This window comes from Cannabis sativa, chromosome 6, assembly GCF_029168945.1.
Source record: "Cannabis sativa cultivar Pink pepper isolate KNU-18-1 chromosome 6, ASM2916894v1, whole genome shotgun sequence".
In the NCBI taxonomy this organism is placed as follows: Eukaryota; Viridiplantae; Streptophyta; class Magnoliopsida; order Rosales; family Cannabaceae; genus Cannabis; species Cannabis sativa.
This window is the reverse complement of record NC_083606.1, coordinates 75,450,927-75,522,448: the sequence shown is the minus strand read 5'-3', so window position 1 is coordinate 75,522,448 and position 71,522 is coordinate 75,450,927. Positions and strand designations below refer to the sequence as shown.

General features: G+C 32.8%; 7 protein-coding genes across 11 annotated transcripts; 2 read left to right on the top strand and 5 right to left on the bottom strand.

Annotated features, from left to right (window-relative positions):
* Positions 1-12,758: 12,758 nt before the first annotated feature.
* On the bottom strand, positions 12,759-26,584 carry LOC115696531 (TATA-binding protein-associated factor BTAF1). 2 transcript variants are annotated; one of them, XM_061117680.1, is made up of 29 exons: positions 26,319-26,584; positions 25,960-26,102; positions 25,761-25,855; positions 25,458-25,672; positions 25,313-25,367; positions 24,794-24,875; positions 24,311-24,633; positions 22,846-22,954; positions 21,795-22,476; positions 21,507-21,650; positions 21,333-21,396; positions 20,162-20,373; positions 19,637-19,868; positions 19,275-19,448; positions 18,752-19,177; positions 18,224-18,661; positions 18,006-18,125; positions 17,431-17,913; positions 16,185-16,723; positions 15,419-15,911; positions 15,266-15,334; positions 15,070-15,174; positions 14,721-14,951; positions 14,354-14,614; positions 14,203-14,252; positions 13,969-14,078; positions 13,797-13,879; positions 13,477-13,689; positions 12,759-13,398 (listed from the first exon to the last, which is right to left on the bottom strand). In XM_061117680.1, the coding sequence occupies exons 2-29, from the start codon at positions 26,009-26,011 to the stop codon at positions 13,228-13,230; spliced, it is 6,231 nt and encodes a 2,076-aa protein (XP_060973663.1). In that variant the 5' UTR covers positions 26,012-26,102; positions 26,319-26,584; the 3' UTR covers positions 12,759-13,227. The 2 variants fall into 2 exon arrangements, with proteins under 2 accessions (XP_060973663.1, XP_060973664.1); XM_061117681.1 differs by having other exon boundaries at positions 21,333-21,401; positions 21,518-21,650; positions 26,319-26,583.
* A 914-nt stretch (positions 26,585-27,498) lies between these two features.
* Positions 27,499-30,480, bottom strand: LOC115698282 (alkylated DNA repair protein ALKBH6 homolog). Of its 3 annotated transcripts, none has more exons than XM_030625496.2 (8): positions 30,353-30,480; positions 30,018-30,172; positions 29,862-29,922; positions 29,745-29,783; positions 28,651-28,763; positions 27,989-28,187; positions 27,847-27,893; positions 27,499-27,748 (listed from the first exon to the last, which is right to left on the bottom strand). In XM_030625496.2, exons 2-8 carry the CDS (start codon positions 30,153-30,155, stop codon positions 27,611-27,613), a joined length of 735 nt encoding a protein of 244 aa, XP_030481356.1. In that variant the 5' UTR covers positions 30,156-30,172; positions 30,353-30,480; the 3' UTR covers positions 27,499-27,610. The 3 variants fall into 3 exon arrangements, with proteins under 3 accessions (XP_030481356.1, XP_030481355.1, XP_030481354.1); XM_030625495.2 differs by having other exon boundaries at positions 30,341-30,458; XM_030625494.2 differs by having other exon boundaries at positions 30,018-30,364.
* A 4,134-nt stretch (positions 30,481-34,614) lies between these two features.
* LOC115697018 (L-ascorbate oxidase homolog) lies at positions 34,615-37,162 on the bottom strand. The gene is made up of 4 exons (XM_030623916.2): positions 36,713-37,162; positions 35,907-36,541; positions 35,327-35,810; positions 34,615-35,225 (listed from the first exon to the last, which is right to left on the bottom strand). Exons 1-4 carry the CDS (start codon positions 36,955-36,957, stop codon positions 34,916-34,918), a joined length of 1,674 nt encoding a protein of 557 aa, XP_030479776.2. The 5' UTR covers positions 36,958-37,162; the 3' UTR covers positions 34,615-34,915.
* An 8,724-nt stretch (positions 37,163-45,886) lies between these two features.
* On the top strand, positions 45,887-48,583 carry LOC115697816 (L-ascorbate oxidase homolog). The gene is made up of 3 exons (XM_030624950.2): positions 45,887-46,304; positions 46,858-47,976; positions 48,067-48,583. Exons 1-3 carry the CDS (start codon positions 46,039-46,041, stop codon positions 48,365-48,367), a joined length of 1,686 nt encoding a protein of 561 aa, XP_030480810.1. The 5' UTR covers positions 45,887-46,038; the 3' UTR covers positions 48,368-48,583.
* A 219-nt stretch (positions 48,584-48,802) lies between these two features.
* LOC115697817 (transcription factor Pur-alpha 1) lies at positions 48,803-55,038 on the bottom strand. 2 transcript variants are annotated; one of them, XM_030624951.2, is made up of 6 exons: positions 54,778-55,038; positions 51,131-51,494; positions 50,995-51,042; positions 49,777-49,917; positions 49,414-49,656; positions 48,803-49,309 (listed from the first exon to the last, which is right to left on the bottom strand). In XM_030624951.2, the coding sequence occupies exons 1-6, from the start codon at positions 54,987-54,989 to the stop codon at positions 49,157-49,159; spliced, it is 1,161 nt and encodes a 386-aa protein (XP_030480811.1). In that variant the 5' UTR covers positions 54,990-55,038; the 3' UTR covers positions 48,803-49,156. The 2 variants fall into 2 exon arrangements, with proteins under 2 accessions (XP_030480811.1, XP_060973662.1); XM_061117679.1 differs by lacking the exon at positions 54,778-55,038 and adding an exon at positions 51,653-51,666.
* A 3,287-nt stretch (positions 55,039-58,325) lies between these two features.
* On the bottom strand, positions 58,326-62,496 carry LOC115697818 (uncharacterized). The gene is made up of 8 exons (XM_030624952.2): positions 62,196-62,496; positions 62,003-62,120; positions 61,846-61,905; positions 60,236-60,298; positions 59,928-60,125; positions 59,716-59,827; positions 59,377-59,576; positions 58,326-58,774 (listed from the first exon to the last, which is right to left on the bottom strand). Exons 1-8 carry the CDS (start codon positions 62,426-62,428, stop codon positions 58,682-58,684), a joined length of 1,077 nt encoding a protein of 358 aa, XP_030480812.2. The 5' UTR covers positions 62,429-62,496; the 3' UTR covers positions 58,326-58,681.
* Positions 62,497-67,600: 5,104 nt separating this feature from the next.
* On the top strand, positions 67,601-69,126 carry LOC115724740 (uncharacterized). The gene has a single exon (XM_030654074.2). It carries the CDS (start codon positions 67,923-67,925, stop codon positions 68,859-68,861), a length of 939 nt encoding a protein of 312 aa, XP_030509934.2. The 5' UTR covers positions 67,601-67,922; the 3' UTR covers positions 68,862-69,126.
* The last annotated feature ends 2,396 nt before the right edge of the window (positions 69,127-71,522 follow it).

Here is a 71,522-nt window from a genome sequence, read left to right as displayed (position 1 = left end):
ACTTGTTAAAATTTCCCCTCAAAAGAAGAATATTTTCAATTAGGGGGCCATTTCAACAAATTTTAACCCAAAACCATTCTTCATATTCATTTTTTAGTAGTACAAATTCATTGTGACTAGTGGCAAAAAATATTCTGGGATTGGTCCGGGCCACATTTCACAAAGGGGTACCACTATCAGAAATGTGAGATTTTCACTATTTCGATTAAAACGATCGTTAGTGCAAGAAAACTAATTTTTCTCTCAACGTGTCCATGAGAAAAGTGATGCACAATGGTCTTGGCTAGGCCCCCGTGAAATTTCATGATCTTTGGAGATGTGTAGGTCGAGATTTTAAGAGATAACTAACGAGTGTAAGAGTAAGGAAAAAACTTGTTAAAATTTCCCCTGAAAAGAAGAATATTTTCAATTAGGGGGCCATTTCAACAAATTTTAACCCAAAACCATTCTTCATATTCATTTCTTAGTAGTACAAATTGATTGTGACTAGTGGCAAAAATTATTCCGAGATTGGTCCGGGCCACATTTCACAAAGGGGTACCACTATCAGAAATGTGAGATTTTCACTATTTCGATTAAAACGATCGTTAGTTCAAGAAAACTAATTTTTCTCTCAACGTGTCCAAGAGAAAAGTGATGCACAACGGTCTTGGCTAGGCCCCCGTGAAATTTCATGATCTTTGGAGATGTGTAGGTTGAGATTTTAACAGATAACTAACGAGTGTAAGAGTAAGGAAAAAACTTGTTAAAATTTCCCCTGAAAAGAAGAATATTTTCAATTAGGGGGCCATTTCAACAAATTTTAACCCAAAACAATTCTTCATATTCATTTCTTAGTAGTACAAATTGATTGTGACTAGTGGCAAAAAATATTCCGAGATTGGTCCGGGCCACATTTCACAAAGTGGTACCACTATCAGAAATGTGAGATTTTCACTATTTCGATTAAAACGATCGTTAGTGCAAGAAAACTAATTTTTCTCTCAACGTGTCCAAGAGAAACGTGATGCACAACGGTCTTGGCTAGGCCCCCGTGAAATTTCATGATCTTTGGAGATGTGTAGGTTGAGAAATAAACATATAACTAACGAGTGTAAGAGTAAGGAAAAAACTTGTTAAAATTTCCCCTGAAAAGAAGAATATTTTCAATTAGGGGGCCATTTCAACAAATGTTAACCCAAAACCATTCTTCATATTCATTTCTTAGTAGTACAAATTCATTGTGACTAGTGGCAAAAAATATTCTGAGATTGGTCCGGGCCACATTTCACAAAGGGGTACCACTATCAGAAATGTGAGATTTTCACTATTTCGATTAAAACGATTCTTAGTGCAAGAAAACTAATTTTTCTCTCAACGTGTCCATGAGAAAAGTGATGCACAACGGTCTTGGCTAGGCCTCCATCAAATTTCATGATCTTTGGAGATGTGTAGGTTGAGATTTTAACATATAACTAACGAGTGTAAGAGTAAGGAAAAAACTTGTTAAAATTTCCCCTGAAAAGAAGAATATTTTCAATTAGGGGGCCATTTCAACAAATTTTAACCCAAAACCATTCTTCATATTCATTTCTTAGTAGTACAAATTCATTGTGACTAGTGGCAAAAAATATTCGGAGATTGGTCCGGGCCACATTTCACAAAGGGGTACCACTATCAGAAATGTGAGATTTTCACTATTTCGATTAAAATGATTGTTAGTGCAAGAAAACTAATTTTTCTCTCAACGTGTCCATGAGAAAAGTGATGCACAATGGTCTTGGCTAGGCCCCCGTGAAATTTCATGATCTTTGGAGATGTGTAGGTTGAGATTTTAACAGATAACTAACGAGTGAAAGAGTAACGAAAAAACTTGTTAAAATTTCCCCTCAAAAGAAGAATATTTTCAATTAGGGGGCCATTTCAACAAATTTTAACACAAAACCATTCTTCATATTCATTTCTTAGTAGTACAAATTGATTGTGACTAGTGGCAAAAATTATTCCGAGATTGGTCCGGGCCACATTTCACAAAGGGGTACCACTATCAGAAATGTGAGATTTTAACTATTTCGATTAAAACGATCGTTAGTGCAAGAAAACTAATTTTTCTCTCAACGTGTCCAAGAGAAAAGTGATGCACAACGGTCTTGGCTAGGCCCCCGTGAAATTTCCTGATCTTTGGAGATGTGTAGGTTGAGATTTTAACAGATAACTAACGAGTGTAAGAGTAACGAAAAAACTTGTTAAAATTTCCCCTGAAAAGAAGAATATTTTCAATTAGGGGGCCATTTCAACAAATTTTAACCCAAAACCATTCTTCATATTCATTTCTTAGTAGTACAAATTGATTGTGACTAGTGGCAAAAATTATTCCGAGATTGGTCTGGGCCACATTTCACAAAGTGGTACCACTATCAGAAATGTGAGATTTTCACTATTTCGATTAAAACGATCGTTAGTGCAAGAAAACTAATTTTTCTCTCAACGTGTCCAAGAGAAAAGTGATGCACAACGGTCTTGGCTAGGCCCCCGTGAAATTTTATGATCTTTGGAGATGTGTAGGTTGAGATATAAACATATAACTAACGAGTGTAAGAGTAAGGAAAAAACTTGTTAAAATTTCCCCTGAAAAGAAGAATATTTTCAATTAGGGGGCCATTTCAACAAATGTTAACCCAAAACCATTCTTCATAATCATTTCTTAGTAGTACAAATTCATTGTGACTAGTGGCAAAAAATATTCTGAGATTGCTCCGGGCCACATTTCACAAATGGGTACCACTATCAGAAATATAAGATTTTCACTATTTCGATTAAAACGATCGTTAGTGCAAGAAAACTAATTTTTCTCTCAACGTGTCCATGAGAAAAGTGATGCACAACGGTCTTGGCTAGGCCCCCGTGAAATTTCATGATCTTTGGAGATGTGTAGGTTGAGATTTTAACAGATAACTAACGAGTGAAAGAGTAAGGAAAAAACTTGTTAAAATTTCCCCTGAAAAGAAGAATATTTTCAATTAGGGGGCCATTTCAACAAATTTTAACCCAAAACAATTCTTCATATTCATTTCTTAGTAGTACAAATTGATTGTGACTAGTGGCAAAAATTATTCCGAGATTGGTCTGGGCCACATTTCACAAAGTGGTACCACTATCAGAAATGTGAGATTTTCACTATTTCGATTAAAACGATCGTTAGTGCAAGAAAACTAATTTTTCTCTCAACGTGTCCAAGAGAAAAGTGATGCACAACGGTCTTGGCTAGGCCCCCGTGAAATTTCATGATCTTTGGAGATGTGTAGGTTGAGATATAAACATATAACTAACGAGTGTAAGAGTAAGGAAAAAACTTGTTAAAATTTCCCCTGAAAAGAAGAATATTTTCAATTAGGGGGCCATTTCAACAAATGTTAACCCAAAACCATTCTTCATATTCATTTCTTAGTAGTACAAATTCATTGTGACTAGTGGCAAAAAATATTCTGAGATTGGTCCGGGCCACATTTCACAAATGGGTACCACTATCAGAAATATAAGATTTTCACTATTTCGATTAAAATGATCGTTAGTGCAAGAAAACTAATTTTTCTCTCAACGTGTCCATGAGAAAAGTGATGCACAACGGTCTTGGCTAGGCCCCCGTGAAATTTCATGATCTTTGGAGATGTGTAGGTCGAGATTTTAAGAGATAACTAACGAGTGTAAGAGTAACGAAAAAACTTGTTAAAATTTCCCCTCAAAAGAAGAATATTTTCAATTAGGGGGCCATTTCAACAAATTTTAACCCAAAACCATTCTTCATAATCATTTCTTAGTAGTACAAATTCATTGTGACTAGTGGCAAAAAATATTCTGGGATTGGTCCGGGCCACATTTCACAAAGGGGTACCACTATCAGAAATGTAAGATTTTCACTATTTCGATTAAAACGATCGTTAGTGCAAGAAAACTAATTTTTCTCTCAACGTGTCCATGAGAAAAGTGATGCACAATGGTCTTGGCTAGGCCCCCGTGAAATTTCATGATCTTTGGAGATGTGTAGGTCGAGATTTTAACAGATAACTAACGAGTGAAAGAGTAACGAAAAAACTTGTTAAAATTTCCCCTCAAAAGAAGAATATTTTCAATTAGGGGGCCATTTCAACAAATTTTAACCCAAAACCATTCTTCATATTCATTTCTTAGTAGTACAAATTGATTGTGACTAGTGGCAAAAATTATTCCGAGATTGGTCCGGGCCACATTTCACAAAGGGGTACCACTATCAGAAATGTGAGATTTTAACTATTTCGATTAAAACGATCGTTAGTTCAAGAAAACTAATTTTTCTCTCAACGTGTCCAAGAGAAAAGTGATGCACAACGGTCTTGGCTAGGCCCCCGTGAAATTTCATGATCTTTGGAGATGTGTAGGTTGAGATTTTAACAGATAACTAACGAGTGTAAGAGTAACGAAAAAACTTGTTAAAATTTCCCCTGAAAAGAAGAATATTTTCAATTAGGGGGCCATTTCAACAAATTTTAACCCAAAACAATTCTTCATATTCATTTCTTAGTAGTACAAATTGATTGTGACTAGTGGCAAAAATTATTCCGAGATTGGTCCGGGCCACATTTCACAAAGTGGTACCACTATCAGAAATGTGAGATTTTCACTATTTCGATTAAAACGATCGTTAGTGCAAGAAAATTAATTTTTCTCTCAACGTGTCCAAGAGAAAAGTGATGCACAACGGTCTTGGCTAGGCCCCCGTGAAATTTCATGATCATTGGAGATGTGTAGGTTGAGATTTTAACATATAACTAACGAGTGTAAGAGTAAGGAAAAAACTTGTTAAAATTTCCCCTGAAAAGAAGAATATTTTCAATTAGGGGGCCATTTCAACAAATTTTAACCCAAAACCATTCTTCATATTCATTTCTTAGTAGTACAAATTCATTGTGACTAGTGGCAAAAAATATTCTGAGATTGGTCCGGGCCACATTTCACAAATGGGTACCACTATCAGAAATATAAGATTTTCACTATTTCGATTAAAATGATTGTTAGTGCAAGAAAACTAATTTTTCTCTCAACGTGTCCATGAGAAAAGTGATGCACAACGGTCTTGGCTAGGCCCCCGTGAAATTTCATGATCTTTGGAGATGTGTAGGTTGAGATTTTAACAGATAACTAACGAGTGAAAGAGTAACGAAAAAACTTGTTAAAATTTCCCCTCAAAAGAAGAATATTTTCAATTAGGGGGCCATTTCAACAAATTTTAACCCAAAATAATTCTTCATATTCATTTCTTAGTAGTACAAATTGATTGTGACTAGTGGCAAAAATTATTCCGAGATTGGTCCGGGCCACATTTCACAAAGTGGTACCACTATCAGAAATGTGAGATTTTCACTATTTCGATTAAAACGATCGTTAGTGCAAGAAAATTAATTTTTCTCTCAACGTGTCCAAGAGAAAAGTGATGCACAACGGTCTTGGCTAGGCCCCCGTGAAATTTTATGATCTTTGGAGATGTGTAGGTTGAGATATAAACATATAACTAACGAGTGTAAGAGTAAGGAAAAAACTTGTTAAAATTTCCCCTGAAAAGAAGAATATTTTCAATTAGGGGGCCATTTCAACAAATGTTAACCCAAAACAATTCTTCATAATCATTTCTTAGTAGTACAAATTCATTGTGACTAGTGGCAAAAAATATTCTGAGATTGGTCCGGGCCACATTTCACAAATGGGTACCACTATCAGAAATATAAGATTTTCACTATTTCGATTAAAATGATTGTTAGTGCAAGAAAACTAATTTTTCTCTCAACGTGTCCATGAGAAAAGTGATGCACAACGGTCTTGGCTAGGCCCCCGTGAAATTTCATGATCTTTGGAGATGTGTAGGTCGAGATTTTAACAGATAACTAACGAGTGTAAGAGTAACGAAAAAACTTGTTAAAATTTCCCCTGAAAAGAAGAATATTTTCAATTAGGGGGCCATTTCAACAAATTTTAACCCAAAACCATTCTTCATAATAATTTCTTAGTAGTACAAATTCATTTTGACTAGTGGCAAAAAATATTCTGGGATTGGTCCGGGCCACATTTCACAAAGGGGTACCACTATCAGAAATGTAAGATTTTCACTATTTCGATTAAAATGATTGTTAGTGCAAGAAAACTAATTTTTCTCTCAACGTGTCCATGAGAAAAGTGATGCACAATGGTCTTGGCTAGGCCCCCGTGAAATTTCATGATCTTTGGAGATGTGTAGGTCGAGATTTTAACAGATAACTAACGAGTGAAAGAGTAACGAAAAAACTTGTTAAAATTTCCCCTCAAAAGAAGAATATTTTCAATTAGGGGGCCATTTCAACAAATTTTAACACAAAACCATTCTTCATATTCATTTCTTAGTAGTACAAATTGATTGTGACTAGTGGCAAAAACTATTCCGAGATTGGTCCGGGCCACATTTCACAAAGGGGTACCACTATCAGAAATGTGTGATTTTAACTATTTCGATTAAAACGATCGTTAGTTCAAGAAAACTAATTTTTCTCTCAACGTGTCCAAGAGAAAAGTGATGCACAACGGTCTTGGCTAGGCCCCCGTGAAATTTCATGATCTTTGGAGATGTGTAGGTTGAGATTTTAACAGATAACTAACGAGTGTAAGAGTAACGAAAAAACTTGTTAAAATTTCCCCTGAAAAGAAGAATATTTTCAATTAGGGGGCCATTTCAACAAATTTTAACCCAAAACAATTCTTCATATTCATTTCTTAGTAGTACAAATTGATTGTGACTAGTGGCAAAAATTATTCCGAGATTGGTCTGGGCCACATTTCACAAAGTGGTACCACTATCAGAAATGTGAGATTTTCACTATTTCGATTAAAACGATCGTTAGTGCAAGAAAATTAATTTTTCTCTCAACGTGTCCAAGAGAAAAGTGATGCACAACTGTCTTGGCTAGGCCCCCGTGAAATTTTATGATCATTGGAGATGTGTAGGTTGAGATATAAACATATAACTAACGAGTGTAAGAGTAAGGAAAAAACTTGTTAAAATTTCCCCTGAAAAGAAGAATATTTTCAATTAGGGGGCCATTTCAACAAATGTTAACCCAAAACCATTCTTCATAATCATTTCTTAGTAGTATAAATTCATTGTGACTAGTGGCAAAAAATATTCTGAGATTGGTCCGGGCCACATTTCACAAATGGGTACCACTATCAGAAATATAAGATTTTCACTATTTCGATTAAAATGATTGTTAGTGCAAGAAAACTAATTTTTCTCTCAACGTGTCCATGAGAAAAGTGATGCACAACGGTCTTGGCTAGGCCCCCGTCAAATTTCATGATCTTTGGAGATGTGTAGGTCGAGATTTTAACAGATAACTAACGAGTGTAAGAGTAACGAAAAAACTTGTTAAAATTTCCCCTGAAAAGAAGAATATTTTCAATTAGGGGGCCATTTCAACAAATTTTAACCCAAAACCATTCTTCATATTCATTTCTTAATAGTACAAATTCATTGTGACTAGTGGCAAAAAATATTCCGAGATTGGTCCGGGCCACATTTCACAAAGGGGTACCATTATCAGAAATGTGAGATTTTCACTATTTCGATTAAAATGATTGTTAGTGCAAGAAAACTAATTTTTCTCTCAACGTGTCCATGAGAAAAGTGATGCACAACGGTCTTGGCTAGGCCCCCGTGAAATTTCATGATCTTTGGAGATGTGTAGGTCGAGATTTTAACAGATAACTAACGAGTATAAGAGTAACGAAAAAACTTGTTAAAATTTCCCCTCAAAATAAGAATATTTTCAATTAGGGGGCCATTTCAACAAATTTTAACACAAAACCATTCTTCATAATAATTTCTTAGTAGTACAAATTCATTGTAACTAGTGGCAAAAAATATTTTGGGATTGGTCCGGGCCACATTTCACAAAGGGGTACCACTATCAGAAATGTAAGATTTTCACTATTTCGATTAAAATGATTGTTAGTGCAAGAAAACTAATTTTTCTCTCAACGTGTCCATGAGAAAAGTGATGCACAACGGTCTTGGCTAGGCCCCCGTGAAATTTCATGATCTTTGGAGATGTGTAGGTCGAGATTTTAACAGATAACTATCGAGTGTAAGAGTAACGATAAAACTTGTTAAAATTTCCCCTCAAAAGAAGAATATTTTCAATTAGGGGGCCATTTCAACAAATTTTAACCCAAAACCATTCTTCATATTCATTTCTTAATAGTACAAATTCACTGTGACTAGTGGCAAAAAATATTCCGAGATTGGTCCGGGCCACATTTCACAAAGGGGTACCACTATCAAAAATGTGAGATTTTCACTATTTCGAATAAAATGATTGTTAGTGCAAGAAAACTAATTTTTCTCTCAACGTGTCCATGAGAAAAGTGATGCACAACAGTCTTGGCTAGGCCCCCGTCAAATTTCATGATCTTTGGAGATGTGTAGGTCGAGATTTTAACAGATAACTAACGAGTGTAAGAGTAACGAAAAAACTTGTTAAAATTTCCCCTCAAAAGAAGAATATTTTCAATTAGGGGGCCATTTCAACAAATTTTAACCCAAAACAATTCTTCATATTCATTTCTTAGTAGTACAAATTGATTGTGACTAGTGGCAAAAATTATTCCGAGATTGGTCTGGGCCACATTTCACAAAGGGGTACCACTATCAGAAATGTGAGATTTTCACTATTTCGATTAAAACGATCGTTAGTGCAAGAAAACTAATTTTTCTCTCAACATGTCCAAGAGAAAAGTGATGCACAACGGTCTTGGCTAGGCCCCCGTGAAATTTCATGATCTTTGGAGATGTGTAGATTGAGATTTTAACATATAACTTACGAGTGTATGTGTAAGGAAAAAACTTGTTAAAATTTCCCCTGAAAAGAAGAATATATTCAATTAGGGGGCCATTTCAACAAATTTTAACCCAAAACCATTCTTCATATTCATTTCTTAGTAGTACAAATTGATTGTGATTAGTGTCAAAAAATATTCCGAGATTGGTAAGGGCCACATTTCACAAAGGGGTACCACTATCAGAAATGCGAGATTTTCACTATTTCGATTAAAATGATCGTTAGAGAAAGAAAATTTAATTTTTCTCTCAACATGTCCAAGAGAAAAGTGATGCTCAACGGTCTTGGCTAGGCCCCCGTGAAATTTCATGATCTTTGGAGATGTGTAGATCGAGATTTTAACATATAACTAACGAGTGTAAGAGTAATTAAAAAACTTGTTAAAATTTCCCCTGAAAAGAAGAATATTTTCAATTAGGGGGCCATTTCAACAAATTTTAACCTAAAACCAATCTTCATATTCATTTCTTAGTAGTATAAATTCATTGTGACTAGTGGCTAAAAATATTCCGAGATTTGTCCAGGCCACATTTCACAAAGGGGTACCACTATCAGAAATGTGAGATTTTCACTATTTCGATTAAAATGATTGTTAGTGCAAGAAAACTAATTTTTCTCTCAACGTGTCCAAGAGAAAAGTGATGCACAACGGTCTTGGCTAGGCCCCCGTTAAATTTCATGATCTTTGGAGATGTGTTGGTTGAGATTTTAACAGATAACTAACGAGTGTAAGAGTAAGGAAAAAACTTGTTAAAATTTCCCCTGAAAAGAAGAATATTTTCAATTAGGGGGCCATTTCAACAAATTTTAACCCAAAACCAATCTTCATATTCATGTCTTTGTAGTACGAATTCATTGTGACTAGTGGCGAAAAAAATTCTGAGATTGGTCAGGGCCACATTTCAAAAAGGGGTACCACTATTAGAAATGTGAGATTTTCACTATTTCGATTAAAATGATCGTCAGTGCAAGAAAACTAATTTTTCTATTAACGTGTCCAAGAGAAAAGTGATGCACAACGAAATTGGCTTTGCCCCCGTGAAATTTCATGATTTTTGGATATGTGTAGGTTGAGATTTTAACAGATAACTAACGAGTGTAAGAGTAAGGAAAAAACTTGTTAAAATTTCCCTTGAAAAGAAGAATATTTTCAATTAGGCGGCCATTTCAACAAATTTTAACCCAAAAACAATCTTCATATTCATGTATTAGTAGTACAAATTCATTGTGACTAGTGGCGAAAAAAATTCCGAGATCGGTCCGGGCCACATTTCACAAAGGGGTACCACTATTAGAAATGTGAGATTTTCACTATTTCGATTAAAATGATCGTTAGTGCAAGAAAACTAATTTTTCTCTCAATGTGTCTAAGACAGAATTGATGCACAACGGTCTTGGCTTGGCCCCTGTGAAATTTCATGATTTTTGAAGATGTGTAGGTTGAGATTTTAACAGATAACTAACAACTGTAAGAGTAAGGAAAAAACTTGTTAAAATTTCCCCTGAAAAGGAGAATATTTTAAATTAGGGGGCCTTTTCAACAAATTTTTACCCAAAACCAATCTTCATATTCATGTCTTAGTAGTAAAAATTCGTTGTGACTAGTCGCGAAAAAAATTTCGAGATTGGTCCGGGCCACATTTCACAAAAGGGGTACCACTATCAGAAATGTGAGATTTTCACTATTTCGATGAAAATGATCGTTAGTGCAAGAAAACTAGTTTTTCTCTCAACGTGTCCATGAGAAAAGTGATGCACAACGGTCTTGGCTAGGCCCCCGTGAAATTTCATGATCTTTGGAGATGTGTAGGTTGAGATTTTAACAGATAACTAACGAGTGTAAGAGTAAGGAAAAAACTTGTTAAAATTTCCCCTGAAAAGAAGAATATTTTCAATTAGGGGGCCATTTCAACAAATTTTAACCCAAAACCATTCTTCATATTCATTTCTTAGTAGTACAAATTGATTGTGACTAGTTGCAAAAAATATTCCGAGATTGGTCCGGCCCACATTTCACAAAGGGGTACCACTATCAGAAATGTGAGATTTTCACTATTTCGATTAAAACGATCGTTAGTGGAAGAAAACTAATTTTTCTCGCAACGTGTCCAAGAGAAAAGTGATGCACAACGGTCTTGGCTAGGCCCCCGTGAAAGTTCACGATCTTTGGAGATGTGTAGGTTGAGATTTTAACAGATAACTAACGAGTGTAAGAGTAAGGAAAAAACTTATAAAAATTTCCCCTGAAAAGAAGAATATTTTAAATTAGGGGGCAAATTCAACAAATTTTAACCCAAAACCATTCTTCATATTCATTTCTTAGTAGTACAAATTGATTGAGACTAGTGGCAAAAAAAATTCCGAGATTGGTCCGGGCCACATTTCATGAAGGGGTACCACTATCAGAAATGTGAGATTTTCACTATTTCGATTAAAATGATCGTTAGTGCAAGAAAACTAATTTTTCTCTCAATGTGTCCAAGAAAAAATTGATGCACAACGGTCTCAAACAATCTCATCCTACACATCTCAAACAATCGTAAAATTTCACAGGGAGGAAGCCCAGACCGTTTTCCATCACTTTTCTATTGGATACGTTGAGAGGAAAGTTAGTTTTCAAGCACTAATAATTATTTTTATCGAAATAGTAAAAATGTCATATTTTCTGATAGTGGTACCCATTTGTGAAATGTGGTCAGGACCCATCTCGGAATATTTTTCCCCACTAGTTAAAATAAATTTGTACTACTAAGACGTGAATATGAAGATTGTTTCCGCATTAAATTTGGTGAAAATGGCATCTTAAATTAAAAATTTAAAATGTTATTCTTTTCAAGATAATTTTAACATGTTTTTCTTTACTCTTACACTCGTTAGTGTTCTCTTAAAATCTCACACTACACATATCAAAAAATTGTGAAATTTCTCAGGGTGGAAGCCTAGACCGTTGTCCATCACTTTTCTATTAGACACGTTGAGAGAAAACCTAGTTTTCAAGTACTAACAATTATTTTTTATCGAAATAGTGAAAATCTATCATTTCTTATAGTGGTACCCCTTTGTGAAATGTGGCCCGGACCCATCTCAAAATATTTTTTCCCACTAATTACAATGAATTTGTACTACTAACTACTAAGACTTGAATATTAATAATGGTTTTAAGTTAAATTAAGTTAAAATAGCCCCCTAATTCAAAAACTAAAAATATTCTTCTTTTTAGAGTAAATTTTAACAAGTTTTTTCTTACTCTACTGAAACATGTCTTTAAAAGGGCCCACAGTAGACTTACCCAATAATATTTCAAAAAGTAATGGTAACTATGGTTAATACAATTTTTTTATTGGTATAATTACTTTATAACAATTATTAAAATATATGTAAAAAGAGAAGAAAATAAAAGTGAAATTAGAAGTAAACTTAACTTTTGTGACCAAAAATATATACTAATATATTTTTTTAAAAAAAAAAAAGAATTATAGATTATACTCACAATACTATCATTGTAAATTTTTAAAAAATTTCGAATAGTTTACAATGTTAAAAATAGGTATGAAGTTTTTTGAACACACGTGATAAATTAGAGTATCAAGAATTTTATTTCCGATATAGTAAACTATTAAAAAAATTTCAAAAATTTACAGAAATAATATTATAATTATAACAAATACTGCTATAAAACAAAATTTAAAAAAAAAATATTCCCGTATATAATTTCAAACTTAGAAATTGTAATTAGCACTCTTCTTTTTATTTTTCTCCTAAATATTCCAAAATGTCAATTAAAAATTTTCAAGTAGTTGATTGAAAAGTGGTTAGTTTCCAAATGTTAAATGCAAATATAGTTGATTGTCTACATTACATTACATATCGTTGGACAAATCATTTTATGTTGTGTTGTGTCATCATATGGATGTAAAAAAAACCTGTTTGTTACGTTGTTCATAGCTAGATAGAGATTAATACTATTTTAGGGAAAAAAGAAAAAAAAAATTAAAAAAAAAAAAAGAAATAGAAAGTGATTGTATTTACAATATCCGAAATTTACAATATTCTCTTTTCCCTTCCCTAAACCCTTTCTTCTTCTAAGATTAAAAAACAAAGGAAAAACCATTCTTCTTCCCCAACTACATTCATTCCCCCTCCATTCCATTCCATTCCTGCTTTCATAATATAACAGCCATGTAGACGACGAGGACGAGAACGACCAAAGAATATTAAATTGGACGAAATAAATACGGGAAGAGATGGGGGCGGCTGCTGATGATGACTGATAATGATTCCACGCTGTCAAAATTTCCTCGCTCTGGGAAAAATACAATACTATACACAAAGTGGAAAAACGCCAATTTTTTTAGCCACTAAGCTTTGACAAGAATTGATTTAGATTGTATTCTTCGGTGTACTGTGAGTGATCCCATAGCTCTTCTAGCCCACCAAGAATGGCTTTTAAACCCTTCTTGCTTCCCGGTAACTTCGCATCTCCATCGAAATTATTATCCGTTTGCTTCAATACAGAAGTTCCCTGATACAAAAAAGTTTAAAAAAATGTTACAACTTGTTTTCATTTATTTTTGGATGTCAAGAAAAATGTAACAAATACCTTCTTAGAAGTCTCTGCTGATGCAAAGAGATCGAGTAACTGATCGGTGTTCATTGTTTTCATGCTGGCGTTTTCTGAATTAATCACTGCATTAGCAACCGAAACTTTGAACTTTTGCAAGCTCATGACTTTCTCTTCCAAGGTTCCGCGCATTATCAGACGATGAACGTTCACTACTTTTTTCTGACCTAATCTGTGTGCTCTATCCATTGCCTGGACATTTTAATAAACATTTTGGAAAACAATTAAGTACCTCCTCTATGTTAGTTACCGAGCAAATTAAATTATTACGAAAAAGGTACAAGCCACAACAGAATTACCTGAAGATCTCGCATTGGATTCCAGTCGTGCTCCATGAAAACAAGTGTGTCCGCCGATGTCAGGTTCAGCCCGAGGCCACCGACTACAAACAGAATATAAGTTACTTCCTAAGTGGGCCTTTTATACGACGCAAGCCTATATATAAAAAAATGTATATCTAAATGTAAATACCGTGTGTAGTCAATAGCAAGACATCAATAGTAGGGTCTGAATTGAAAGCTTTAACAATGTCGAAACGTTTTTCTGGTTCAACCGATCCATCCAACCTCAAGTAAGTTACACTGCTTCAAAAAAAAATACGTAAAAACTATAGTCTGTAAAAAGGAAATAAAAGCTACCATAATATTGATTCACCAAGAAAACTATTACGGAAAAAAAAAACATACTATGTCCAGAAAGGCCTACCTTTTCATGTAGGTCTGAAACAAGTCTCTTTCTATAATGTCCAGAAAGGCCTAGAAGAGATGACATAGTTGGATAAGAGAGGTACACGTACAACTAAGAATAACAAGCAAAAACAAATCAAGAAATAAATGGTGCAAAGAGTGAGCCACACCTTATGCTGAGCAAATATTAAGACTCTATGCTGACCGACACCCACTGAAGCATCAGAATTAGATGCATCAACGCCTATCCCACACTCTTCCAGTATCTCCTGAAGTGCAACGAGTTTGGGAGAGTGGCAAGGTCTATGCAATTCCGAAATTGTGTCGGAACTAGCATGTTGCTCAGAAAAAAGGCATTCAATCGAATCGGGGATCTTATCTCCAAGAACAAGCAATGGATGACTACAAAGTTTTAACAAATATTGAAGTGCCTGCGAGATTAGCATGCAAGAGTGAGTATGAGACATTACAACAGAGGAACTTGTCTAAAATTTAGACATGCAACCAAAATACACGATATAAACAGCCGTCTTTTACCTGGAAAACATGTGAAGATGCTTTGGTTGATACACTGCTTCCTTCTCCTGTATCTCCTGACTCATTCGATTTCACAATACTTGAGATTTCGTGTTTTACATGTGAGCCGGAAAATTGCTCGTAAAGTTTTAATTGTACAGGGCTCAGGTCGCAGTATCTGTCTTGAATAATTTTCTCTGGAAGATCAGACAAAACTTCATCCTTTGTTCGTCGAAGGAGGAAAGGCATGACCTATTATTAGATTGGAAATTCTTCAGTAAAAGTCTTCTACTTTCTCAACTATTACAAACCAACAACATAGATGCATAATTTTTCTTGAAAATATGTTTTCGTCAAAAAGAATGTTTACCTGTTTGTGCAATGCTTCCATAGCTAGTGCCCCCGCTTCAGCATCCTTGGCAGAACATTTAGGATCTCTGGCTGCTACTAATGGTTTCCCGTAAGTGGCTTGGAACTGTCCAGTGACATGGTAGTACCATAAAATAAAATCAAATATCAACCGAAAATAGGTTTGTCAAAAAAAATAATGTTTTGTCAAAGCACACCTGTCTCTCAGTTCCAAGGAAGCCCGGCATTAAAAAATCAAAAAGGGACCACAAGTCCATGACGTTATTCTGCAACAAAAGGTAAAAATCAAAACTTCAGAAACCTTTTGTTTTCAAATTTCGACAAAATATACACACAAACCGGTAACCAACCTGAATTGGTGTTCCACTCAAAATCAATCGGTGCTGAGCTTTTAACTGTTTCACTGCATTTGTAATTTTAGACTTCGCATTCTTTATGATATGTCCTTCATCTAAGATACAATAATTCCATAGAAGCTTCCCAAGATGATCAATGTCTTTACGAATCACATCATATGATGTTATTATTACATTATGCTTATCAAAATGATCTCTAAGAGAAACGCGGTCTTGAGCAGAACCAACATACTGAAGAGTAGATATGACCGAAACATCTATATACTTCTCTATCTCAAAGGCCCAGTGTCCGACCAGGGTTGACGGGCAAATAATCAGAGATGGTGAACAGCTCTCATTGTTATTTGAAGCACGGCACTCAACTATGTCAGAAGCCACAATAGCTGATGCTTGAAGTGTTTTGCCAAGCCCCATATCATCACATAAAATTCCATGAAGCTTGAAACGTTTTAAGAAAGCCAGCCAATTTATACCTTCTTGTTGATACCTAAATAGAGAGAGTTAGAAACTTAAATATCAGAGAAAATCTACACATACTTACATGTCCCACGGGCTCACCAAGAAATAATAATAAGAAAAAAAAACAATGATGATATGCAATTCTATGTTTATTTTATTTTAAAAAAGAGCATGAAGACATGCTAAATGTCACTCAAATCAGTAACTGCATGAAATTTGTAATAATGAATATGCATTTAACTTGTCAAACAATTGCTCAAAACACTTTGCATCTATCACTCCATTTGATAATGATACCGACCTCCTTAGTGTTACTTTCAAATCAGTAGAGAGTTTGTAATCATCGATATTGGAGTTGTCAAGTAGTTGCTCCAGAAACTGTGCATCTTCGGAACTCCTAGAGAAACTATCGCTTAGTCCAACAGGTGGGGGAAGGCCTCTTGCCAATGGAAGAAGAGGTACAAGGGCGGCAAAACTATGTGTCACACTTTGTCTCACAGACTGATCACAATCACTCATGCACCTTAAAAGTGGAACAACTAACAATGGAGAATAGGAAACAAGCTCCTGACCCAATCCCTGAACGAGCAAACTGATCAGCATGCCTGCACCTTGTCTTGCACTAACAGAAGAATTATCTCCTAACATCTGAATAGCATTTTCAACTATAGCTCCCATTGCATGTACTGTCATTGACTTGGCCATTGAAGTAATGCACCGAGAAGAAGCTAATCTAACAGCTATGTGGGGATGACGAATGCAATAGAAAAGGCATGGAAGAAGGGTGAGAAGTTTCGGTTTAAGTGCCTCGTTTAACAAAGGAACAATAGAACGCACAACCTGCACATGAGAAACAAAAGAGAAAATGAGGCAACAAGATAAATAGCTATTCTACCACCACAGCAGAACAGGTTAGAACCAACCACTATACAGCAAAATGCTAATTGTGACCGCAGTCCACAACAAAAGGAATGCATTTAAATGAACACGTAAGCAGCACACAACAAGATATTGAAACAAATGAGTGATAATGAAACATATGTTCAAATGCCAATTGAGGATCAGCAGCAACAAACGCGTACACTTGGGCGATTGTCGGTACCAAAAGAAAATGTAAAAACCAGAAACACAACACTTAGGTGGCAGCATTTGGTTGGAGGTAATGAAATGAATTGGAAAGGAAACAATTTTTACTCTATTCCTTTACTTGGTTGCATAATAAAGTATTCTGTGATTCTAATAGAATGATTTTTCCGTCATTTTGGTGGAATGACTATTCTGTTTTGAAATGGAATGAATGACCGTTCCAATGCAAGATAAAAAAAAATTATTAAACTTTTTATCAATTATTTTTATGAATTTTAAATTTGATTCCATTCCATTCTTATTCCTAATCTTATTCTCATTCCTCCCAACCATACGCCACCTTAGTACAAACATTTAGTTAAACAAAATGTAAGCGGTCCTAATGTTATGTAGCGTCACATCTTCAGGGTCACAATGAAATTAAAGAACACGATGCAACTAAAAAGAAAGACTGAATTAACCTGGATGTTGTTTATCAAAATTTGAGGATCCTGAACAGAGTCAATAATTTGTGTAACTTGATTCTCATTTGGAGTTAAAGAGGAGTCGTTAGTGGTAGGGTTAAGAACTTCTGCCAGGCAATCCCACAATTTAGGAAGCTTATCAAATAAAGAAGCACCAAACTTCTCACAGAGATGCTTCAATGCAAGTTCAGACCCTCGTCTGCTAATGAAGCCCTCAACCTTTGACCGGTCTTCACCACCAGCAATCATCTGACCCTTCGTTTTCTGCTTATTAGTCACGGTCCCAAATGAAAGAAGATCTTGATCGTCAATAATTCCCTTGGAGCCAATAACTGCAGCTTGAGGTGTCTCGCAAGGATCCAAGCATGTTAGAGTACATACATTCTTAATTAATTTATCATTTGGGCTAGGCTTACGCGAAACACAATAATAAATAAGTTCTGCAAGCGCTTCAGCAGCCTTCTCTTGCAGTTTCTCCTCCTTCAAAAAAAATAAATAAAATAAGTTAAAATATGGGAAATATTATGATCATTCTTAACAAATTCTACTTAACTTGTATCCAAAGTAACTACCTGTTCTCTTCTGATTGAAGCCATTAGAGGCAAGATAATTGGATTAAGCCGCGCGGGAAGCTCTGACATCCAAACAACTGCCGCAGCAACGAGGGCAGAGACTGAAACATGGAGATTACTCTGCATACCCATTCCAGAAAGCAAAAACAAGAATATTGAATAAGAGAGAACATTTTCAAAATAGATTAACTTTAATAACAATCAATTCTTGAAAGTACCTGAACACATTTCAAATATCCTGAAGTTGTAAGAAGTCGTTGCTTTGCTGACTCCATATCCTCAAGATGTGGAACAGATTTACTCCCGATATTATCATTACACAAGGCTGGAACATTGGATGCAAAACTTATGGCATCATCCGCACTCAAAGTTTCACAATCAGGCTTTGTAATTGCTGACAGGTTATCGAAGATACCCGATGATTCCATAGTACGTAATAACTGACTAGCCTCACCACGCATCTTAGAATAGGTTCTTGAAAGCTCTAAATAAGGTAGAAGTGATTCTTTAGTAGGGAATGTAGGATCGGAGCATGCCAACAAGTCCAACAGCCAATTTCTAAGATGACTGGGAAATCGAGACATAGTTCCTTGATTTTCATTTGAACCCCTGACTTTTATCTCTTTGAACCAAGAAATTAGAATCATAGATGCCACCTGCAGTGAATGAAGTTGTGAATTATTAAAGGAAACGTGAGGAGAGAGAAAGTGAGGACATAACTGTCCGATCCAATGACGCATTATTACCTGCCGCTGGACACCAGAAAGAGAGGCCAGTGCATTCGATAGTGGATCAACAACATGTTGTGTAGACCCTTCTTCCAACATAGACGCAAAAATGCCCAATGCTGTTGCTGTGACCACTCGGGTATGAGTCACTGACATTTCCACATCAGTACCAACAACAATCTTAACAGGATTAATGGAAGCCTCTCCCATTCTCTCATGTGGAATAGCTCCATTTGTAGATTCTAAGGAGATATTTCTATAAAACTCATTTTCAAGATTCACAGCTCTCATTTTAGCTGCTGCTCTAAAATGACTTTTCCGTGGAAGAGCAACCGGCCAAAACATTTTTGTAGCATCTAATACCGAACCATATGGAGTACTTGCAAGCTCAATCCAAGAAGACATGTACGACCTTGCAGCAATTTCCAGGTCCTCCTTCGGAGACTAGAGTCAAACAATATAAAGTAAATTGAATGAGTCCAGTTAGTTAAAGTAAGCAATATATAAACCTTGAAAATAATGTTAAGACAATTCTAAATACCTGAACAAGGAGCCTCCAAACTCTCTCAGAACATTGCAAAATTTCATCATTTGAATCCAACAGCAAATTCTGGAAGACAATTCGAAGGGTATCACCGAGTATAAATGAAGGCCAAAATGAAGAGCTACCAGAGTCAGAAATGTTCCTTTTATATCCAGCTTCAAGCAATCGCTCCTACACAAATGAAATAAAAAAGCAGAAAATTATTAGAGAACATAAAAAATGTAGGTTCCTGACACAACTTTAAAATGGAGAAACACACAAAAGAATGTCAAAAAATTCTAGGCAAAACTACCCTTGTTTATGTTTCTCAAAAAACAAAATCCAAGCATCAATAATAAATAGAGGATAGAAAAATTTACCAAAGTGCGAATAGCTGAATAACGGACCGATGTGATACTATGTCTCATAAATGGCCATAAACGTGGAGCCAATGTTGCTAACATAAAAGGATTCTCCTGCAAATTCACTCCTCCAGTATCATCAATGCAGCCTACCTCATTTAGATCAAATCCTTGGCTATCTTTCGACCTTCCCAACATTTTAGGAAATATTTCATCCTGGGAATAAATTTCTGCTAACAAATTCATCACACTGCAAGTGGATAGCAAGTTCTTCAAAAATCTTAAAAATTACGAACTATTAAAAGTATTGAAGCGTTAGAAAAGAAAAATAATATCACAGCCAAGCATGAGTATTACTTAACCAGTCATTCAAGCAAAAGGAAGAAAAAAAGAGAGTATTCACAAGAGGAACTCAGGGATTTGAAGAATTTCTATTCTGTCTTAATTTTTTAGTAAGCTAGGTACATAACATACATACAATAATACAGCAGAAATCAAAAGCAAAAGAGAAAAGAATAATGAAATTAAATTGATGAAAGTTACCTGCTCGTAGATGGACTCAAATCATCCAAATCAAGTAATATATCCCATAGCAACATCACTATGGAATTCAATGTCTGACCCTGTAAGCTAACAATTGCAGCGGCTGTTGGAATCAAAGCATCAGCTGCCACAGCTCGAACATCATCATCAGGGTCCTCCAGCCCAGCTTTACATGCGGGGAGAACACGTCCAAGCAATTCATGAAGCATCTCCTAATAGAGATGTCAGAGAAATTCATTAACAAAAAAAAAATAAAACAGGAAATTACACACAAAACTCGATTACACATTGACATCATTCTTGTAAGCATCCCTTATTCCTTATACCTGAATGCTAAATTATTAAACTGTAAACCACTCAATAGAATTTCAGTAATTCAAGATTTTATCAATTAAATATGAAAAAAGATAGCACGGGGGTAGCTCTACGGAGATCTATACCTTGCTAGGCTGCTAATTTGCTCTCCCTAACGTATCAGCAGAATTTTCTTTTTTCCTTTTAAAGAAAGAAACAACTTTGGATGTATAACAAAAATATACAAAGCAATAGAGATCAGAAATGACCTCGTAACAACCAAAAACAAAACAAGATCTTAGCACAAACCTAACCCATTTAATACAAAATACAAATCCCATTCCCCACTAAGATCTGGAAAGATATCCCCTTGAAGTCAATGGGTTTCTAAACCGAAGTTGCAACCCAAAATTTAATCTTCTCCCATAGCCTTTCGGCTGATTCTTCCCTCCCTTCATATTTTTCTGCAGTTCCTTTCAAGCCATACAGCCCAAAAAATAGTAAGAATGGCCGTTGTACACAGCTTTGATATCCTCCTGCCTCCAGTTTAGTATAAATCTATGGATAGTCATTAGCATCTAATTCCCTCTACTGATAGAACCATTATCCAAATTTTCTACCCAGAACTCAGATGAATAATTAAAGTTGGCATCTGTCATCAAGATGCATGCTTCAGGTTACTTTATTATTTTCAATTACTAATGTTTATACTTAATGCAAATTTACAGGCAACAAAAGATTCAACGGAACCTTACTCAAAAATTCCTTTTTTAATAGTGACTTCATTTCATGATGTCTCATATCAACCAATGTTTGAAGTAACTTTAAATCTAGCATATCCACATTATCACTAACTTCTGGAGACACAAATATTTACCTTCCTTACAGCTACCAAATACTTGATACCCAACAGACTTCCATGGCGAATCTCCCATTCTGGTCTAAACTGAACATAAATAAATATCAGAAGCATAATAATTATTCTCAATGGAACATCAAACAACACAGAAGCCTGCACTTAAGAGTTAAGAACAAAAACGCATGAGCTTACATGAAATTTACCTGCATCTCCAGCAAGATAGTCAATGTTTCATGGAGTAGAGTGGGATGCATGTACTTGAAAACAACACCTAATGCCTGAGCACAGGTTTCCCGTACTGGTGCAACAACCTGATCAGATACATAATCTCCAAAACTGCAATTGATCAACACAAAAGTAAAATGTATTATTACAGAAGGCATGGAAGAGTCAGATCAGAAAGCATGATAAGGGGAAAACAGCTATAATAACTATAATACATTTAAAACAATGAGCTAAAGTTTTAAACAAAGAGCATACCGGTCTAGTGATAAAACACAAAGGAAACGGATTGCACATTCTTGAAGAAATTGGCAGTTCTTAAGCCATGAATGCCTAGCCAATTTAATCCAGTTCATCAGCTCAGAATTTTCAGATATGTTTCTCATCACATCTGTTTCCTTAATGCTGGAGGAGTCCTCGAACAAGGCCGTTTCAGTTACTTCTTTATTTGAATACAGTGTAGTCTCTTCTTTATTCGAATACTGTGCAGTATCTTCTTTATTTGAATACAATGTAATATCTTCTTCCTTCGAATGCAATGTAATATCAAGGTGAGAATCTGATTCCACCTTAACAGTGCTAACATTAGAGAACTCAGTAACGGGCTCAGCGGGCAGATCACAGATACTATCATCTTCAACCTTTATATTGATGTCAGTGTTACAATCTATGTTGGCAACAGACATTGTATCCACCCATGGAGACGACACATCAGTAAACTTTGGCATTTTCATGTTCGGTTCAAACTCATCAGTTGGACCTTGTATATTCAAATCAATCGCTCTTTCTCTCTTCATTCTATGTGATACAAATTCATCTTCTAGTTGAAAAAACTGTGCACCATCCAAGCTCAAGTCAGGCATAAATACTCCAGCAGAAGCTCCTTGGTGAGTTAAAATTTCCCTTAGAGCCATCACACTTCCATGCCGAACTTCCCATACTGGAATTAAAGGTCAAACAATATCATTTTAGAAGATAAACAAATAATGACATGATATTGAGCCAAAATAAGAAATCAATAGCAGCAGCAACTGCAAAAGTCTCAAAAGAAATAATTATAATGATAACTATAGTGGATATTGATAATAACAGCCATAGTAACGATTGGCAATAATTAAAGTTGATGTCAGCTATAATAAACGGTAATACTCCCAACAAACACAATGTAATATCAGGACCAACAACAACCCATACAATTATAATCATTTTAACTGCAATAGAGTATGCAGGTGAAACCATTCCCATCAAAAAATTACATGTGCAGGCATACTCTTAATAATCAACAATGAGAGACAAATAAGAGGCATACCAGGATCAAACATATCAAGTAGAAGTTGCTCGACAAAACTATGGAAAGGCCACAATCCATCTTTGTCATGGTCCGAGCCGTCTTCATCATCATTAACATCCATAGAGGCCTGCATACAAATAATTTAAAAAGGCCACATGAAAATGAAAATTTTAATACTCTTACATGGCTAGAAAGTGAAAAGTCAAGTTAATTTTCCAACCTAAGAAAGATAACCTAAAAAGTAAAATATGACTAAACCTACTAAAAGCTCCAACCATCAATAATGGGTTCATTGAGCCTGATTAAGTTGACCAAGCCACAATGGCACTACATTTAAGAGTTCAACTATTTATTTAAAATCAGCATACTCAATCACAATAGTATTATTAGAGAAATGTGCTTAATGACTGTTGATGCTTCGTTATAAGAAGTGAGACAAACGTATTATAGTAAATTAAGATTAAGATCACAACCAAGCTTTATCTATTGACCACCATTACCACCCCCAATTCTTGGCGACTTCTGTTCGATCAACATTTTTCTCCACATTGTTTCTAGAAAATGAATTGATAGCGTGAACACCCTTTTCTTTTCAAAGACCACCTCTTTAAATGTTGTCTTTTTGGTGACCATCTGTCTGTATGTCATCTTATTATATCCCAAAAGTTCCCTGCTCACAACAGTTGGTAACTTCTTCTATCCCTCACCCTCAACCTTCTAGCACCAACATTTTTCATAATACCATAGTATAATGAAAATCCTTTTACCTCAAAAAGAACATTTCTATATGATTGACTTTATTCTTTGCCAACAACATCTACGAACCTCCTCAAAACATTTTGAAGAAAGCTTACTCACCCCCACTTCTCACATCTTCCAATGCCACTCCACCCACATCAAACTCCATTGACAAATTAACAATTCAATTTCACTCCCCCCACCTTTATTTGTTTGGCCCTCATTGAGCACACTTAACAAAACACCTTGTATTCACTCCACAACTCTCTGCTACTGAGCTGTTTAAAACTAACCAACTCACAGTAATCTAATAAGGAAAGATCTCATAGAAATCTATCTAGAGGTAGATAATGCCACGGACTACTATATCCACATATTCTTGGCTAACAAATAAAACAAGGATTTATTTATGTATTGTTCAGAATTGGAGATTAGGGTAGGAAATAAAGCTAAATTTTTAAAAAGATTCATAGCATATAACTCTAAAGTTTTCCATACGGTTATATATTCCACAAATTGATGAACCCAAATTTTTCCCTTTACAATTATATATGTCAAATAGAAAAGAGAAGCAAAACAAGACGTGTATGGCTCACACAAAATATTAAATCATATCATTTTCCAACTAAATGAGCAACATAATCTGATGTTATTGTGTCAAGACAGTCAATAGCTCTTAAAGTTTTGGTTGACAATACAATAGGAAGGAAAAAAATAAAAAGTATAGATTAGTTGGCATAAATACCTTACTAGAACTTAAGGAATCGGCACTTAGGACCTTTGGCACAGTCACATTCTGTACACCCAACACCCTTGAGTCGCCATCCTCAGACCAACCTTTCATTTGGTCTTTTGAGCTAATTTTTGCTTTTCGTTTGAGAAGATTCCTTTCTCTTGGACTAGGCCTTCTCGACATGATGTTTGGAACCATATCTGCAACTAATCGCTGAATATTATGTGGTACATAAACTCTCTGATTTATTCCATTTCCATGAGAGCTCTGCATAATAAGGTCTTCATCTCTTATCATATCATTTACATCCATGAACTGCTCACATACTTCCAAGCCTGCGTCAAGTAGCAATGAGCTTGACTTTAACACCCGAAGACAAATAATACCACAGAAGGTGAGACGTGTAATCTATTTTATAAGAAAAAAGTTTTGATAGACATTTTCTCCACAACACTCGTGTAAAGACTAAAGCCATAAAATAATTAAACTACTAACCTAAACGTCGCCGAAGATTTTGCTTCTGACGAGCCAACCTTTCCCTTGGGTTCTTCAAACTATCATACGCAATGTCATATTCCTGAGTTCAAAAGTGGTATGAGAAGGTCTAATTATATGCATACACAAACAACTAAAAAAGATCTTATGTAGAGAATGGAGATCTTTGTTGTAATTTAATTTTATCTATGGGTATTTGAGCTTCTTATGTACTTTTGTATTGTTTTGGCACTATATTGTTTTAGTTCGTTTTGTGCTAAAGCGTCTGTATCCATGGTATTCTTCCGCCTCAAGTGAGGGTTTCAATAACATATTGGGGGAGGGGTCAGTCTAAGAAAAGTTACCTCTTTCTCTTTTTTCAAAAAAACAATAAAAAAAGATCAATCACAGATGTGCTTCATCCCCAAGAGCAGGAGAGCATTTAGGAACAACAATATCTTAATAGTATAAGTTTTGGGTTTGATACAAATGTCATTGAGCACCACATGAAAATCAACAGAATGTAGGTTTCAAAACTACCTGTCCTCCAGATGCCAATAAAGCGCCAAACTCGAGCACTTTGTTGATATTAAAGCTGTAGTTTGTAGACAAAAACTAACATCAATATGAAATTAAAGAATCATTACAATTGAAAAAAAAAACAAAAACAAAAACAAAAAATGACCTCCTGAAAGAGATGCCAGCAACGTTGGAATGAAAATCTGGCAATGCAAGCAAATCTTCAGAAATACCAGGCATTCCAAAGTCAGACAATTTTGATTTGAATGAAGAAAGAAGTTGAGGCAAAGATGTGTGATTAACATTCTCAGCTATAGCCCCAATAGCACGAGCAGCAGCAACCCTCGTATCCCAGTTTTTGCTACGAAGATACTGACAAACCTAATACAACAACACAGCACTAAAACTACTAAGACAAAGAAACATTCGACCTTGAGCTTTGTATTGTACATAAGATAATAAACAATACCTTTTTCAAAAGAGATACCAAGTCTTGAGGATGCGATTTGGCTATTTCCCCAATCTGACGAGCAGCAGTGAACCTTGTGGACTGTGACGAACCAGCTTTTTTTTTTTTGGTTAAGGGAAAGAAATTGAAACGGAGAACAACAAGAACAAAGACAATGCCCTATAATATAAACAAGAAAGCATCGAAAGGCAAAGGATACTGTCCAAAAGAGTGAGCAGACGATGAAGACGAGAAGATTGTTGAGCTGCCATTATAGCTCATCACACCACTTCTATATCTATCAAGGTACGTAATTATATTCCGATACTAATTATTATCCTTCTTCTTCTTATTCAAGAAACCCTACATATACAAATAAATGCAACCATTGAATCACCAAAAATCTAGGGTTTCCAAAACGAACAGGGGGAGAGTCTCGAGAGACAATAGGAGCAGCATTTGCGAGGTGTAAGCAGAAAAAAGTAAATATAATTTGAAAGAATGGAATTGAATTGAATAGAAAACAAAAATGGAGAAAGTAGATCCATGTAGAGAAAAAAGAAAGGGTTGAACACTCACTTGAGAAGTAGAGATTAGATTAGGTAATAATAATGAATGAGGTTGTGGAAAAGCGGTGCAGAAACTGAATGCATCGAGGTCGGAGCCGTGGATTGAAGGTGAAGAGAGGTTCGTCGTTCGTTGTTCTTCTTCTCCGTCGCCGTCGTCGTCGTCGTCGTCGTCTTCTTCTTCGTCTTCTTTTCGGTTATGGTTGGTTCAGAGACGAGCGAGACGGACTTCGTCTTCTTGATATTATGATTTTTTTTTTTTTTTTGTTATTTTTAACTTTTTATTTATATCAATTCCAATTCCGTATTTCGACCTATTCTTTCCTTTCTTTTTCTTCGATTCTATAATAAAAAATATATATGGTATTTTTCTAAACAAAATAAATGAAAAGAGTATTTTCATAAAGTATGGGATTTTTAATATTTACTTGAACATATAATAAATTTTAAAAACAAAAAAACGAATTTGTGTTTTGTAAATTTTTTTTTTTTGTTTAAGTTGGGTTTGGGGTTGAGGTCCGGATAGGGTTGGGTTAGAGTCGGGATTCGAGGTTAGGTGTTGGGGCCAGGGTTTAGGTCAGAGTTCGGGTTTGAGTCCAAATTCACAGACTAGGGAGCATGCGTCATCGATGATGTCGATGATTGTTGAAAATAGTGAAGAAGAAAGAAAAAAGTTACGGGTTACTTGCTTGTTGTTTAATCTCCGTACTTTGATCAAAGCATCGAAGCTCTAAGATGGTGGGTTATGCTTCAGGGTCAAGTTGGGGTCTGGTGTCGAGACCAGGGCAAGTGATCAAGTCCAGTTCCAATGCCAAGGCCGAGGCCAAGTTAGGGTTTGTGTCAAATTGCGAATCGTATATGAAGTATAGAAGTAATTTTTTTTGTGTGTGATGTGTAAAAAATAAAAAATCTGTTTATAGAAAACATTGTCAAAAATTGAGATTGATAATGTGATTGATTAAATGTTTAGGCTTATTGAGAAGAAATTAGGATTGTACAAATATGAAAATCTTGTCAAAGTTGATGTAAAACTGAAGAAAAGCTTTGCGTAACAAGTTACTCAATAGATACTATACTGATTGATCATGTTACTTTTATGATCGATTCTTACATAGTCAATCTACTTAGTTTTAAAGCCAAAGATGTGATTGTGAGTCATTAAATCATTGATCTAATAATGAAAGATAAGTATAGAATCAAGAAGTTTAAGCAAGTGCATCATTTCATGGCCACAATTAATGGTGTTTTGACACATAAATACATACATATAAATAATTTTGGCTAAACTAAATGGGCATTCAAATTTCAAAACTTGAACAAATTTTTATGAACTTTCAATACTAATCTACAAGTTAGTGAAATTCTATTGCTAGTTCTATGAATATTCTTCACCTCTTCTGAATCTTGCTCTTGATAATTTAAAGCCTCAACTTCATTTACAACCTGAATAAGACCACAATTAAATAGAAACATATATGAGAAGAAGCCAAATTCAGAAGAAAAACCTATTCAACTTAGGCAAAGCTAAGTACTGCGCTTACCCCATTAAAGCTTTGTAATTCGGAGTCCTTTATACCGTGCAAGTAGTCTAACCATAATAGCAAAAAGAAGGGTCAGTCAAAATATGAATGTTCACTAAAACATACAATGACAAGATTCAGTATTTATTCATCGTGTTACCACCTGAATATGCCGAGTCTTTGAATATCAGTAAGCTGCAAGGCATGAGGAGGACCGAAAAAGGACGGGGATTGTCCAACGTTTTATCGTCTTTATGGTTTTCTTCCATCAATCTTGAATGGGGAGTGAAGTCCATAACAGCAGGTGAGCCAAGAGACAGAATCGCCACAACCGGGAAATAAGCTGGCCCGTCCTGGTGTGGCTGCACACAACACAACACACAGCCATTAGATTTTGGACAGCCACTTGGGTGTTCAAGACTAAATATTTTGACCACTTCTCATTCTTAGACTTAACTAGAGAATGGAGAAATTTGATATAATTTTTCTTTCAGAACTAACAAGTACTGTTTTTATTGGGTCCGGTCTTGCTTTTGTGCGTGTTTTAGTTTTATGCTTAGACTCTTGTAACCATGGTTTTCCTCCACCACAAAGTAAGGGATTTCAATAAATATCGGGTAGGGCCCGTCTAAGACAACGGCCTCTATCTCTTTTTCAAAATAAAAAGGATAACTTTTTCTAAGGAGATACAAACTTAGATTGGCCGGAGAAACTCAAGGAGACTTTCCAGCCAGCCATCGATTCATCAATATGCATCATAAAATTCAAATAGCTAACAGAAAAAGTACTTGAAACTCACAAGAAACTATGTATGAAATGACCTACCATGATTCCTTGGTTAGGGAGGTATTCGTTGATAAGAACATGATTGATCGGTGCAGGGAATAATCCTGTTTCTTCACATATTTTCAGTGTAACCTTTGCTAGCCAAGGTGGCACTGTGGCAGAGTCAGTTTTTCAAATCAGAAAATTCTCTTTAAACAACAGAGGTTACACATATCGAGTTTAACTCGAGAAGCAAAATATAATTTACACATATCAAAGAGATGTAATGAACTTAAAAAGTAAAAGTAAATCAATTGTGTATTCACAGATAAACTTGAAAATCCTGCCTAGAAATTTTAGCAGCTAAGCACCTACATAAGTGTCCCCATTACAGTTTCAGCTCGGGACACAACGGAAATATCTGAGGAATTGAATTGAAATGTATGTGGCCTGTAGAAGTATATGGATGCAAATAAAGGCGCCTTAAGTTAATACATAGGAAATGTGTTCTAACTTTGATCCATTTGCCTTTGAATATAAAATATGGCACAAGATTTAGGTTGTGCTTGGTTGAACACAACATAATAATCCCCTCAAGAGTAACTTCACAATGAGTTGAGCATGAGATCTTATTATCTATACTTTTGAACAAATTATACAGATTTAAACAAGATAGAGAAGAGAATAGAATAGGGCAAGGGAAATGAGGAGTAATAAACAGAGAATGAGGAAAGGAAACAAGATTAAAGGATGAAAACCTCATTGATTTCACAGTAAGTAATAAGTATAATATAACAACTAAGGAACAGAAACACACAAACATAAATTTAGAGCATTCGAAAAAGAGAATTTATAATCATTTGCTGGTTCTCTTTAGAGGCTCAAACAGTTATGTTTTTTCATACAAATCTGTTGTCTCCAGCAATTGGGGATCCCATTTCCGTACCAACTCAACATATGCTTATTGGAACCTATGTATTAACTAGCGCTAATCGCGGAGCTATTTGTACAAATAGGTATAATTTAGTGATGCACTCCATAAATTCATATTTCCACTTAGAAAAAGATTAAAATGCACTGCATAACTTCAAATTCAACAAGAAAAATCAGTTAATATATCATAACCTTATATGTCTAATGATTTTGCCACTTACATGGTTGGGCTAGAAGACCCTTTTCATGCACAATACCACCTGCTAGGAAGGAAGAACCATCCATGAATAACAAAGTCAAAAGAACTCAAATTAAAGTAAGATTTAATATAAACAAACCCCAATTCTGTAGCCTTCTATTCTTCAAGGACTTCCACTTTGAATGAGGAGCTCCATTGATCTTAAATAAATAAAGAGAATAACATGAAAACACAAATGACAAATATATAATGATTATATGTAAGATTAAAGAAAGGGGAAAAGGCATTATCTTACATTGTTCAAAAGAAGGGTTTGTTGATCATGTGTTATGAAGTCAGGTATGTACATTAGAGTTGGTAAAGACCCAATTTTGAACTTATCAACCTTGTTCTTGCTGCTGCTGCTGCTGTTGTTGTTGTCTTCTTCTTCCATGTCTGTTTTCACTCACTCTGCCAATCCATCAATTCTAAAGAAAATGAGAGATATTAAAGTAAAATGGTGATGTGGGTTGTTTCCAATTTCATTCGAATCAAATAAAGTCTATGGCTTTAATGCAATCGAGTGATGAGAAAAGAAAAAGAAGAAGCTGCAAATTAAGGACTCAAATAAAACCTAACCTAATTGGGTACCTTCTCTCAATCAGAAAATCCAATTACACTTTCAAATTTGTTTTGTGATAGGCTTAACGAAAACTTTTAGTAGTAAAATAATCTTGTTTAGTCCCAAATCCATAGTAGATTTGCATGTAGTGAGATTATTTTATAAATTTTAATATTTTACATTTGGTAAATTTTAATTTTTTTATCCCATAAGAGTTAGAGAAAATTGGATTGTACGTGTACTTTACTTTATTTATTTTAATTTTTACTTTTATTTTCATATTATTTAAAATATATCTACTATTTTTATAGATGATTATACCCCTTAAATACACTTAAAAGGGAGAACAGGAGTATATTAAACAACTCACTCATAAAAGTGGGTAAATTTTAATGAAATAAAATATGAAAGTATTTTTGATTAATAGATAAAAAAAGAGATATTCTTCAACTTATCCCTAAGAGTTAAGTGTAATTAGGGGTGTTCACGAATTAGTTTGGTCCGAATTTTTTTAATTTTTGAACTAAACCAGTATAAAGGCTTTTTGAATATTTGAAACCAAACTAGACCAATAAATTTCTCAAATCAAACCAAACCCTTAAGAACGGTTTGATTTGGTTTGAAACCACGGTTTGAGTAGAATTTAAAATTATTCATATTTTTTAAGTAATTGTACTATTTTTATTAAGCTTTTAATTTTATTTTTCAAAATATATATTTAACATGATAAGTAATAGATCTATAACATATAAATAACGATATAAAAATATTCTCAAAAGTCAAATATAACATAAAAATCCAAAATTCATTTAATAAAAAACTTGACACACAAAAAAGTTCAAAATTATACATATAGTCATATATAAAATGTATATAAATTAATTATTTATTTATAAACGGTTCGGTCCGATTTAACCGTTAACTATTTATTACGAACCGCAACCGAACCATTACGCCGTAAATGGTCCGATTAGACCAAACCATCAAAAACAGTTTCCCCAGTTACAATCTACAGTGGTTCGAATTGTCGTGGTTTGGATTAAACTGCGATTTTCAAATTTATATAAACAGCTGTAAGTGTAATTATTAAAATTTTATATTTTAAATATTAATTACTAAAAAATATATCATTTTCTGTAATGTGAATTCATTTATAATTATTATCTGATATTTAAATACATTTTATATTTTAAAATAGCATAAGTAATTGCATAATTAATACTTTTAAACACGCTTAAGTTACTAATTTTCCTTGTTGCCAATTAAATTAATTGTAAGGAAAAAGTCACTCTTAATATTTTATTTTACTTTTTTAACATAAAAAATGTTGAAAAATTCTATAATGCACTCTCTTAAAAGGGATACATCGATACATCTTTATCTATTTTAGTATTCGAAATAATTTTTTAGTCAAATGTTTTTTATAGTCATGTAAATTATAATTATTTAAGACATCCTGCAAAATTTCAAAAAATTTAAAAAAGTTTAATATGTCAAAAATTGCATTTAAGCAGTGTGTTGCACGCGTGACTATTTTATTTTATACGAGTATAAAATAGACTGTTTGAACATTATTTTCTATATTGTAAATTATTTCAAATTTTGTAAGATATCTTAAATAGTTATAACATACATGAATATGAAAAAAATTAGACTGAATATTTTTTTAAATGCCGAAACAAGTAGAGGGTACATAAATACATCCCTTTTAATATGAGGTGCATTGTAGAATCACCCAAAAATGTTAATGTTATTTTTAATAATAATTTTAAATTTATTAAAGCAATAACTTTAAAAAAAAACGAAATGTAAATTGCATAAATACCTTTAAAACAGTTCAAACAAATAGAAATATCATATTTAAATACCTTATATAAAAAATAATTATCAATTAGACAAATATTTTTTTTATGCGGTGATCAAAATCACACATGATTAACAAAGCAGCAATCCACAATCGGCGAGACACCTCCTCGAACCAGGATAGCTCATCGTCTAACTGAAGGGCATGCTTTGCCAAATCATGTACTGCAGAATTCTAATCCCGAGCCACATGGGACAAAATTGTCCCCGGAAATTTAGACAATCAAGCTATAACGTCTTCAAAACAGCACCACATCACATTGAAAAAATACCTTCCTATTATTAATAATTGTCTCCAGAGCTAGCGAAACTGAAAAAATTATATTAGAATGACAATCTTCAAAATAAAATTAATATACAAACTTAAAATAAAATGACAATCTTCAAAATAAAATTTGAAATTTCATGCTTAAAATGCCCTATAATTTTTCCCCTAAATGCATATTTATTAAAATTGGTACTATATGACAACTTTCCTAATTTTCCTAAACTACCCCTCCCATTTCAAACCCCTCCCTCTCATCCTCTCTCTTCCTCTCGCACAGCCGCCAGCCGAACCGAGTACCCACTCCTCACAACCACCATTTTTTCAACTGAAGCTCAACCCCGTCCCCACCGTGCTTCGTCGACGCTCAACCCCGACCCACCCACGCCGTCGACGCTCAACCCCGACCAACCAGAACCGGCGACCCCGAACCCCACGAAAATGCCCCCCTCTCTTCCTCTCTCTCACCGTGAGTGACCGCCCCACTTGACCGCCCCCACCATTCGACCGCCCCTACCCCCAAACGCACCACCACGGCTCACCTCCACCACCCACCCACTGTTGACCGCCCCCTCTCACTCTCTTCGTCTCTCTCTCGAAACGAACAGAAAAAAAAAACCATATGGTCTGATGGTCGGACCACATGGTCCGATGGGGTCCGACCCAATCGCACCCCATCGGACCATGTGGTCCGACCATCGGACCATATGCTTTTTTTTTTCAATTTGAGGAAAACGAAGAGAGAGAGGCACATCGGTCCGATGGTCGGACCCATGGTCCAATGGGTCCGATTGATCGGACCCCATCGGACCATGTGCTTTTTTTTTGTTCAATCCGAGAGAGAGACAAAGTAGATAGAGGGGGGTATTTTTGGGGTTTTGAAAAAAGTGTCATATTTTTTGTAATATAAAATGTATTGGTTTAAAGAAAAATTTGAACATTTTTAAGTATAGAAAATTAAATTTCCCAAAATAACACGCAACTCATATCATTAGCTCAACATTACTAAAATAATAAAAAAAAAACAACAAAATTTCTAAAAATAACTAGCCAAAGGTATTACCCTTTGGCTAGTAACAATATACTAGCACCCTAATATAACCTGCTGAAAAGCAAAATAAACAAATTTTATTTAAAATTAAAGTTATGAGTAAATTCCCTGTAATTGTAGACCCTCCACAAAATAACCTACAAAATAACAAAAAATAAACTCTATTACCACTCAATATAATGAAAAAAGATAATATGAAAGAACAATGATAAATCAATCCATATTAAATATAATTAAGGACATAAAAGTTGAAATACTTATCTGTTAAAAGCGAAAAAGTCGTTGAAGTAGAAATCATGAGCACAAAAGGAATCACTTCTCTTGCCAATTGACCATACCACAAAACTACCCTAAACAAATAGGGACAAACCATAAAAAATTGTACAAAAGCCATAAAAGATACATAAGTCGTAAAAGTTATCAAAACTATCAAAAAATATAGTACAAAAAACTTGAGTGGTCTTAAAAATACTTTAAACTTATATTAATATTAATTGAATAATTAGTAAAAAAAAACAAGGGGCTTTTTCATTTTTATACTTCAAAACAGTTTTTTTTTTTTTTGTATTTTTACGGAATTCTACATAGAAACCCCTATTACAACTAGTACTGCAACCTAAATTGCAGCAGAAAATCGTACAGAAACCCCTGTTGCAACTAGCGCTGCAACCACTTTAGAAACCCAAATCGTAAATTTGAAAAAAAAAAATTAAAAAAATAGTATATGGGGTAATTCCCCAAAAAATAAATCAAACAATTATATATATAAATAAATACGAATAATAAAAAATATTAAAAAATTTATCAGATTTATATAACAAATCTATGCATTAGACAAATATTGATATAACGAAATATCACTATTAAATATCTAACAATGTTAATTTATTTTTGGGAAATTTACATTCTAATTTCATAATTTTGGGCTCTTGTGCTATAAAATTATTCATTAAAAACATTTTATTATTCTTACAATATTACCATTATGTATATGAGTCAAAGTTGTATCATAAATTCATTAGAATCTTTCTACATATTGTTCTTAGTAATCAATAATTACTTAATTCACTAATTATTATATATAATTATATAACAAAGAAAGAAATTAGATATATATAGAAACCTTCTTATTACTTTACTCAATTCCCAATATATAATTGAAATCAAAGAATATCATAATGAATGATGGATATCAATATTCCTTCTAAATAAATGAAAAAAGAAATTACATCAAAACAAAAATCAAAACAAAAAAAAAGACATTAAAATTGGATCAATTAAGTATTGATTGATGATGGTAATTATAGTTAAGATCATCATCATCAGTAGATCTTAGTACGTAGTAAAAATAGCAGAAGTACTCATAAGAAGAAGCCATGCATGGCGCTCATGATCATCATATGATCACGATGATTATGCGGCGTTGATGCTGTAAGGAGGAGGCCATGGCATGTCCTTAACAATGCCACAAAGCAAGGCATTGTCAGGCAAATTATACTCATCCCTAAGAGACCTCGCTGGAGAAAGAACACTAATGTACATTTGTTGCCCTAAGTAGCGGCGCTCTGTCAACTCTGATCGAAGATTCCACATTCCAGCGTTGTCAAATGTCAACATGATCGCCGCCCATGATTTTGGGAACACTTGGATTGTGTGCCTGCTCACTCCATCCAAAAGATTGTACCCTTTTCTCTTCTCGGGTGTCCATCGACCCGGCTCAACCCTATTCATACATTTAGTTTAGTGGCAAACTTAATTAGGATTTAAATTTTTTATATTTATTTAATGGGATAAAATAAAATAAATATATTTATATAAACTTACGCTACAGCAAAGAAGGAATAGCCATCCAAATGCCAAGATTGAAGACTCTTTTCTCTATTCTCAAAGATAATCTCAACAAAGTTACGGAAAGTTTGGTTAATGACGTTAGTTTGCACTGTTATCGATTTCTCCAACTCAGCTGGAGGCTCATCCTTAATAACATCATAACTGAAAACCTTATCGGCCACCATGTAATACTCAGCCAACTTCAGTGGGGTGTAAGGGTCCACGTGTGAAACCCCGTTGATAGCGTACCGTAGTTTACCCTGAACCCTCCCAGCCGAGTTCGCCAGCTTTATGGTCCTAGTGATGTTGATTTTTCCGTAGTGGTAAGATCCTTGAGGGTTTGGCCTGGCCGCACTCGCGGTCAGGTTCCACCTAAAGGATCTGAACTGGTTCAAAGACCAGGCCCACCCCACTGGAGCCTCGGGAAGCTCAGGTGATGGTGGGGCAGGATTTTTAGCGGTAGCGTAACGAATGACACCTGAAATAATTATTCCATTTGTTAATTTTAATAATTAATTGATTAGCAACAAGTGATTAAATCAAATAAGTTGATTAAAATGTGGAATACTCTCACCTTTACCAACGAGAACAGACTTGGTGAAACGTGTGGAGGCAACCATGAAATAATCTTTGTTGGGGTCTTGGTTGGCTGTGATAAGGAGAGAGAAGCATTGTCCGACATGGACATCAAGAGAATCGTAAGTGTTTTGAACGGTATGAGATCCTTCCATCTCGACGAGCTTCAAAGGGTGTCCTTGGATTCTAAAATTGAGTGAATTTTTCATCCCGACATTGCAGATTCTGTACTTGTAAACCTTACCGGGCTTCATGGTGAAGAGGGGCTCATCAGATCCATCTCCCTTGGCATTTTTACCGTTGATTAGGACTCCATCAGGGCGGCCTAGGGATCGACCCACATCCAAGTACTTTCTGAGGATGTGGTGGGATTTGGTGTACCAATCGCCAATGAGGACGGTGTAGTCGTCTTCTGGATCAGGGTAAGGGACGGGGATAAGGAGACGGCTGTTAATGCGAAGACCGCCAAATCCTCCAGCAGCTCTTTGCATGGCGGTGGAAGGGTAGTAATAGTAGCTGCCTATTTGATCCTTAACTTGGAATCTATAAGTGTAGTTGGTTCCGGGAAGAATAGGGCAATTGGTTCCCAACACCCCATCTTGCCATGAGTTCTTCCTTTGTTGGATTCCTACCCTGCAATACCATGCATAATTAATGCATATAAACACAAGCAAACAAACAAATAAAGACCTAGTTATCAAGCCACGTGACACTTGATAGGCTTGTCAACCAATTTAAAAGTACCACGTGACTCGAAAATCTCATTTCTATTATGTAATTAGATAGTTATATATATATACATACCATGTGAATAACAAAGGTTGGTCTAGATTATTAAAGACATTGATGACAATGTTGTTGTTGGAGGTGGAGTTGATGTTTGGGCCAGGGAATTGGTCATTGATGAGAATGACTTGTTGAGGAACACCCAATGGAGAAAGAGTGCCATAGCTAACATTCCATGTGAAGTACAAATAAGGATCTTCAGCCTTTGCCAATATTGTACAAAATACCCATAAACACAATCCAAATATCATTCCTCCGGCCATGATCTCTTTTTTTTTTTTTTTGGTATTTTTATTATCAATTAATTAATATAAAACTACTATATAGATATCTATAATAATTAAGAAGAAGAAGAAATAAAATGATGATGATTAACGATGAGACATGTTTGTGATGATGATGATGAATTAATGCTAATTAACAACAAAACTATAATTATATATATGTGTTGTGTGTCTTAATTTGTTGTGTGCAGAAATGGAAAATTGTGGTTTGTTATTATAGAAAATTAAGTATGAGAGAGAATGGCTCAACCATGGAAAGATTAGGGGTTGATTTTGTATAATTAAGCCTTCTTTTACGGTCTTCCTTTTGTTTGTTTACTTTTTTAAGATAATAATTAATTAATTAATTAATATAATAGAGATGTAATAATAATTATATATCAATTAAGACTTCTTCCACCTATAGCTAATTTCATTAACCACACACACTTCTCCTCACCTTTAGCCTTCTTTAATTTATTAGATCTTGACTCAGCCAATGCATTTTTGTAAATATATATTTATGAAACAAAAAATAATCAATTATTAGTTAATTCTGAAAAAAAAAATACTCATATTGTAATAACATAATTGTTATGTATGGACAATCGGAAAAGGTTAAAATTTATATATGATGGTAACATTTAATAACATAATAATATAATACCTTGTAGAGATAACTAATAATAACTATATTCTTAATTAAAAGTTAAAAGTCAAAAATGAATTTACATGGTATTTTTTTTGTTATTTTTTTACAAAAATATTGTATATTTTTGACTTTTTTATTATGTTTTTTTATAAGTTTTATTTGGCAATATACTGTGTTAAGTTTTCACTGGTGTTCTACTGGTATTTTACTGTTATTTTGAGTTGTTCAGCTTTGTATTTTATTGGTGTTTATAAAAACACAGTATTTTAAAAATATTTTCGCGTGATAATATTTTTATAAAAGTTAACTCAAATTTCAGTATTTTTATAAATTTTTCTTATATTAACCACACGTGTTAAGAGGCAAGAAATGATAGAATTCGATTCGATCTGATCACGAAAGCCCATTTGGAAAAATCTCCACCATCCGGGAGATTGGGCCAAAATTTGGGGTTAAATGTTGCACCTAGTTTAGCCCCTAGGGTATTGAAAGAGTCATTACAGTTTAATTCAGGATTGATCATTTTAGGCTTCTAGTCCCAGATTAGGATCAACTGGAGCCTAAATATACTCACGAATGAGGTGCCAGAGAAGGGAGCCCTTCTAAGTCTGGGATGTATACAACATTGCACCTAGTTTAGCCGCAAGGGCCTTGCTTCTTAACTCGAGAAACTTCTTGGGAGAAAATCCCAGCTGACAAAAGATAATCTTGAATCAACTGACAATTTGGTTACAACAACGAGAAAAGGGGGAAACACTGTAGCATGTCTCATTCGTACCCAATATATCAAAACCAATACCTTATAAAGTAGTATAAACATATATAAGAATCTGCACACCCACTACTCTGATACAGACTTTAATTCCCATGCATTTGATTGGTGGTTTATTAATTAATTTTATGCACCAATCACATCATTACACAAGAAAAGATAAGTCAACTTACCTACCACCTGCATTGGGTTGCCCCATCGATCCCATATTAAGAGTAATGCCTACTCTTTTTCACTTGTAATCACTCCACTAGTGACTTAACCACAATTAACACTAATCTAGCCTACTTGCATGGTTACCTATAAATACAACTCATTCACCTACTGTAAAAGGGTTCAATTTTAGTTTTCTAAGCAAAAATATTATTGAATTGAAAGGAACTTTCATTGTCGTAAGCTTGAACAACATTAATATAATGACTCATGGAGGATAAATTAATTGAAAATTTTGGGGTTCCATCTCAAACCCATGTTCTTATATATAGCTTAATATTTTTACATTTGATCTATGTGGGACAATATTGTCGATACTTATAACTTCTCTAATCACTCTTCAATCTTTATAATTTCTTCTTAAATTTGTTCAAGATATCTAATTTTAAAAAATAAATAACATCTACAAATAAATAAGCACAGCACAGTCTAAAATACACATAGCATACACATATATCATTTATGTATAAATATATATATATATGATATATATATTTATAACACTAAAAATATCATTAAAAATAATAGAATATGATATTCTAATTTAAATAACAATATAAAAATAGCATAAACACAACACAATTTGATTTTAAAAATTACAATCTCATTCTATCTTTGAAGATGCTTCAAGCAACTTGGAATAGGCTTGGAACAGAGATTTTGGATAATATTATCATAATGTGCAAACCTTCATTTCTCTGAGGAATTAATTCTACATCCTTATATTTTTTATTTCTATTCTTTAATGTTGTTATTTTTTTTAATAAAGTTGAGGAACAATACCTGCAAAACACAGCCAAACACAAAGACAAGCAACACCAAAGAGAACTAGAAGAAAAGCAATAAATCAAACACAATGAAAACATAAATAAAGCGATGATAAACAATACAAGAGTTACTTAGTTCAGACACAAGGCAAGGCAACAGTAGTCTTTGAGCCTGTTTGACACAATTTTTGAAAAATTTCAAAATTATTTTCTTAAAAAAATTGTAATAAAAATGTATTTTGTAAGCAGTTAAAAACAACTTATTAAATAATTTATGGAGAAATTAAAGCTAGTAGAACTTAACTTTAAGAAAAAATTATTTTGATTAAAAGACTATAATAAATAATTTTGTACTCAAAATGTATTTAATTATTATATATTACAAAAATAAAAATATTTTTTGAAGGAAAAAAATATTTAAATTTCTTATATTTTTTATTTTGTTTTAAAAAGTATTTTATATTTATATTTATATTTTTATTATTAACAAACCATACCAACTTAGAATTTTTTATAAACTACAAAAAAAATTACAAGTGATAAAGATATAATAAATTATTTTTATCAAATGTATATAAATTTATATTATGGAGAAAAATAATTAAAAATATAGAGAAAATAAAATTTTATATAACATAATTTTTTTATATATTTGTGATTATAATGAATTAGATTATAACATTATCATTATTATAATAGAATCTTAACAACTCACAACACTTTAAAATTTATAATTTACCAAATACTCAGCTAAGTTTTTTTCCACAAGTCTGCTACAACTATTTTTTCTCACAGTACAACTACAACTGTTTTTTTCCCAACACAACTATGCCAAACTAGCCCTAAGTCCAATACAATATCTCAGAAGTGATTACTGCTGGGGTTTATGTCTTAAATAAAATTCAATTTCAATATAATCTTATTTACTTATCAATAAAATATCAGAGATCATTTTTTTACTATTGTATATTGCTTGGTTCACATGTTATTTTCATAATTATTTAATTAATATATAAATTCTACTAAATCCTGAACATATAGTTATTCACGATTATAGTGTTGTCACCACAGTAGAAAATTATCGTGATTATATGTTTCAAAATATTTAGTCCCATGATTTATCAGTGCAATAGATTTACACTGACGTGATAATTATCGATGTGGTTTACTTACACCTTGGCTAAGTGGAGTATCTTTTTCAAAGCATTAGCAAAGTAAACTTATATTGTATGTATAGGGTTTACATCAGACTGGATCAATATTGTCAGTGAAAAAGAAATCATAAACTTACTGTTATATCTTTTCTAAGCCAATATCACTTAATTGATCATAGATCAATTGATCTTAATCCTAAGATGATTAAGCTTTTGTCAGTTTTAGTATTAGAGTTCTTTGACTTATTCGTTACCGACTTACCTATTGGTCTAGCCCATACTTACATCTTAGGAACTCAGTAGTGCAATTCAATGAGAACGTTAATCATAGATATGGACATCTATAGCTTCTATGATTTTTTAAAAGTAAAATGATAGTTTTCTTTGAGCTTGGCTAAACGAGTTAAATAGTGGAGTACTCATTTTAGTAATTATATTATTTACTGAAATATTATTTACAATGAGCAAAGTATTTTAAGGATAAAATGCATTGAAGGGTGTTTACTGAGATTTTTGAAAATTTAACTAATAATAAATTAAGCTAAGGAATAATGTTTTAGAAATAAAGAAGAAGAAGATTTTTACGTGGTTAAAGCGTTAATGAGCCTTAGTCCACAAGTCAATATTATTAAACTCTTTGGCTATAGAGTATTTTACACAAGAGTGTTCTTGCTAAATTTTTGCAGAGTTTCTAGTCAAAATTCGTAACCCTTTGCATGAAGGGATAAAACCCTATTTATAGGCTGAAATCGTGCTATCGGGTAAATCTAGGGTAAACCACTGCCTCTTAGGCCCCCGATTGATTCTACTATAGAGGTCAACGATAGACAATAACTCTCCCCGAACACAGCTTACAACTGTTAGAGTTTTGTACATGAAAATAAGCCTGTTGATGGGTAAAATACATTATAATATAAACTTTGGCTCGAGTAGGTGAGGCCTAAAGAGGAGGCTTTCCTTTGCCAGTACGGAATTGCATAACTTGATGGTGAAAGGTGTCAATGCATCGTCAATTATGTACATTTAAATGTTAGGATAATGGAGGTTGGACAAAAAGGTATGTTGCTTTTGGGTGTTGTGCACCTTTCCCAAGTCTAACACAAGGGAAAAACTCCTTATTCTGTGGGATTTGGTGTCGGAGGGGTGTCATGTAGGATAACACCTGGACGCCTCCTCGATTACGCTTCTGAGATACCCCTGAAGGGTATCCGGATGTGTCTCTTTAAATCTTCATCTCTTTGGACGAGAGTCATACTTCCAGGACCAAGAAGGTCTTGCTTTGTCGAGGTGGGGTCATATTTGAACCCGAAGCTATGGTCCAACTCCGCTTGTGGGCTGACCCACAGCTTTGTTTGGGCCCGACGAATGGGCTCGTGCATCTAGTTCTTGGGCCTTGAAAATACACGTGTCATGCGTCCGAAAACAAGGATAAGAAAGGATAAAACAGTAATTTGTCCCTATTCAATGTAAACCGTCTATAAAGGATAATTGATTACTTTAATTGAAACAATAGATAATTCATAACGTATCTATATTGAATATATATAGAGTGTTCTATGAAATCAATAGTGCAATTATGAGTATATAATTGAGTCATGATAAATTAATAAGTTAGGAGATTTACTTCGTAAATTTCAAGTCAACTTATTAGGAGCTTGATTTCATATGCCCATAGTCCTCAAATTACCTAGGATATATATCATCTTGATGACTCAATTAATTGATTTATTTAATTAGTTAAAATTAAAAAATTAATTATGTCTAATTTGAGAATTTTTACGAAGATTGGGCTATATTGAAGAGAAAAGATAAATAAGATTTTATTTATTAATTATGACACTTTGTGGGTCAAATTATAAATATATTTAAAATATATTTTATTTGATAATTATTTATAATTACTAAATTAAAATTGGAATTTAAATAGTTTAGATTTAATTAATGGTAAATTGGAAAAAAAGATAAAATTATTTCATTCAAGGCTTGATTAAAATAAAATAGCAAAAATTTAATATAGGCCTCCATAAGTGGATTTTAGCCATAAGGGTTATTTTCAGCCCAATTGTCTTTTATCTGGTCCATTTAATAAAACCTAAAACCTAATGTAAGTAATATAACAAGAAAGAGAAGAGAGTCTTTGTCAAATAACTCAATTCAGGCCAAAATTGACAAAAAAAAAAAAACTCTTCCTTTCTCTCTATATATTCCAGCCATACTCTTTCTCTTTGTCTTTTTCTTATTTTTTTCAAGCCACAATAGTGATTGAATAATCACTCCACTTTAGTCAATGTGATACTCAGGTCTTTGTAAAAGATTGTGCTAACAAAATTTACTAAAATTAGAAGAGATTAATCCAGGTTCATCACTTGGAAATACTCTACTACAAAAAGGAATCGAGAGTTAGAGTGATAGAACGAAAAGAGTCACATTTATTTTGCTGTAACCAATGTAAATATCCAAAACCCTAATACGTTTATTTTATCAATTTGTAAATTATATTTTAAGATGTTAAATTATTATGTTGATAATCAAACATTAGTAAATTAAATTCTGATAATATAAAATTCAACAATTACACATTCAAGTCTTATCTTACTCGATACAAGATTACACTAACTGAATGGATTCTTGTATTGGTGTCTTGGTTATATTTGGTTTAAACTAACAACAAGTCTTCACAATTATATATCTTCATCACGATGATTAACTCTAAGGATCACTTATAATCATTCTCTTCTTATATTAAGTATGAGTGAAAACAGAGTAGAAAAGAAAAAGCTTTGAAAATGCTTTATTAATCTGAATAGTATCTAATCTACAACAGAAAAATAACAGAACCAATGATGGTTCAAGATGATGCTGATCAGGGGTAGTATCGTAATATTAAAAGATTTTCTAATTCAAGTCCAATATTTTGAAAAATAAAATAAATTGCATCTTAAAACTAATTTTTGTTTTGAGTAGATCTTAAAATTAATTCATAATGAATAAATTATTTATGACTTTTATAAACAGGTAGGTTTGATATGATATCCTTCTATCTATCCACGTGGGACAACAAAATGATAATATGTAAAATAAATAAATAATTAGCAATTTTTCTCCCCGAATTTCGACATATACCAAATTATGTTTTTTGAACTTTTTTTATCGTTAAAAATTTCTCCTGAACTATTGAGATTGTTAAATTTAAGGACTTTTATCTAATTTCATTCAATTTTACTGTTTCAAGTACTAAATCATGCTCCCCAGACTTTGATATCTACCAAATCATGCCCCTCAAACTTTTATATGTATTAAATCATGCCCCCTGAACTTTCATTTGTGTTAGAATTTTTTTACTAAAATTAGACAAAAGTCCTTAAATTTAACAATCTTAATAGTTCAGGGGGAATTTTTAACGGCCAAAAAAATTCAGGGGACATGATTTAGTACATGTTAAAGTTCGGGAGGAAAAATTACTAATTAGCCTTATATAAATATATTTGTTCATGGAGAATGTTGTGCTGGTATAAAGGGAAACATTTTATAGTTATATTTATCTTTTTTATAAATTTTTGAGAAATAATAAGTAAATTTGTTAACAAGTCATAAATAGTTTAGGGTGCACGCACATATTTTTCTATATAAATATATTTATAAATATTTTAAAGAATAATGTCAATGTCAACAGTATTTTAAACTATTTAAACTTTATTAAAATTTTGTAGAAGACTAGTTATAATTTCGATAAATATTTTTATGACAAAATTAGGGTTAAAATAAGATGTATCTATATAATATAAAGCGATTTATACCGATAAAATATTTTAGGGTGTTACATAATTTTCCGATCTTTTAGTGTAGTTAATGGTGGCTTGGTATCTTATAAGAAGTTAGGTCTATTGTGGACAATGTCCCACATGGAATAAATGGTAGAGAATTGAGCCATATATAAGAACATGGGCTACTCCACTCATTGCCAATTGGTTTTGAGATGGAACCCCATGATTCTCAACATGGTATCAGAGCCATATCCCTTGCAGGCAAGTGATCATATCCGATCCGCACCTATACAGATAGTGACCATGTCCACTCTGATACGGTTCAAGATTGATGAGCAAAAAATAGCCATCATCTTGAGGGGGAATATTGTGGACAATGTCCCACATGGAATAAATGGTAGAGAATTGAGCCATATATAAGAACATGGGCTACTCCACTCATTGCCAATTGGTTTTGAGATGGAACCTCATGATTCTCAACAAGGTCGCTTTTGATTTAGTGAAATAAAATGATAATTGTAATAGTTAATACTATTTTGAACTATGTGTTTTGTAAAAGTTAATGATTGAACCATTTTTTTTGTTAAATGACAAAATAGACCATGTATTTTCTAAAATAGTACAAATAGAATCCTAAGCTTAATTTTCAGTCATTTATATATACAATCAACTTAAAGATAATTTTTAGCACGAAGAAATGTAAAAAACATAATCAGTTATAACACTTCTAATAAATCGGGTTATTATTAAGTTTTATTTTGACGAAAAATCAATTCATAGTATTATTTAGTACTATTTTGATAAATACATAGTTTAATTTATCATTTAACAAAATAAAAAGTCTAATCGGTAACTTTTGTAAAATATAAAATCCAAAATAGTATTAACTTTAAGAATAGTATAATGGTGTTTGATTTATCTTTGGAATAGGAATATAGATTAACAGTGTATTAATAAAAATATCTTTACTTTAAATTCTTTTGGTAATGTCCCTTTCAGAAAAAGTTCTTTTGATAATGGAAATGTATAAAGCAAAGGTATAAGAATAATTTTATTTTTACATAAATGGTTAATTAATTCTCATTCATATGAATAGTATAATGATGTAAAGGGGGCATTACAATATTTTCAAAACCAAACCAAACAATAGAATTACAATAGTAATTCTATTACGATTACATTATGCTAAACCAAATATAGTTTCACCCCTTCATTTGTTGTACAAACTATATATTAATATTATATATTCTGCATGGTAACATGTAATTCATTGAGTTCTAAAAAGAGAGTGTATTCATTAAAAGATAGAATACATTAATGTAATGTGATAATGTTATAATTGTATATGACCAAATTAGTGCATAGTAATAATTAATAAAAGTTTGTTACAAAACATAAGGTTGATGATGAGTTGTAAGGAAAGGTTGAGCTATAAGTTGTGGTTGTAATTTCTATATAAGGGGGGTTAAAAAAAAGTAAAAGAGAGAGTGAGAGGAAGAGCGTTAAACAAGGACTCCAATTACCATTGTTAATTTCTAATAATAATTCATTAATTAATTTTGTGGTTCATTTTTACCAACATTATATATTATATAACAACACATAAGGTCTCTAATAACACCGGTCTGATCTCTCTCTATACATATATATACACATATATATGCTCAAAGAAGAAGACTGCCCTCGTCTTCTTCTTTATCTTATTTCAAGAGGGACCAATTAGACAGATATAATCTGTCATTTTATTATATATTTATATATGATGATGGGTATTATAAGTAGGAAGGGGTTGTTGTTGTCATTGGTGATTTGGGTATGGGGTTTGGTTGTAAGGCTTGAAGCAGAAGATCCTTACCTTTACTTTACATGGAAAGTCACTTATGGTACAATCTCCCCATTAGGGGTTCCTCAGCAAGGAATTCTCATAAATGGACAATTCCCAGGTCCCAACATCAACTCCACCACCAACAATAACATTATTGTCAATGTCATCAACCATCTCGATGAGCCCTTTCTCTTGACTTGGTACATACTGATTCTTCTTCACCACCACCCATATATAGAGTTTATGTTATGTTATGCATGCAAATAATCTTAATCATGCATGTGTACCTAGGAGCTAGGACCTAGAGAAATGACACGCCGATATTTGTGCATTTTAATATTGAGTCTCATACATTTTAATTTAATAAACGATATTAGAAAATTGTTGACTAATAATAAAGTGTCATATCGGTGTAATGTTAAACACTTTAAAGTACCAAATAATAATGCTCCTAACCTAAGACCTAAAACTCCTAAGAATGAAAACATAAGAATAATTGCATTGGTATGATTATTTCTTTCATTTCAAAATAGAATAATCATTAAAACTATTCCATTAAAACTACATTTCATATTTTAAAATGCAATCAAATAAAAAAATATAATAAAAACCGTTTACTTTTGATTCCATTCCATTTTATTACTTTCAACCAAACACCACCCTAAATTTTACCTTCTTATTATATGTGTTATGTTATGGATGCATGAAAATAATCTTAATGTTGATGATGATGATGATGATGATGTTGTTTAGGATGGGAGTTCAGCACAGGAAGAATTCATGGCAAGATGGAGTACCAGGAACCAACTGCCCAATTCCACCAGGCCAAAACTACACCTATCGATTCCAAGTAAAGGATCAGATAGGAAGCTACATCTACTATCCCACCACAGCCATGCACAGAGCTGCAGGAGGTTTCGGAGGCCTACGTGTCAACAGCCGACTCCTCATTCCCGTCCCTTACGCCGATCCAGAGGACGATTACACCGTCCTCATCGGTGATTGGTACACCAAGAGCCACTCCACTCTCAAGAAATTCTTGGACAGTGGACGGTCTCTGGCCAGACCCGACGGGGTACTCATAAACGGAAAATCTCTAGACAAGAAAGGCAGGGGAAAGCCTCTCTTCACCATGAAGCCTGGAAAGACTTACAAGTACAGAATATGTAATGTGGGACTTAAGACCTCACTCAATTTCAGAATCCAAAACCACCTAATGAAGCTTGTTGAGATGGAAGGCTCTCACACAGTCCAAAACATCTACGAGTCCCTCGATGTCCATGTCGGCCAATGCTTTTCGGTGCTCGTTACAGCTGATAAAGAGCCAAAGGCTTACTACATGGTGGCTTCCACAAGATTCACCAAGAAAGTTTTGACAGGAAAAGCCATTATCACTTACACCAATGCCAAGCGAGGCCCTCCTTCGCCTCAACTCCCGGCAGCCCCTGTTGGAAACTGGGCATGGTCACTCAACCAGTTCCGTTCATTTAGGTGGAATCTCACAGCTAGTGCAGCCAGGCCAAACCCTCAGGGCTCTTACCACTACGGAAAGATCAACATTACTCGAACCATCAAGCTAGTAAACTCGGCTAGCAGGGTTAATGGGAAACTTCGTTACTCAATCAATGGAGTCTCCCATGTTGATACATCCACACCATTGAAACTGGCTGAGTATTTCAGGGTAGCCAACAAAGTCTTCAAGTACGACATTATTAAAGACGAGCCAACAGCTGAAGACACCCCACAAAAACTGATTATGGCTCCTAATGTTATCAACCAAACTTTCCGCAACTTCGTGGAGATCATCTTCGAAAATCATGAGAAGAGCTTGCAGTCATGGCATTTGGCTGGATACTCCTTCTTTGCAGCTGCGTAAGTAGAGAGACACTCCCTTGTTCAAAACTGAGTAAATTACACTTAAACTTACTTTATTTGATGTGTGTGTTTTTACTATTGATGCAGCATAGGACCAGGGAAATGGAGCCCAGAGCAAAGAAGAAACTACAATCTTCTTGATGCCGTAAGCAGGCACACAATTCAGGTGTTCCCAAAGTCATATGCTGCAATTTTACTGACATTTGACAATGCTGGGATGTGGAATTTGAGATCAGAGTTGACAGAGAATCGGTACCTGGGGCAGCAGCTCTACATAAGCGTGTTGTCGCCGGCACGGTCACTCAGGGACGAGTACAACATCCCAGACAATGCCTTGCGCTGCGGCATCGTTAAGAAACTGCCATTCCCACCTCCATACACCATCTAAACTCATCATCCAGGAGGCCACAATTCGTTTCAGTCAATCAATTAGTGTTACAAGACACAAAATTATGTAAAAGTTCAGGATCACACCAACCAAAGAGAAAAGAAAAACAAAATTGTTAGGATGGAGCAACAACCCTTTTCTAATCTACAGTATGTAATGTCACCCACTATATGATTAATAAAAGTATAGAATCACCATACTGACTTCTTTTGCAAATAAGGGAAGAAATTAAAGAGAAAATGGAGAAGCTAATTTTGTTTCTTTATTTGAGAATTTGCATCAAAATAATCTTTGACATACAATACAATACAATACCAATGATTATCATAATGTAAAAGCTATATTTGAAACAAAAACAAAAACCAACCTGCAATAACAATCTGTTTATTAATGAAGTCAATGGAGAGTTTAGTCAGCTAAAAGACTGAACAAGAATAAATCACTTAATTTAAGCAATTATCATTATTAAGATGTTGTAAATGAGAAGGGACACTATTCAAACTGGCAATTACAAGTAACTTGGTTGGTTTTCCTATTATTCCCTAATTCAATTCAAGCTTCACAATCATCTCCGAATTCTAGGTTGCTCATATATGAATCGGATTATTTCAGACTTGAATAATAGAACGAAGAGAGAAAGAAGAAGAAGAATAAAAAAAAATTACAGAACAAACAGCTTAACGCACAATCCCACCCCTAATCAAAATCCCATTTCTACCTCTAGATCAGCAACCTTTGGCAGACAGGAATTATTTATTTAATCACCAAAAAACCCATGTTTGCATTCATCTATCTCTGCGGGGGCTCCACTGTTCGAACATTTGCTCCTGTCATCCCTTCAATTCTGTCTTTGGTGATCTCCACAAAGTGACCTACTATTTCATGGAACTGCTTGAGTCCAGACAGAGGGAGAATGATTGAGGACCGATCAGAACCCGCAACCTGCAATTTTCACATCATCTTTTTAAACATCAAAACAGTCTTTTTAAGTAAAAGAATAAAACAAAAAAAAAAAAGAGAAAATCTGATATATTTAGGCCACACACCTCAGATATTCTTAGGAAATGACCTCTGTTATTGTTCCCAAGATCAAAGAAGAATCTTTTCTGATCCGCTCTGATCACTTTCGACACTCCCATATTACCAATTTCTTCCTGCGCTGGCAAATCTACAGATCGGTCCATGTTCAGTTCAGTGGTTGTGGCTGGCTGACTACTGTGCCCTGATATGAAACCAGCACCAACATCATCTGAAAGCCCAACAATACGTTCTGAAGATTCACCACTTTGCTGTTATTCAGGATGCAAGACCAGGCCAAAGGAGAAAATAACAATGAACTCATGAGACTCTTCACTTCTAAATAAAAAGGCAAAGCAAAGGAAACTGTTAATCGTATGAAAGACAGCTACCTGGTTGGGTAGTATAAAAAGCCTTGATGCTTCATTGATCTCAGCCAAGATGTTCCTAAATGCTGCCCACCCTTCATCTCTGGTGCTTCCAGCAGGAACAATGATAGTACTGCGGTTTCTGCTCACAGAAGCTTCGGACACCTGCAGAAACAACCAACTTCAGCAACTGAGAAGAGGAAGCTAAGACAATCAACGCAGCACAAGTTGGAGTCGTGTATTACATGTAAAGACCATCTAAATGTACTCAGTATTTGTGCTCATTGCAACATAATCTAGATCAAGAATAGAATATGTTTCCTCTTTGTATTTATTATACTGACATAAGACAATAATTGGAGTCACGAATTGAGGCATGTTCATAGTTCACTCCAAATGAATATGCTAAACCCAAAAGCAGAACATGAATTTAAAAGACATTTGAGTAGTAGGGAGGAAAAGTTTCAAAAAAGGGTCTCTGTGAGTGAGCAACTTAAGTCAACACAACAAATTCAAACCACACAAATGACTGCTTAACTTGGAATAACTGAAGAGAGACCTTCTTACACACACACACACACACATATATGTATTATGAAAAAGTGTACAGAGACCCCTGAATAAACACAGTACTTAAGAAGCAAGAATACATTTTCTTAAAGTGACGTGACAGTAGGAGTGTAACATAATAAATTTTCAAAATTTATTTGTTTCCCATTTATGAAACAATAATTAAGAATGTCTGAAAACACAACAGTTAAGCTCATAACTCCATTTATTATGACAGCATTACAGAAACAAAGAACCAAACCAAACAATTAAAAAGCTTTTCACCAATACAATAGGCAAAAACTGCATAAACATAAAGAAAACATGAATCCAATATATACATAACACACACATGTTATGCATTGAAGGAAAAGAAAAATGTTTGGTCCTTGTTTGATGAACTGTAGGATAGGACTTGCAGATATTCAATTACACTGTTCATCCATAGATTGATAAAAAAAATACACTCTTTTTCAGAATCAAAGGCTTTATTTCTCCTTTTTTGAAATGAATGACCAAAAAGTATATGAAGTACAACATTTATATATGTATATTTATATTACTAAATCCAATCCAATCCAATCCAACTGAAGCCATAGAAAAGTCAACCTATAGTCATGCACTGAACTGTACTTACATATCTACATAGTTTGAAAAAAAAAAGAACGATAAGGTCAACGCAGATAGCTTTACCTTGAGGAAACGACCTCTTCTGTTCTCACCGACGTCGAAGTAGAAAACCTGAGAAAAAGAGAGAGAAATCTATATAAAAAAAAAGAGAGAATTCGAACAAAGAACAAAGCTGAAAAAGAAGAAAAGGTAAAGATACCTTCGTATCGAGCTGCAATTCCTTGCTGAAAACATCCTGATCATCGGAATTGACATAGTAATTAAAGAGATCTAGAAACCAGGAGATGCCTGAGAAAGGAACGATGATAGTGGAGCGAGTAGCGGAGGTTTTCTCGGAAATCTTGAGATAGCGACCTCGAGGATTCTCTTTCAGATCGAAGTAGAACAGCTTGTGTTCGACTTGTAGAGTTTTGCAGAGTAACTCGACGTCATTCCCTCCTCCTCCTCCGCCGCCGGTAGAAGTAGACGCCGGAACAGGCGTAGTCGGCGGTGGTGCGCCTCCGGAATTGGCGTCCATTGAAGAATGAAAAGAATTGTGTGGAAATGAGTGAGTGAAGTCAGATCTGAGAGAGAAAGAAGAAGAAGAAGGGGTCAGATTGCAATTAATGGGAATTTGGAGGACTTGTTATGATAATATTCAAATAATTGATATACTAGAAGAACTAGAAGAAGAAGAAGAAAACTAATTAAGAGATAGAAAATTTTGACTAAGTCACTCAACTGTATCCGCAATCTCTTCTTACTCTTTTATTTTATTTTATTTTTCTATAAATTTTGATTTTTTTTAATTAATTATGAAATTTTATTCATAACAATTAGCTAAAATAATAATATACAATTCAATTAGTATATATCTCTCAGTCGAAAATACAATTAAGAGTCGCCTTTCTTAGATTGTTTGATAAGAAAATTAAAATAAAATCAACTGAAAAAGATATAGTATAACAATTAATTATATTATATTTAAATTTAATTTTATAACTTTTAATAAGTTCATTCACTTTATAACTTTTAATTTTAATTTTAGAATTATTATTAAGTGTCAATAATATCAAAGTATTATTTAAAAGTGATACTTTACAATTTATTAGTGATATTTTTTAAAAAAATTATTATTTTAAATTATATAAAATTTAATATTTAATTGGCAACAAGATAATCATATTTTAACATTTCTCTTAATTTCATGGTAAAGTAATAAGTTTTATTTTAAATTTATTTTTGAGTTAATAAAATGAGGAGAGAGAGAGTGTGTTTGTTAAGGGGTGGTGTCATGTCACATCAAAGTCCAATTGTGAAAGAAGGAAAAAAAAGAAAAAAGAAAAATTGATTGGAATGTGATTGTATAAGCAATATATTTTACAAGTTCCAAAGTCTGAGACTAAAAGACACTAAAAAGTAAAGTGCTCTTTGTGTGTATATATATAACATAACTAACTCACCAATCAAACCCATCTTTCAAAGATCATCCTTGGGCATTGTGCTTTCTTTCTTTCTTTCTTCTCTTTTTTTACTTTCTTTTTCACTAAAATCAAATCATTATTTGGTTTTGGTTCTTATTAGGAATGAGTATGGTCTGCCCTGCCCATACTATTATCTACTTTTCCTATAATTTTTTTACATTATTTATTGTCCTTCACTTCACTCCTCTTCAAAATGGATCAAAATTCTTTCCTTAGTTTCCAATTATCTACTATAATTGAAAATGATATAGTAACTAAACTATGGGGGCTATTAACCATATGTCACCACTTTAATATCCAAACTATAAATTATTTATTTTCCATTCATCTTTATGAATCTATTTGCTTAAAATTGACCCATCATTGGAAACATAAGTAAAGGTCCAATTTTTGTTTTTTAATAGTAATGTTATGGGCACCATAAGTATATGTTATCATAACTAGTACAAAATTAGTACAAATATGACAGTTGCATATTATTAACTTTGAAAATTGGTTAGCCATTAATGCTTCTCTCCATAATTAACAAATAGACTTTTTACATTGTTCTATTGAGATTATTCTCAACTTGCATAAACTAAAACAACCAATTTTTATAAAGAAAAACAAACTAAATAATTTAAACATGAACATATTATCGAAATCACTCAATTACCCTAAACTAAGGTTAGTTTGTGCGTTTAGAGGTAACAGTGTAATTACTAGTTAGTGTAATTACTAAGGTGGTAAGTATACAATCTAATAATTATGCTACAAGATGTATTTATATATAAAATGATAATTACATATGAATTTCTAATATCATATTTGACAAAATAGATAGTAATTACACAGTAAAATAATATTTTCTAGTAGTTTATATTTAAAATGAAAAGTTTACAGTAATTACACTCCATTCTCAGTGGGAGAGTGTAATTAGAACTCCTCAATTATCTCAAATTACATAATTACAGTGTAATTATAGTCAAACAAACATATTAAATTGTGTAATTACTTCTTATTACACACAAATCTAATTACAATGTAGTTTTCTAAACGCGCCCTAACATTTTTCTTTTCCAAAAGACAATTCATAGAATTAATGTGGTGAAAATTGATTCTAATTTTTGGGAAAGCAAAACAATAAATCGCATTTATTTTTATCATATAGATTTGGAATAACACATTATCACATCACATGCATAGACTAGGGATTACTAAAACCATAATTGTTTCATTCTAACTTGTGACTAATTACATAACTTCAAAATCAAACCTGTAAAAACAATAGCCCTATTTAATTTACAATAATTTTCAAAAGAGAGAAAAATAATAATGGGATCATGAACATGTAAGTGTTGTAAGGACTGCAAATGATATAATTTATATAATAAATTCTCCTCTAATAAGTCAATTTAATTAGTTTAAGTACACCTATTTAATCCAAACATAAAACAGATTATAATTAACTCATATCTATCTCTCTATCTCATTAAAATTATTAGTAAGATCAGCCTTGGAGTTATAGATAACTCAATTTATGATCATGTGTATGTAATTATATATATCTGTGTGTGTGTGGATTGTACTTGTTCATTATTATATAATTAAGTGAATGATATGCTACAAAAAGGATAATCAAATCGAATAAAATCTGATTAAAGAAAACAAGTTGGCATTGAATCCAACGAACTATTCAGTATTATAAAATTCACTAATTTGATATTATATTTATCTAATCATTGAGATTTAATAAAGCTTAAATCCCTATTATATTTTCTCTTTCTAAATATATATATACATTACATTTACACGTGTGACTAATCATGAACTGCATGCAAATTCAATCATCTAGTACTCATCATCCAACCCAGCCTGCCTATTTTATAATCATAATTCTTAATTATGTATGTGATAATTAAGCTTCAAGTACCCCATAATTAACCCAATATATATATATCTCTTTTTTTTCAAATAAAATAAAATAAAATAAAAATAGATAAAGTTTTAGAGAGAGAGAGTACACACCATTCATAATTCAGTTAAACGATGATAAACTGTTCCTTACCACTTTTAGAAAATATGCTAAATGATATCATACCCCATGTATATATTCATATATATATATACACAGAGAGAGAGAGAATATATATATATATAGAGAGAGAGAGAGAGTACACACCATTCATAATTCAGTTAAACGATGATAAACTGTTCCTTACCACTTTTAGAAAATATGCTAAATGATATCATACCCCATAAATGTCAAGTATGAAGGTATCTATATACCCTTTGGTAAGGACTGTATCTGATCATATATGGTAATAGCAAAAAATCTCAAAGATAAAACAAAACTAATTAATTAATTTTGATATTGTAATAATCAATGGTTAGAAAGAAGTACCTGTAAATTGGTAATGATGAGAAGTAGAGAAGCGAATAGAGATGATGATGATGATGAAGATGAGCAGAAAGAAACATGTAGCCAAGGCCAACTTGCCAACTAATACCAATTATATTCACTCTATAATACAAACTAATGAGTGAAAATAACAAAGAGGCTATCGGCAAGTCATCCTTGGCTGCACATTGCACTCTACAAGCTATACAACACATACAGACAGACAGAGACAGAGAGAGAGAGAGAGAAAAAGAGAAAGATGTAGTTACAATATATACCAAAATAGAGACCTATATATACACATTTATATGTAGAAGAATTAATAAGTATATGTAGTACTAATTAATCCCAATCCTCCATGTGATTATTTTAGATGGCTAGATGGGCAATACCATTATAGAAGCCAGGTGATATTAATGATAGTGATAAGGACAAGTCCTTATAAATTACACTCACTCACTGCTGCAGCACATCACAGATACATACAATAATAATAATAATAATAATAATAATAATAATAATAATAATAATAAATAATAACAATAAAGGGACAAGGCATCCTTACATCTACCCTTCTTCATTTCTATATCTGTATATATTATTCATAAATTCTAATATGCTTAATCTTATTATCATCTCCTTTATAAATATATATATACTTAATATGTATTAATATAACATCCACATACCTGATTAAGGAAGCTTCATTAATACTATGTAAAGAGAGAGAAAGAAAGATATAAGAGAGTGTAAACAAAATAATAAACCAGAAACTATGGTTATTATGCTATGGGAATATTGTACATGAAGGCAGTGCCTACTTCTATTATTGCAGAAAAAAAATATCAAAATAACTAAAATAATTGATATATGCTGATCACATTCACGTGCAATTCCCTGCAACAGACTAACTCTACAGCTACTCAAAAGAGCATAAATATAAATAGACAAATAAAATGTTTACATTAGAGTAAGGGTCATAAGAGATGGAGAAGAGAATCTTATGTCTAGATGAGCGGAGATTAAAAATTAGGTAGACATAATATATATATATATTTATATATATATATACATATACTAGCAAAAAAGCTTCTTGCGACACGTATACTAAATTTTATTAATTTTTTTCTAATTATTCGAAAAAATATACAATATAAAAATTAAAAAAAAAGTATTATTAATTATTAGGTGAGATTATATAATCACAGACTATCTAAAATATTATATTTTATATCATTGCCAATTAAAAGCTGAATACCGAATGCAATATATTAGTGTTTAAGAAAGCTTAATGATTTAAATATGTTTTAAGTTAATCCAAAAATTTTTAAGATTAATTTTTTATTTTCTAACGATTTTGTTCCAATACTTAAAGAAGAAAACATTACTTAAACGTTGGATGTAAGATAAAAAGAAAATTAAAAATCAAACTCTAAATTATTGATAATTGAAGAAAGCATTTGTCTAAAAATTGTAGATAAGAAAACTAATGATAATATCTATGATTTCAATCTCATTTTGCTTCGATAGAGACAATAGTGTAATTTTTGTATTTTACACTTTTCATTCTAGCCGGGTCCGCATATATTTGGATTGTTTATTTTTTCGTTGATAAATTGAATATGGTAGTGTCGACAAAAAGTGAAAACCATATTTAACAAAAAGTGAAAACCATGTTTAACAAAAAGTGATAGTATTCTATAACAAAATACTATTAAATTATTTTAAAATACTATATTTTATTAAAATAAAATTCTATGCGATTAAAATTTCATATTTATCTTTACTCAAAAAGAAAAAAAAATTGATAAAAAAGAAAAAAAAATGAAAAGTTTCTATTATTATCTCCAATTTTCTGTGATGTGCAAAAAATTGGTCTCTTCTTTCTTCCATATTCTTCTTTATTTTTTGTATATTGTGTTCGTTAACATATATGTAAATTATTACGTAACTTTAAAAACTTTACTCCCGGCAACTAATGCATATGCCGAGCATTTAGAATCATTTATCGTCGTAAATTTTGTTAGGTTTTTTTCACATCGATGCTTGGTTTTAAACTTTGATAAAGTCACGCTTCTTTTTTGAACATCGTCGTTATTATTACTTATATAATTTGATTTAAAAAAAAGAATGGATTGAATATTATATGCTGATCCTACGTAATGTCCAAATTGTAATAGAAAAGTGAATACAATAAATAATCAAGAAAACCTAATCGTAGATGTACAACAGCAAAAACTCAATCGTATTTTTTTTTGGATTGAATGGGATTTATTTTGTTTATTTTATTATATATAAATGAAAAGTGACCCATGAATTTCTCATAAACCATTTTATTTTTAATGATACACCATTTTATTTTTAATATAAATAAAAAGTAAATACCGAATGCAGTATATTAGTGTTTAAAAAGCCTTGATAATTTAAATATGTTCTTAAGTTAATCCAACAATAAACTAAAAATTGATGTTCAAATACTTAAGGAAACACAATGTGTAAGATAAAAAGAAAATTAAAAAATTAATTTCTAAATTGTTGATAATTGAAGATAACATTCTCATTCGACAGATTCACAAGATAATTTTTTATTTTGTGACTTTTCATTCTAACCGAGTCTCGTATATAATCGTATTCCATTTTTTTTTTGGTAAAAAAAAAATTCCATATATAATTCGTTCTTTTTCCGATCTCTCTCAATGTAATTTAATCAACAAAATATATAAGTTCAATTTATTTTATATATATATTTTTAATTTCTGTAGTTATAGTTGTGATTATATATAGCATCAATGTTAAAACCCAACAAATATTAATAGAATTTAAGTTTTATTATTATTTTATAATATATAAATAATATTTTATTATTTTATTAAATAAAAATAATAAAGTCACCTACAATTCTCTATAAACCAAGTTAATTTCGCTATATGTACACACTTTATATAATGTATATATGACTGCTTTCCAAAATGTCTGAGAATAAAAACATTGTAGATGTGGAGTTCTAGGGAAGAGAGTAATTGGGGTACAAATATCAAGGTAAAAAAAAATCTCACCATTTTTAAACTATTTCAACAATCACACTAGGATTCCCTTCCTCTCTGTCTCTGTCTCCAATTGAACTTTTCTTTGTAATGGCATATGGCATCTTGTGTTGTTTCTTCTATAAAGGACAAATATTTTTGTCTTCACAAGTCAGAACTTAAGTGGTAAGGAATGATCGTATCAAAAACAAAAACAAAAACAAAAACAAAACTGTTTTATTAAAATAAAATAAGAAGGATTGCCTAAGAGGGTAAAATTTGGGGAGTGGTGGAACTTGGTAGCTAGCTAATAATAACAAGTGTAGGTGGGGTTTTTGATCAGAAAACACAAAGATTACTCATGGATTCTCTCTGCCCTTATCCCTACAAGTGGTTGGATGGGGTGGGGTCTCTTGTCATTGTAGCAGCAGAGCACCACATTAATGAAAAGAAAGAAAGAAAAATATATCACAGAACAACAACTCAACTAGATCATCTTCAATCACAGCTACTATTATCTCCAAAAAGTGAACAATAATTCTCAGTAGGGCCCTTTATTATGTAACAAATGATATAAAATAAGAGGGTAGGTAGCTTGTTTGGACCTGTTAGCTGGGGTTTTATATAACTATGGCCAAAGTAATAAATAGAATTACAAACAAAGAACAACCCAGCATGGAGACCTAAAAGATATCATATTGCATTATTTCTATTGAAAAGAAGAAAAGGGGAAAAAAAACAAAGCTTCTGAGCAAGATAACAAAATCATTACAAAAGGGTATCTCTATCTCCCACCCATTGGAACTATAAAACAAGCATCATCTAGTTTACCAATGCCTTGAATTGAGCACTTGTGCTTCTGAAAGCGATAGATATACTACAAATTAAGAGTCTTGAGGTGTCTCGAATCTTGTTGGAGTATCGATTCCCATCATGCAGCAAATGCCGGATATTAGGATTATAAGCAAAACAATGCCCTGAAAGAATCACAAAGTTAAACACCATTAGAATTTTACTACAAAATTAATGATGGAAACATGAAGCTCAGCTAAGATTCAGCATAACAACGTCTATACATGTACGTATGTGGGGACAGAAAACAAGAAAAGGGTTAACTTGCCAAAGGAAAATAAGAGTAATGGTCAGTTTTTAATGGTTCCTACAGATTTAAAAAATTCAAACTCTTCTTGGGATGACCGCATTTACCAAGAAAAAACAGGATGATATGGATGCTGACACCCATCACCCACACACATACAACCAAGTGAGAACACCTAATAAAACTAAGAAAAGATTTTCCAAGCTGAAATGATTTGCAGAAATAATTTAAACCATTTATACACTCCAAATAAGTAAATACATAATTAGAATAACAAAAACAACCACCAAACTGCAAAGGGAAGATCAAAGGTATCGAAATAAAACTAGACAAATAAAGGATCACAGTAAGCATAATTTAGTTTCAAGAAAAGCATGCTAACTTAAGAGTTTCGGCTGATGAATTGGATTTTGATATAGCAGAAATTGTGTAGGCATTCAAACAGGAATAGAAGATGGTCATATAAAACTCAGAACTTACCACTAGAAGTCCCTCCAAAAGTGATGATTTGATCTTGCAAACTTCACCACAGATTGTAGAATTGGTGCCTTCAGCCAAAAACCTTTCTACATCCCGAGACAATGGATATTGAATAGACTTAGAGGGCTCTGAAACATATAGAACTGAGTATTTTTCCCCAGACTGATCCATGGAACCAACAAGCTTGCCAAAAGTTTCAGCTGCACATTTAGTCAAAATACTTGGTAAGACAAGTTACCTTAGACCGGAATGTAATATTGCATAGCCCAAATTAAGATACAATCGCGTGATCAATCGATCAATAAACAAACAGATCTACTCAAATACAAAATAACATACTCTCTGAATCTGATTTGTGAGCACTATCCAAAGAGTTAGACTCTTCATGGCAGAACACGAGCACATTTGCTTCTCCATTTGCTTTCTTTTCTGCCCTTGAACTCAGGTAATCCTATTTCATTCATAGAGGAAAGAAAAAGACATCAAATATTTATCTTACACCTTAACATTAGCAGTATACGATCTCATATACCATAGTCAAAAACATTTACATGAACAGACTGCACATTCGCAAGTCTTTTAAAATTTCCATCCGGTAGGGAGCATGACTCCGAGACAACAATATTACCCAAATTAATGTTGTTTCCACAAGTCTCAGTAACTCCTTGTATCAATGAATCGACCATTGACTCCTCTGTTGTAGCAATGTAAGGGTATGCAGTGGAGAAATTAGATTTCGTAAAGGACACCTATTCAAGAATGAAGAGCATGGCATGGTAGCTGTTAAAGAAAATCTGTTGATATCCAAAATCGGCAATAGAATAACTAAAGAAGTGGGCAAGAATGCGTTTTTTGTTACCTTGAGAAAGTCTACAAAATCTTTGTCTGCATTGGAGTTTGCATAAAGATCAGAAGACCGTAGCTGCAGAAATCAAAGTGAATAATATCAACAACAACAAAACCAATATATTGTTCTGCTAAAATGAGTTTGTATTGAATTTTTCTGTTCAAGACTTTTACTTTTTGGATTAGTATGTACAATAATTATGCTAAAATGAGTGCAATTCTTCTAAATTGTTCTTAATACAATGTTCTGTACCTCCTAGTCTATAAACTAAATATGTAGTTGTAGTAAGCAAGAAAAAGCTTTCAAATATCAAAGCTCAATTTAGTACATGATTAAAAAAAAAAGTAAAGCTATGGAATTGATTGAGTATTACAGAGTTCATAATAAGATGATAATTTATATATTCAGCAAACGTGGGGCCCAAAGACAATTATTTTTGGGAAAATTACATAAACTACAATTTTTGGTAAAAAAATTTACACTTTTACGTTCAAAGTTTCTTTTTTATATTTTTACGGTATTCCAAAGGACACAAGAAAACCACATGAAAGTTTTAAGAAAACAATGATAATCAACGTAAAAAATAATATAGAAAAATAACAAAAGTACAACATAAAAATACAATAAAACACCGTATTTTATGTAAATAAAATTTTAAAAACTGTAAAAATGTTTAAAATTCCGTACAACCGTATTTTTATAATTTTTTGGTTGTTTTTGTGTTTTTTTGAAATAATCCTGTCATTTTTTTGAAAAAGAGAACCAGGCCCAAAGACAATCTTGGTGATGGGTGTATTTGAATTTATATATGAAACTGCAATATGGTGTGTATGATGAATCCGCTATATGGGTTTGTAATGAACTTTTCTGTTCATGACTGTTAGAGTATGTTTGGAAGTTAGGTTTTGGTGAAAAAAGAAAAAGAGAGGATAAATGTAGGAAAAAAATAATCAATTTTTCAAGATTGATATAGAAAATTTTGTTGAACTGAGTATTTTTCTATACAGTTTTTCTTTCCATACCAAATATGACAATTTATTATTTTTTATTTTCCACTTTTTTTCATATCTTTTTCTTTCCTCATCAAAATCTATCTTCTAAACATAGTCTTAATTTTGGAATTAGTAATATTATGTACAATAATTATGCTAAAATGAGTGCATTTCTTCTAAATTGTCCATAAACTAAATATGTAGTTGTAGTAAGCAAGAAAAAGCTTTCAAATATCAAAGCTCAATTTAGTACATGATTACAAAAAAGTAGAACTATGGAATTGATTGAGTATTACAGAGTTCATAATAAGATGATAATTTATACATTCAGCAAACGTGAGGCCCAAAGACAATCTTGGTGATGGGTGTATTTGAATTTATACATGAATCTGCTAAATGGTGAATTTTCCTGTTCAAGACTTTAATTTTCGGATTAGCATAGTATGTATCTCCTAATTAGGCCCAAAGACAAGCTTTTACTTCTAAAGTGTTCTTAATGCATTGGTCTGTATCTCCTAGTCCATAAACTAAATATGTATGCAGTTGTAGTAAGCAAGAAAAAGCTTTCAAATTTCAAAGCTCAATTTATTACATGATTAAAAAAAAGTAAAGCTATGGAATTTAATTTACCTGTGAACCAACAAAGATAAGAGCCAGATCCAAAGGTTGCTCAACTTGATCTTCTGAGCACTAATGAAAAGAAAAAGAAAAAAAAAAACTTAAAATTCAAAATCAACATGTCGAATTGTGAGTGATAACAGTGATTAAATCCAATAAACTAACTAACCAGTAAGTGTGACCATCCAGCTTGGGAGAGAAGGGACTTAGCCAGATCCTTTGGAGAAAGAGTCTGATAATTTACAGATGACGAAGACGACGACGACGATGATGATGATGGATTAACCCTGCGAATGTGATAATAGTTTAATTGATCATACAATTGGTAGAAAGATAAAATAATGATTGGTAAGGAAAAATACCAGAGGAAAGCAGGGACAGTTGAGGATGATGATCCAGATGGAATCAAAGCTGAAAGAAGCAACGAGAAGAGCAGCAGTGCCATTGCTACCACAGGAGACTGATAATTCATCTTCAATTGTTGAAAACGAAGATCAAACTCAGATCTCCAATGGTGGATGGAGACAGAGAAGAACTGAGATGAGATTTTTGATTTGGGGACGAAGGAGCCAACTTCCAATTGGACCAATTCCATTCATTTGGGCCACTTTCATGGGCCCTTTCCCAATGCGGCCCATATTTAGAAGAATCCTTCTTTTTTTTTTTTACTGAAATTTGCTGTATAATCAAAGTACAAATCCCATAATAAAATAGCATGAAGACCAGTTTGGAAATAAAATGATGACCTGAAAAAGAACAAGTAATATAGTCTTGTTAGCAAATCGTTTAACAAAATAAATAAAGATATTATTTAAAGAAAAAATTAGACGTTTATAATTAGAAATAATCAACTCAAATAGAGAAGCCATTTGAAGAGTATGAAGGGTTGCATAAACAACTACTTGACAATCAATTTCAATAATAATTTGAGATAGATGCCGATGCTTGATTCAGCTAAAAACTTCTTTGACACCACAACTTTTGCCATAGCCCAACTCGACAATAATTTTAAATCAACTTCAATGACATTTCCTCCATGGTCACGAGCTACCCAATCAATTCCAAAACTAATCTCATTAACAACAGAAGCATCCACATTGATCTTAATCATATTTTTAATAAGTAAAATCCAATGTTCGTTACTAACAGCAGAGGAAAAGGTAGACTCTCCTACAATAGTAATCTTTCTTTTCATAACAAACTAAGAAATATACACACGGAAATTGTGTTGCTATATTGGGCAGGGTCGGTCTAAGCTTTAAGCAGTTTGGACCATTATACAAAGCCCCTCATTTTTAAAGATCTATTTTTTTTTTTGAAAGAAAAAGCTTTTTTATTATTATACATACATAAAAAAATTATAAAAAAACTAGAAATAGAATTGTGGTCTTATTAAATATGATTTTTTTTTATTTTTTATTTATAAAAAATATAATTTTAATCTTTTGTACAAAATTTTAAATGTTTGGATTGACCCTGATATTAAGTACTAGAAAATTCACATTCTTTAACTTCAATATGAGTCCCTCACTAATTTTTTTTCAATATATTAATATAAGTATTCTTCTTTTAATCCCATTTCCAACCAACAAAGTCAAGGTTTATATATATAATATAAGTATATGAACATTTTCAATGGTAAAAATTGGGTAGAAGAAAAATGAAACTTTGTTTGTTGCATAACTCAAATTGTCAAATGGGTTAATATGAGATCTTGCTTCTCTCATAGCTAGCTAGTGTCTCCTTTAAGGAATAGTTAATTGAAAGTGATTTTAGTTAATTTATCCATACGATATTGTTGTGCTCATTTCTACTACAAAATCACATCATCACTACTTGGTTGAGTTATTTTAATAGTGTAAACTTACATAACATGACTTGACTTGTGTGTTATATTCGTTAGTGTTTATGCATGGCTGTTGTGTAGTCGACAGTGTATAACATGTTTAAGGTGTTAAATTATGTCGGTTTTAGATTAAAGCGCGCTAGACTTGTGTTTAGGGTCCTCTCATTTTAGAGACCTAAATAAAAAAATATACATAGTTTTTTTAATAATTTTTAAAAATACTATTTATTCTTATAATAAAAGCCTAATTTTTTCTTAAGGCTTATTTCAATTCAGGGTCAACCCCGGTGTTAGACTTAAATACAACATGGACTCATTTAGTAGGTTTGTATAAGGATCGTATTATATCAAATAACAAATAACATTATATTTGGATAAAATATTGTATTGTATTAATTATTACGACCATAAATTTTAATACATTGTATGTTGTATTATTTAATACATTACAAATGACATCTATTAGCTTGATAAAGGGTTTCGGGTTTGGGACTCTAGCCCCAAACCCTGCCCTAGTCCTGAACCCTAGACCTGATCCTGATCCTAGACCTGAACCCCGAACTCGAACCCAGCCCTGGCTTTGGACCTGGTCCTAATTTCACTGTGATCTCCTGCCCTGCCTAATTGACCCGAGCCCAACCCCGACTTGGACTCATTTCTAGCCCTGCATCACAGCCAACCCTAAACTTGAACCCAGCCCTAGTCCTAGTCTCGGCCCTTGGCCCAGTCTCGACCCTAAACCCCGAGCCAATCTTGGAGCCGAACCCGACCCCAGTCTCGAGCCCAGTTCCAACCCTAAACCCCGGACTCGACCCCTGACCTTGGACCCGAACCCCGACGTAGCCTCGGACCCCAAACTGGACCCTAACCCCGAACCCCAACCTAAACTTGGATCTCGACCCCAACTCGGCCCCGATCTCAAACCCGAATGCGGACCCCGGCTTAGATGGGAGTCGAAGTTGGGGTTGAGATTATGATAAATATAATATAATTGTACACAACCTATTCATAAAAGTCAATACCAAACATAATATTATATGATAAATAATATTAATATAATCCAATACAACAAAATATATTTCTCTATAATTTAATTACTTAGATACTTCGAAGGAGATATATAATATATAGTGAATAACTTGAATAGGGAGATAAATAACTATTATCATCACTTGTGAGTTGTGATCTCTTTACTTTATACATAATCATATAAGTGTGGAATCCGTGTATAAGTCTACATGTACAAGGCAATTTTAATGTATATGTTGCTCTGCCAACATCATATTAACTTATTCATTTACTATATTATGTCGTTGACATGTCTTAGTACCAATAAATTCTTTTTATTTTTGATCTTAATTAGTATAAAACTATAGCTAGGGCAATGTCTCCCATTTATTACTTTTTAGTACCTAGCTATATACTACAATATATATATATATGTGTATAATATATATACATAGCTAGGTTTTGGACCATATAGATATACCCATATTGATCATAATTATGAGTTTTTTGAAATTTAGTATAAACAAATTAAAGGCCTTTTATGTAAGGATGTACGTACTTGAATATATATATACATATAGTGCAACAAGCACTCAAAGTCAATAACACCATATACAAAAGAGAGGTTGGATATAATAAATCATTCATTGCTATTATTAATTAGTCACCTCTCTCTCTCTCTCTATATTGTGTATTATATACTCTTTAATTAATTGTACTAGCTTTACAAGAGGTTAGTTTCACACTAAATGAATGCCCATAATATTTCTTCACCTATTCTTACTTAGAGTATCATTTTTGGTATCACTACTACAAATTGTACTTTTGGTGTCAGTTTTAAACTGACACTTATACTTGTGAGTTGTGATCTCACTTTATCGACACCTATATTTTTAGTGCCTAATCCATGTAACCGACACCTATTTCACAAGGGAATTTTGATTTTATATGCTTAAAAAATTAAAAAATTTTATAATTAAACCAAAAATTTAAACCCTAAAAAAACTATACCTTTTTTTTCAAAACCTCAAAAATACCCCCCTCACAATTCTCTCTCTCTGCATCATCTCTCTCTCTCCATCTCACCCCAACCGCCCACCCTCACCACCACCTCCGACCTCCATCCTCCGACCTCCGACCCTCACCGCCACTGACCACCCGCACCAACACCCCGACCCAGCCCCCACTCTCTCGACCGTCCAAAAATCGCTCCCCGAAACCCACTCTCTCTTCCTCTCTCTCTCGAAATCGCAAAAAAAAAAAAAAAAAGAAATGGTCCCAGTCCGATGGTCACCATGGGTCCGATGGGGTCCGACCAATCGACCCATCGACCCATGGTCCGACCATCGACCCGGGACCATTTTTCTCTCAAAAACGCAAAAAAATGGTCCTGTGTTCCGATGGATATAATGGGTCCGATTCATTGCTATTATCGACCCATGGTCCGACCATCGACCCGGGACCATTTTTTTTTTCTCGCGATTTCGTAGAGGAAGAGAAAGGTTTTCGGGTGCGATTTTTGGGCGGTCCGAAATGAGAGTGGGGCCGGGCTCTGGTATTTCGGTTCCTGGAGGTGGTGGTGAGGGTCGAGGTGGTGGTGAGGGTGGGCTACTGGGATGTGAGATAGAGAGAGAGAGAGATGATGCAGAGAGAGAGAGAATCGTGAGGGGGTATTTGTCAGTTTGAAAAAAAAAGTATAGTTTTTTTATGGTTTAAGTTTTTGGTATAATAATAAATTTTTTTAATTATTTAAGCATATAAAATCAAAATTCCCTTCCACAATTACAAAAAGTCAAATATTTAGTATCGGTTCTAATATAAAATATATTATATAAAAAAAGTTACATTTTTTTTTTTAAAAAATAGTCTTATTAAAACCTCCATAATAAACCCAGTAAAAAAACCCTCACAAGAAAAAAGAGTGTCAAAAATATCATTGATTAATTTATGTTAACCTAAATCAGGCGAGTAATTAATACAATCAAAACTACCAGACCAACAAATAAAGTGACCATCTAGAGTAAAAGCAAATTTAGCCAGAGCATGAGTTACACTATTAGACAAACAACAACAAACTTATTACAACACTCAATAATATCTCTAACAATACACCATAAATAAAAATGATCAATAATATATTAATTGAATGGCAAAAATGACAGAGAGACACAATCAAGTGACCATACCCCAAATGAAGACATAAACCCAATCTTGCAAGAATTGCAAGAGCTTCAACCATGACTGGTTGAAAAAGGCCATCAATCAAAACACAAAGTTCCAGAAGCTTTAGCCAATCCGAAACACTCTCAAAATTGCACCTATACCATGCTTTAGAAGTAACAGATGAAAAACTAGCGTTATAATTTACCTTCAAATAACTAGCAGTAGGGGCTAATAAGCAAGATTAGGTACTACACGACCCAACAAGAGAAGTAGGAACATAATCTCGCTTATTAGTCCCTTAAAATTGATAAAGATATTCAATACTCCAATCAACCACCATAAAATCTTAATTTATAGTAAAAGTTTAGCCAACTATTACAAAGTCTACTATCTTTCTTGTTTCTTATTATTTTCATTTCCCAAAGGTAGTAATTTCTTTTTTAACAATTTTTGAAATAATACTCGTTTTTTATAAAACTCTTTAATACTAGTTTTACAAGGTTAGTTATAGATTGTAAATGCCCATAATATCTTTCCACCTATTCTTACTTAAGATAATTTTTTGTACATATATAAAGAGAGAGTTAAGTAAAGTATATACATATAAAATAAAATCTAATTTTTTTATGTGTTTAAACTTTAATGCTCACAATATATATATATCCTTTCCCATTCCTCCAAATAAATACATCATTCATTCCATCTTACTAATATATATATATATATAATACATATAATAGAGAATATTGAGCCCATAAAATATAAAGAGACTTGTGAAACCTTTCATTGTACCTTCTCTATCTTGTGATTGTTATTAAAGACTACACATCATATCATATCATAATCTAGTGTGTGTGTGTGTCTTGTCTCCCACCGCTCTTCATTCAAACTACTCTAACCTATATCACATTTTTCTTTCTAAAACTCACAAGACTATTTCACAATTTTCTTTTCTTTTCTTCTATTGGTATATATATCCACATATATATAAACATATCATCATCATTATCCTCTAAATATTATTTCATTTTCATGCATATATTGAATAGCATGCCTTGATAATATTATTATTATGATGAAAGACCTTTCCTTATTCTTAGTGAAAAATTCATTAGGAGGAAAGATGAGAAAAGGATTCCGGTCAACTTTTTGCAACGGCGACGACTCCACATCCACCCTCGACCGCCACCTTCTTCCTCCTCCTCCACCTTCTGATCATCATCTTCCTCTTCCTCTTCCTCTTCTCCAACATGATCATAATCATAATCAAGTTGGAACCTTAGAAGAGATGATTCTCAAACTAGAGTTAGAAGAAGAGAAAGCAAGAAAATATTCCACCACTACTACTAATAACCGCGAACATGGTATTAACCATGGTCGCAAAATGTCTTATTGTAACAACAACAACAATAGCTCAGATATACTCATGTCAGCGAGAAATGCTGCCATGAGTCAGTATCCGAGATTCTCCCTTGATGGGAAGGATGCTATGTACCGATCTTCCTTCAGAAACAACGATAATAATATGAAGATGATGGAATTAGAGCAAGGAAGGAGATCGGTGTGTTGTGGTGAGCTCAAAAGGCTTAGGGGGAGACTACTCGGCCTAGGGGGAGGCGGTGGGGGGCTTGTGCTGCCTCCCACGTTGGCTGGAGAGAGCGTTGTGTGGTGTAAGCCGGGAGTTGTGGCGAAACTTATGGGATTGGATGCAATGCCAATGCCTGTGAAGAGGAGGAGTATTGTTAAGCAAGAGGAGATCATAATGGACGGTGTTGATCGTCATCAACATCATCATCATCATCATCATCGTGTGGATATAATGGACGGTGGTGATGAAAAGGAGATGTTGTTTAAGATGAGATCTAACAATAATAATAAGAAGAAAAGTAGTTATAACAATAATAATGGTTATAACTGTAATAATAACAACAATAATAATGTTATGATGAAACCCGTGATGGAAGTACACTCCGGTGGTGGTGGCGGCAGTGGACGCCGGCGTTTTCATTAAATGATTGATATTATTATTCTTATTATCTAATTTATTATTAATTAATTAATATATATTGGTTATGTGATGAAAGAAATTCACAAAATTAATTATTAGATATTTAATTTTGTTTTATTTTTGTAATATATGTATTATGGTATATAGATATATGTATACTGATTTTTTTTATGTATCTATACAATTTCAGAAATTATTATTGCTAGCTATATATCTGTTTATTTAGTGATATGTCGAATAATATAATTAATTTAGTGTGATTGTATTTGATATTTTGTATGCACGAGATGAAAGAGGGCTAGCTTTTTCTTTCTTTTTTAATTATTATGTATTAAAAATTGGGCATAAAATTTGGATTATACATAATAAAGGTATATCTGCCTCTCCAACTGTTTATTGGTGGCCAATATTAAACTTTACTTGCACCAAACAAATCAATGCCCAATTTATAATAGGAATTTTTATATATATTAATTACATAACCACTACATTTTGAAAAAAAGAAAAAAAAGTTACATATAACCTCTACATATATATGCATTTAATTATTAGAATAATAGTATAACTGATTTGATATTAGGTGCTACTGCTAGTTAGTAATTAGTGAGTTTGTTTGAAAAAAGGCAATCGGCAATTAAAATTGAATGTAATTTAGAGTAGTTATAAAATTTGAAGTACTGTTAGTTTGTTTGTTTAATCAAATAATTACAAAATAATTATGTAATTGGAGATTTTTTTTTTTTGGATAAGTAACTAATGATAATGATGATAACACAAGCAGAAGTACTCATCACAATAATTATAACTCCCACGCACGTACGCATATATATATAGATATTTCAATTCCATTATATATAGTTACACACCTTCATATTTATATATACATTATAATAATACATGATATATATATATGCACTACCAGGACAGTTTGTAAAGGAACTAACTTTTGATTAATTAATCATCTGAACAACTGAATTAACAAGATTATTGATCTCACTCTACAACCCAAAAATGAAGAGAGGATATATAATCATACATTATATATATATATGTTCGGACTTTAATTATTATAACACTTTACTAAGCTGTAAAGCTTCTATATATAATACATGTATATATATATAACATAGCAGACAATTAAACCACATAATTAAGTACAGCTATATATATATATATATAGAGATATATCCTAGCTAGCTAGCTATAGCTACCATCATCATCATAATCTTCATCACTAATACATTAATTAATTACTCTTATCCAATTTTTTAATTAATTTTCATTCCAATAAAAAGAGCTCTCAAAGCTACCTTTGTATTTTTCTCTTTGTTGCAACAATTTTTCTATTTTTTTATTGTGAGTTATGAGAAGCAATTGATCTCTCTAACTAGTGTGCCAGATCAAGCAAAACATATAACTGATTAATTAATAAAGATAAATAATTTAATATCAAATCTAACTTATTATTATAAAAAGTTGTTAATTATATAAATTTATGAGTCGAGCTTCAACGCGCATCATACCAAAACTTTTTATAATAGTATGTTGTACATGTATAAATTATCAGTAAATCTCTCTTCTCATTTATAGGTATAACACTAACTAGACAATTAATATTATTGAAAACTAACCTTTCAAAAAAAAAAATATATATATATATTATTGAAAACTAAGAGAATCTCCAAACATACACTAAATTTAGTATTACACTATTACTAAATTTAGCGTCAAAAAATATTTTTACTCCAACCACAACACTAGAAATTACACTAAGAAAATATTCTTTATCATTATATTAATTTTTTAATAAAATAAAAAAATTAATAACATATTAATTAGCAAAAATTACAATAATTGTTATATTTAATTATTAATTTAAATAAATTTACTAATTAGATTAAAGATAATAATACTGTAAAATTGGCGAAACTCTATAAACTAAAATATCATATTGCAGTAACATAAATATTACATTACTAGAGAATAAATATTATATTCGAAAGCAATTACATTAAATTAAATCAAACCAATAATTACAAAAAAATATTATAAGGTGCTTTTACAATGCATCCCTCTAAATAAAAGAGTCACGTGAGAGAAAGTTCGAATTTTATTTTCGGCGTGTTCAATTTTTCTATAAATTTTTTAAAATTTTGCAGGATGACTTAAATAACTTTAATGTACACGACCATAAAAAAAAAACTAAAAAAGTCTCTCGAATGTCAAAACAAGTTGGAGTATATCAGTACGCTACTTTTAAAGAAGTGCATTGTTTTCGACATGTTAATTTTTTCTAAATTTTTCAAAATTTTGTAAAATTCTTAAATAACTATAATATACACGACTATATAAAAATAGACTAAAACAATTTGTCGGGTGCCGAAATAAATATGAATAGATTTATACATCACTTTTAAAAATATGCATTGTAAAATTTTCCAAAAAGTAATTCTTAACTTTATAAATATAGTAATATAAATATATATAAATATTAATTAAATTATATATATAATATATATATGCAGTGTCTACAGTGCACATATGCTGTGCACTGTAGACAAAACTTCAAAATGCTGCGTGAAATGCAACCTCCTTGGACCAATATATTCACGGCATATATGAAAATATATCGTCTCCTTTCACATGCTTTAAGGGCCAGTTTAG

Bases quoted from the DNA above. Each gene is read 5' to 3' on its own strand.
- LOC115696531 (XM_061117680.1), bottom strand. From the start codon at position 26,011: ATGGCAGCTCAACAATCTTCTCGTCTTCATCGTCTGCTCACTCTTTTG. The intron at 18,126-18,223 runs GTACTTTCAAGA...ATGGGTATGCAG, and splicing joins GATATTTGAAATGTGTTCAG to AGTAATCTCCATGTTTCAGT. The intron at 14,253-14,353 runs GTGTGGCTCACT...CATCTCTTCTAG, and splicing joins TAATATTTGCTCAGCATAAG to GCCTTTCTGGACATTATAGA.
- LOC115698282 (XM_030625496.2), bottom strand. From the start codon at position 30,155: ATGGAAGAAGAAGACAACAACAACAGCAGCAGCAGCAGCAAGAACAAG. The intron at 28,188-28,650 runs GTAGGTCATTTC...TGTTGTGTGCAG, and splicing joins TCCCTAACCAAGGAATCATG to CCACACCAGGACGGGCCAGC. The intron at 27,749-27,846 runs GTAAGCGCAGTA...GGTCTTATTCAG, and splicing joins AATTACAAAGCTTTAATGGG to GTTGTAAATGAAGTTGAGGC.
- LOC115697018 (XM_030623916.2), bottom strand. From the start codon at position 36,957: ATGGCCGGAGGAATGATATTTGGATTGTGTTTATGGGTATTTTGTACA. The intron at 36,542-36,712 runs GTATGTATATAT...ATGGTATTGCAG, and splicing joins CAACCTTTGTTATTCACATG to GGTAGGAATCCAACAAAGGA. The intron at 35,811-35,906 runs GTGAGAGTATTC...TAATTATTTCAG, and splicing joins GTCTGTTCTCGTTGGTAAAG to GTGTCATTCGTTACGCTACC.
- LOC115697816 (XM_030624950.2), top strand. From the start codon at position 46,039: ATGATGATGGGTATTATAAGTAGGAAGGGGTTGTTGTTGTCATTGGTG. The intron at 46,305-46,857 runs GTACATACTGAT...GATGTTGTTTAG, and splicing joins GAGCCCTTTCTCTTGACTTG to GATGGGAGTTCAGCACAGGA. The intron at 47,977-48,066 runs GTAAGTAGAGAG...CTATTGATGCAG, and splicing joins TACTCCTTCTTTGCAGCTGC to CATAGGACCAGGGAAATGGA.
- LOC115697817 (XM_030624951.2), bottom strand. From the start codon at position 54,989: ATGTGTTGTATAGCTTGTAGAGTGCAATGTGCAGCCAAGGATGACTTG. The intron at 51,043-51,130 runs GTATCTTTACCT...TCTTTTTCTCAG, and splicing joins AATTGCAGCTCGATACGAAG to GTTTTCTACTTCGACGTCGG. The intron at 49,918-50,994 runs GTAAAGCTATCT...TTGTTTCTGCAG, and splicing joins GAAGAGGTCGTTTCCTCAAG to GTGTCCGAAGCTTCTGTGAG.
- LOC115697818 (XM_030624952.2), bottom strand. From the start codon at position 62,428: ATGGAATTGGTCCAATTGGAAGTTGGCTCCTTCGTCCCCAAATCAAAA. The intron at 62,121-62,195 runs GTATTTTTCCTT...TCACATTCGCAG, and splicing joins ACTGTCCCTGCTTTCCTCTG to GGTTAATCCATCATCATCAT. The intron at 61,906-62,002 runs GTTAGTTAGTTT...TCTTTTCATTAG, and splicing joins CTGGATGGTCACACTTACTG to TGCTCAGAAGATCAAGTTGA.
- LOC115724740 (XM_030654074.2), top strand. From the start codon at position 67,923: ATGATGAAAGACCTTTCCTTATTCTTAGTGAAAAATTCATTAGGAGGA.